The following is a 72,089-nucleotide window of genomic DNA, read 5'->3' as shown; positions in this document are numbered from 1 at the left end:
ACCTACACCCCACCTCGGACCAGTATATCCCCACACACCTACACCCGCCTCGGACCAGTATATCCCCACACACCTACACCCCGCCTCGGACCAGTATATCCCCACACACCTACACCCCACTGTGGGCCAGTATATCCCCACATACCTACACCCCACTGTGGACCAGTATATCCCCACACACCTACACCCTGCTCCAGGTCAGTAGCCTATCTCAATAACAGTATAGGTTAAAGTATACGTATGTCCCTCTAACTCCACACAAACATCAGCTCGTTCTGGCGCTGCATTGGCCGTGAGACCCATAGAAAAGAATGAGAAACAGAACCTTACACAGATTAGTGTGAACCTGCCCCCCCATCATACTCAAATTTAAATGAAAAATATGTCAATCGTTTGTGCTACGTTTGTGGTGTAAAAATCTTCGTCTGTGCTGTTACCGTTTTTGAGATATTGATGATTGTTTTTTGCATGCAGTGTGTGTTGCCGTGCGCCTCTGACACGTGCGCGCGCCTCAGAGGAGGACGAGGGTGAACGCCTTAAGGCTCTAAAGTTTGTAATAGTTTAAAAACCGAACCAGCACAAACGGAAATCTTTACAGCACAAAACAGCACAGATGTAGAGGAAGCAGTGACACCTTTTGTACCCGTTTTGGAGCTTTATAACGACCAGGGTGACCTCAGATCTGACCAATAAAACAATCATTAATATCTCAAAAACCGTAACAGCACAAACAAAGATTTTTACAGCACAAAACAGCACAAACGTAGCACAAACAATTGACATATTTTTCATTTAAATTTGAGTATGATGGGGGGCCAGTTTCACGCTAATCTTACGCAGCCCTAGTTTTTACTGGAAACGCTCACATTTCACTATGAACTGTAAAAATCACAAATATTACCTCCTCTGAGCAGAAGAAACCACAAATGATTAATAAGTTCTTATTTTTTAGTCAATGGCAGAGTTTATAATGGAAGTCAAAGGGGCATAAAATGCCACTACATTGGGGGAGAAATCAAACGTGTTACTCGGTTTTGACACAACCTCACTTTTAATATGGAAAATGGGCCAGTTTGTGTTATTTAATTTTTTTGGAGGATTTATAATTGGCTATTAAATGGTTAAAAGGTTTTGATATGAAAAAGTTTGAAAAAAAAAAAATGTTGCTTGGAGTAGTGTTTTCTCATGGAACACATTTTTTTTTTCAGCTTATATAACAAAAAAGCTCTAAGGCGGACCTAAATTTCGTCTAAACCGTGCGTAAACCACATCTAAACCAGAGTTAAACGCATAACCAAAGCAGCACTGAAATGATCTCATAAATAATTTCCATAAAAGGCTCCTTCAGTTCGTGAGTATTTCCCCTGAACCTTCCTGCTGCGACACTCCTCTGAATTAAACATTAAAATGGGTCAGTGCTGACATTGGGAAACGGGGGCATTTCTGCTGAGTCAGGGTTCATCTGAGTCACTGTGAGGCCGCAATGTGGTCCAGCATCCAGCAGAGGGCAGCGCAGGCTAACCCGCTGAGCCCACTTTGGAGCGCACCACATTCAATATTGTTAGAAAATCTCTGTCCGTCAGTTTTGTGTCGTTGGCATCAGCATCACTTACTGAGGTTTTTCAGGTGAAAGAAGACGTGAGTTCATGGATTTATTCTCATTGAGTTAAGTTCATAAAGGTTCACAATCATTTCGAGAGTCCAACGTCAGTCCATATGACAGAGTTTGATCCAGGGACATAAGTTTGTATCCAAGCGGTGAAGTGACCACAGCATTTATGAAACGGCACAATCAAACCAGGGCCGTTCATTTCCAGCCACGCACACTGGTCAGGAGTTTTCGGACATACTGGACCTGTTTTTGAATTCACTTAAAAAGAAAGTAGCCATAATTAAAGATAAAGCTCTTTCTGACTGGAATCATCTCCACCAACACAAAAATAAACACACAAACAAACAAACAAACAAACAAACAAACAAAAAAACAAACACACAAACATACATACATACAAACACACAAACAAACAAACACACACACGCACACACACAAACAAACGCGCACACAAACAAACACACAAACATACAACCAAGCAAACATACATACAAACACACAAACAAACGCAAGCAAACAAACAAACAAACAAACAAGCGCACGCACACACACACACACACACGCACACACACAAACAAACACACAAACAAACACACAAACAAACGCAAGCAAACAAACAAACAAACAAGCAAGCACACACACACACAGAAACACACACAAACAAACAAACGAACAACCGCACACACACACACAAAAACACACACACACACACACACAAACAAACACCCAAACAAACACACAAACAAACACACAAACAAACACACAAACAAACGCACAAACATACAACCAAGCAAACATACATACAAACAAACAAACAAACAAACAAAAAAAACAAACAAGCGCACGCACACACACACACACACACACACACAAACAAACACACAAACAAACGCAAGCAAACAAACAAACAAACAAGCGCACGCACACACACACACACACACGCACACACACAAACAAACACACAAACAAACACACAAACAAACGCAAGCAAACAAACAAACAAACAAGCAAGCACACACACACACAGAAACACACACAAACAAACAAACGAACAACCGCACACACACACACAAAAACACACACACACACACACACAAACAAACACCCAAACAAACACACAAACAAACACACAAACAAACACACAAACAAACGCACAAACATACAACCAAGCAAACATACATACAAACAAACAAACAAACAAACAAAAAAAACAAACAAGCGCACGCACACACACACACACACACACACACAAACAAACACACAAACAAACGCAAGCAAACAAACAAACAAACAAGCGCACGCACACGCACACACACACACAGAAACACACACAAACAAACAAACGAACAAGCGCACGCACACACGCACACACAAACACACACACACAAACAAACAAACAAACAAACACACAAACAAACACACAAACAAACACACACACGCACACACACAAACAAACACACAAACAAACAAACACACAAATAAACACACAAACAAACAAACACACAAATATACACACAAACAAACACACAAACAAACACATAAAACAAACAAACACACATTCAGTGGGTGAATGTAGTGTGTGAGTGAGTGGTCGGTGGTGGTCAGAGGCACTGAGTACGGAGTGAATGAATACTGAATGTGAAGCGTCTGTGAGTGTCTGGAAAAGCTCTATATAAAACCAACACATTACAATGCATTAACTCCCAACTTCATTCACTGCTAGATTTATCAACAGCACAATCAGGAGGAGTTTGAAGCACATCTGAGACGGTGGAGCAGAATGACCTATGGATCGGTGTTTGTCGGGTTTAGTTAAAAACCCTCTGAAAAGTCCTGTCCTGTTTTCTGCCACTGAAGGACTGAAACAGTGCGAGTAAGGATAAAATAATATCTGCGAGCTTTAAAGTTTGCAAGCGTCCTGGAGCAGCTCCTGATCATGAGACGAGAGGGAGCAGAGCCTTCACTTGTGTTACTCCTTGTGTCGTATGAATCATGTTCCTCACTGTCACAGTTTCCATGTGGCTCAGGTCTTTTGTTTTCAGCCTTTTACGAACAATGGCTTGGGAAACCAGCAGGGAAACCAGCCACTGCCGTTATTCCAGTCACATGACACAGTGATGGATTTTCCAGGCTGGAGTTAGTTCAGTTTCCTGACTTCGAGTGGACGCCAGGGGGCTCCCGAGGGTGAAGGTCCACGAGTGAGATACAGTAGTACGCACAGTTTGGGCACCCCTGTAAATGTTCATGATTTTCCTTTATAAATCCTTGGTTGTCTGGATAAGACATTTCAGTTAAATATATCATATAGGAAACAAAGACAGTGGTATTTGAGAAGTGAAATAAAGTTCACATGATTTATGAAAAAAATAAATACAAATAACAGCCTCTAAACGCTTTCTATATAGCTTGAAGGTATTTTGGACCATACTTTAGAAAACATCTCCAGGTCAGTCAGGTTTGATAGTGTCCGAGCTTGGACAGCCCGCTTTAACAATCACTGTTTTCAGGTCAGAGAGTTGTTTTGAGGCTCCTGTGTTCCCACTCTTCAGAGAAGATGTAAAGAGGAGAAACATTTACAATTGCCCTCCTTAAATACCCTCTCTCATGATTGGATTCACCAGTGTATGGAGGTCAAGGGTCACTGAGGCTAGCAAACCAATTTTGAGTTCTAATAATTAGTGCTAAATCACTAATCAGGCTATTGAGATCAGAAACCAGAGAGCCGGTTGGCCCCTTTAGGATCCCTGAAGGTCTGAAAATGACCTCTGAAAAATGTGTTTCTGACTGACCACTGTCTTCTATGGTCCAAAAAAAACAAGATCATCATGCATGACATCGCACCATGTCCTGCTGTAAAGAATACCTCTGCATCACTGGCTGCTATGGGCATAAAAGGAGAGAAACTCATGATGTGGACCCCCTCCTCCCCTGACCTCAACCCTATAGAGAACCTTTGGAGCCTCAACGAGCAAAGCATCTATGAAGGTGAGAGGCAGTTTTCATCCAAACAGCAGCTCTGGGAGGCTATTCTAACATCCTGCAAAGAAATCCAAGCAGAAACGCTACAAAAACTCACAAGTTTAATGGATTTAAGAATTTTGAAGCTGCTCAAAGAAGGTCCTATGGTAAAATATAACTTGACCTGTTAAGATGTTTTTGATTGAAATATCTTTTGATTTCAGTAAATATGACCTCCTAATGCTACAAATTCAACAAATGACCATTTTCAATTAATTACAAATGTAAAATGTTAAAATGTATTGAAACAATGAGAACAATGAGTAATAATTTGGAACAGTAGATTTAGAGGTTTTTACTATATTTAAAAAAATAAATAAAAACTTTATCACTGGGAGAGTTTTTCAACCACATTTAAGTGATCCTCTACCAGTTAAAGTACCTGGTACAGGATCATTTAAATGTGGTTGAAAATTATGCTGACTCTCATTTGAGTTGACAGTTTAGAAAATCAGAGAAAAATGTCATTTGCATAATCATTTGGAACGCGGTGTATACTATATATTAACATGTTTTCTGGGATTCATTAATACCAGATTTAATGTGCACAAATATACATTGGGAACTAGATGTTTATTGTTTTACATACACTATATCTGACTCAGAAACCAGAATTAACTTCAATTAGAATTTTTTTAATTAGTTCTATTTGGTAAATGCTAGAGCAGTGGTTCCCAAACTTTTTTGGAGCTGTGTACCCCCTGAAGCTTTGGGTGACGAGTCGCGTACCCCCTACTTTAATGCGACTGTATCACATGAATATTACATTTATTTCCTTCATTATTACAGTCAACTCAAGCATGTTTTCCACATTCAATATTTTGTTGTTGTCTTGGGTGATTAAGGCTTTTAAGAAAATGTAAATTCTAAAAAAAATAAATGAAAGGAAAATGCCATTTTTTAATATATTATTAAAACGGGGCTGTTCGTGTGAATACAGAGTGTTTTGCTTTGTCCCAGTGGACCAGGACTCTGCTGCTTTTGTCACTCATTCTGAACATCAGACTCTGGTTTGGACTCTGCACGCTTGCCCCGCCCCCTCTGTGTCTCCCTCAGTCGTACCGTCAAAATACTGATTCAAGTGTGTTGGTTTAAGCTTTTGTTAAAGCGAAGATTATATTATACGCCGGACATTAGCATTTTTGCATGTGCCACCACACATCAGCTCGTAAATTGAAATGTACGTGTCAGATACAAAGTCACGGGTTTAGCGGGAGATGGGGGACAGCCATAGACGCTTCTCTGTCTGCCCTCGCTCCTCAGATCAGAATGAGAGAGAAAGTCCTGTTTCAAATCGGAGTCAGCGCACAGGCTCCTCAGATCTCTTTATGACCGACATTACAGAAATTGCTACTTGATCGAACTTCGGCCCTGTTGATGGCGCTGGTCCTGGCCTCCGCAGAGTTTTACGCACTCGGGTTGAGGTTCGGTTTTGGAGTGGACACATTTAGGTTCAGAGCAAACTCATCCACGTCTGGAAAATAAGATTATTTTGCCTGTATAAGCGGGGGGTACCTCCAGGGGTACATGTACCACTGTTTGGGAGCCGCTGTGCTAGAAGAATGACAGATTTTTATTTTTTTTTATTTTGTTATGTGCCTTTTTACAAAGTCAGAATCCTTGGGTGTAATTTCAAGACACTTGAAAGTTAATTGGTTCAAACAGTGATGGAAATGACCAGTCATCATACAGATCAGAAAGAAGGCGGGTTCTGTGTCCCAGAGACGAACGCTCTGTGTCTGAAATGTGAAGATCAACCCAAGAACAAATGTAAAAGACGGTAAATGGTGAAGATGCTGAAACTGGTAAGGCATGGGCTGAGAGGGAACTCTGCCAGGAATAATCTCTTACTCCAAAAGTAACTATTTTTGGAGACAGATCCTGTGGTCTGACGAAAAATAATTTAATTGTGTGGCCATAGTGACCATGGTCATGGGGGGCAGCATTATGCTGTGGGGTTGTTCTGCTGTGGAAGGGACTGTCATCTATTTCACAAAATAGATGACATCATGAAGAAAGAACTCTATGTGGAAATATTGGAGCAACATCTCAAGACATCAGGCAGGAAGTTAAAGCTTGGGCACAGATGGGTCCAAATGGACAATGACCCAAAGTAAACGGTCAACACTGATTACAAAGTGGCTTAGAAAAAAAGTCAATGTTTTGAAATGACCAGATTCAGATTCATTCATTGGCCATTTGCAGTTTAAAAAAACACATGGGAAAAAAATGTGCAAAGAGCTCAAAGTGTGATATGTAAAACACATAAAAAGACACAATATAAAAAACAGAACAAACAAACAATGCCACATTAAAAGCCTAAGGGCAAAATATTGTACAATAAAAGTCCACACAGATAAATAAATAGAAGTGCCTTGTTTAAAGTGATCACAGCTTGAGGAAAGAAACTGTTAATATGTGGATCAGTAGAATATATGATGGAGCGATACCTTCTCCCTGAAGGAAGCATCTCAGAAAAGGCCTGAGCCGGGCGGCCTGAGGCATCATTTGCAAGTTGTAAAGTGCGATTCAGTAGTCGAGCTTTATGGCCTCCAGGAGCGGCAAAGTGCAGCCAGTGGTCCTGCTGGCTGAGCGAACCACTTTGTTCAGAGCCATTTCTCTGAGATTACCAAACCACACTGTAATACAACTGGTTAGGACACTCTCAATTACACAATAATAAAAGTTCAATAGAATCCTAGTATTTTCAGTAAATTCTCAAGCCTGTGTAAAAAGAAGAGGCACTGTCTCGCTTTCTTAGCAGTGTTCATGTGAACTCCAATTCAAGTCATGAGAAAGAGTCACACCCAAGAATTTACATTTCTCAACAATCTGCACATCAGAATCATGGATAGTAATAGGCAACTGATTCCTATAGTGACAGAAATCAATAACAAGTTTGCATGTTTTTGAAGTGTTCAAAAGCAGGTTGTTTTCTCTACTCCATTGAACAACATTCTCCACCTCCTCACGACAATAATAAACCACCCAAAAGTCCTGATCTGAATCCATTTGAATATGTTTGGGCAGAGCTGAAAAGGCATAGGCACGCAATGTGATTTTGCTCAGTTTCACCAGTTCTGTTTGGACGAATGGACCAAACCTCATCCAACTATTGTGAGAAGCTTGTGGAAGGAAATCCAAAACGTTTGACCCACAATATATAGTTTAAAGGCAATGCTACCAAATTTTAAACAAATGTATGTAAACTTTTTCTTTGTAAAAAGGTAATATAGAACCATGTAGACAATTCTCTCCCTCATTATTCAGGCATTTAGCAAAGAGAAATAATTTAAAAAATTCAACCTGACTGAAAAAATGAAAAGTTAATTCTGGTTTCATATCAGACATAAAGTGTATGTAAACATCTGTTTCCAGCTGTATATGACTGAGAATTTTGGGTTCCATCAGGAGCACGATCGTAAACAGAACTTTCAAAAAGAGTCAGAACCTTTCTATTTGCATGTTTCTGATACACCTGTAGATCGGACGCACATGCTACATTTGCTCATCACAACAGTGTGTGTCCGAATGTCCACCCTAGTCCCGGACCCTTCAGTCACTATATAGTGACTCAGATTAGCGTTTTGGACAAGAAGCCCACTCCTCTGTCCTCGCCCTGGCCGCATGACGTCACGTCGGCTGCAGAGAGGAGTGAGCCCGATGTCCGGAACACTACCTCTGCTAGAAGTTCACTAAACTCAGGGAAAAATGCATTTCTGTGATCACTTAAGTATGTGCTTTATTTGTCATTTTACAAGCGTACAATGAAATAGAGTTCCGGTGTTAGTCCTGAGCCGCCGTGACTGAGCCGCCTCGACTGAGGTCAACCTGACCAGCATGTTTTTGGAGGTCGAGGAAACCGTAGCACCCGGAGGAAACCTGTCTGTCTTCAGTCTCCTCTGATCCTCTGAAACTGTGCAGCACCTCCTGGGTTTGCCCCTATTTCAGAGCGTGGTGTCCTGCACTGGTCAGCACCTCCATCTTCCTCCTGCACAGCTCCCTCCACTCCACAAGAGTCTTTTACCATCTTCTGGGAAGAGCTTAGCAGTTAATCTGTTTTATTCCCCGTGAACGTCCATTAGCCAGAACAATAGAAGGCATGTGAGTCTTGCCTGGACACCTCCTTGTTTGTCCCTTTTTGTTTCCTGTAGCTCCTCTTGTGACGCCTCCACTGTGCTGCAAGTGTAGGGCTTTTTAGTGCCTCTTCAGCGTCTCAGAACAAGAACTTTGTAGGTCTCAAATGGGTTTAGCTGATAAACTAGCACTTTAGACCGACCAAATTCAACAGATAGTGCAATATTTATGGATAAATTTGAGTCAGACACGTTTAATTATTGCCTTTATACCTGAGAAAGGAAGCTATCGGTCATTTAACAACTCAAGCTAAAGGTAAATGTGTTTAAAACAGCTGTTTTTTGTGTTTAATTCAGCAGTCAGCTGTTCTCTGACTCTCACAATCACAATACTTATCATGTATTGTGGGAAATGTTGAGTCCACTACTTTTTTTCTCTCTGGATATTCAGACACCACTACAACATGGCATGACCACAATATAGTGCACTACACACTACACAATAGTGTAAAGGCAAAGCTTTCTGCCCCTTTTTGCTCTATTTAGATGCTTTATTTTGAGGTCATGCCTCTATCTATTTATTCAATAATATAGTTGCATATATGCTTTTTGAATTGAAAATATAGTTTTTGGTGTGCGATTAAAATGCGATTAATTGTGATTAATTGATTACAGACCTGTAATTTAATCGAGTCCCACCACCAGTTCTTACAGAGGAGCGTTATCAGCTAAGAACAAATTTTGTGAATGCCAAAAACTATTCTTACGTACAAATTTGTACATTAGAACCTGTACTGAATGAAGCCCATTGTTTTCATTGTGGCTCAAAAAACCTTTCATCGCCATTCTACTGTCCCTTCAGTAAAGTGTATTCTACTGTGTGTATTCGACAGAGCGCCGCCCACAACAACTGCGGTCCATTTGCCATGGAAATACTACACATGAAAAATTGTACCGTGATGCATACAGTGACCAAACATCACTGCACTTATTCAATGTTTCTTCATTGACTTATTTGGGAAATTATAACTTAAAGAGGACCCACAGCACGCACCGAGGCGGTTTGCAGCTGAGAGCAAAGGGACTGGGATGACGATCAGCTCCTCCAAATCCGAGGACATGGTTCTTTGTGGGGAATAGGCGTCTTCCTCTCTCCAGGTCGATGGAGAGTCCTTGCCTCAAGTGGAGGAGTTCAAGTATCTCGGACCTTGTTCTCAGTGAAAGAGAGATGGAGCGTGAGATCGACAGACGGATCGGTGCGGCGTCAGCAGTGATGCGGTCGCTGTATCGGTCTGTCGTGGTGAAGAGGGAGCTGAGTCGGGGCAAAGCTGGTGGCAGCTGGTGCTGCCTCAGGGTCCCCCCTGAACAGCTGGAGGAGGTATGCATGGACAGGGAAGTCTAGGCATCTCTGCTCAGACTGTTGCCTCCGCGACCCGGCCTTAGATAAAGTGGAAGAAAATGGATGGATCCATTTTCTCTCCACCTCTAGTTGAGCTAAATTCGACTATTTGATATGTTATTGTGGGGCCTCCATGATTGTTGGTCAGACTGCTGCGACATGCTGTAGGACTGGGGTCCACACAGCTGCTCTGTCAGTGCCTCTCAGTAAACACTCCACCCTCCTCCTCTGCCCTCTCTCCTGAGGGGAGGCGCTCGGGGCTGATGGGGTGGTCCTGTCCTCAGGCTGTGTGTCTCTCCGTGTCTGTGACGGACTCCAGACTCACTTAAGTAAGTTTACAGCCTGTGCTCTTAGTGGTTTATAAAAGACACTGGTCACAGCTGCAGAGACACTGGTGCGCATTTGTGGACCTGAGCGTTAATGCGAGACACTGCAGGTTAACAGAACAAGAATAAGGTGTCATGATCCCTGTCTCCACCCCCCCCCCCCTCCCCATGTCAAGTTCTTGAACTTTTTTTCATTGCCTCGGCTCAGACTCCACCTTGTACCTACCTGCCACTGACCCCAGCCCGATGTCTACCTGCTACACTGACCCCAGCCCGATGTCTACCTGCTCCACTGACCCCAGCCTGATGTCTACCTGCTCCACTGACCCCAGCCCGATGTCTACCTGCTACACTGACCCCAGCCCGATACCTACCTGCTACACTGACCCCAGCCCGATGTCTACCTGCTACACTGACCCCAGCCCGATGTCTACCTGCTACACTGACCCCAGCCCGATGTCTACCTGCTACACTGACCCCAGCCCGATGTCTACCTGCTACACTGACCCCAGCCCGATGTCTACCTGCTACACTGACCCCAGCCCGATACCTACCTGCTACACTGACCCCAGCCCGATGTCTACCTGCTACACTGACCCCAGCCCGATACCTACCTGCTACACTGACCCCAGCCCGATGTCTACCTGCTACACTGACCCCAGCCCGATGTCTACCTGCTCCACTGACCCCAGCCTGATGTCTACCTGCTCCACTGACCCCAGCCCGATGTCTACCTGCTACACTGACCCCAGCCCGATACCTACCTGCTACACTGACCCCAGCCCGATGTCTACCTGCTACACTGACCCCAGCCCGATGTCTACCTGCTACACTGACCCCAGCCCGATGTCTACCTGCTACACTGACCCCAGCCCGATGTCTACCTGCTACACTGACCCCAGCCCGATGTCTACCTGCTACACTGACCCCAGCCCGATACCTACCTGCTACACTGACCCCAGCCCGATGTCTACCTGCTACACTGACCCCAGCCCGATACCTACCTGCTACACTGACCCCAGCCCGATGTCTACCTGCTACACTGACCCCAGCCCGATGTCTACCTGCTACACTGACCCCAGCCTGATGTCTACCTGCTACACTGACCCCAGCCCGATGTCTACCTGCTCCACTGACCCCAGCCCGATGTCTACCTGCTTCACTGACCCCAGCCCGATGTCTACCTGCTCCACTGACCCCAGCCCGATGTCTACCTGCTACACTGACCCCAGCCTAATGTCTACCTGCTACACTGACCCCCAGCCCGATACCTACCTGCTCCACTGACCCCCAGCCCGATGTCTACCTGCTCCACTGACCCCCAGCCTAATGTCTACCTGCTTCACTGACCCCCAGCCCAATGTCTACATGCTCCACTGACCCCCAGCCCGATACCTACCTGCTCCACTGACCGCCCTGCCCGATACCTACCTGCTCCACTGACCCCCAGCCCGATACCTACCTGCTCCACTGACCGCCCTGCCCGATACCTACCTGCTCCACTGACCCCCAGCCCGATACCCTCCCTTTCTGGAAAACACATTTGTAAACCTTCGCATTGAGTTTTGGTCCTGCATTTGGGTGACATTTCTGGCTTTTGTAACATAAGGAGGCACTTGATGAAAGTGCATGGCCAAGTCGCCAGAAGAAAGCTATTACTTCGCAAATTCTGTGTCTATCAATATGCCAAACAGCACAGAGACAAGCCTCAATTTTTCTGAAACAATGTCATTTGGAATGATGAAACCAAAATGGAACTTTTTGGCGACAACCATAAACGTTACATTTGGAGGAGTCAACAAGGCCTCAACAGTGCACATACCTAGAGTGAAACACGGAGGTAGATCACTGATGTTTTGGGAATACAGGGAACTTGATCAAAATTGATGAATGCGGAATGTTATTAAAGAATACTGGAGGAAAAGTTGCATTCAGCACTGTTCTTGCAAGACAACTCAGGAATTTAGTTTTACCATCAGAGGACCATCTACAACTACTACAACATAATCCAAGCCATCATTGTCATTAAAGGGGGCAATACACAGTATTAAGAACTGGCGTATGTCAACTTTTGATCAGGGTAATTTTGGCAGTTTTTTTTTTCATTATCATTGAAAAAGGGTAATCTCAGTTGTTTAACCATAACTGGCTTTGCACAACCACTAACTATGAGTGAAAAAAAACTTGTTGGGTTATCTTACAAAAAAAAAATGTGCCTGGGTATGTAAACTTTTGAGCACAACTGCATGCCTCAGTCTGCCTTTGAATGAGCCACTCTGCAGTCCTCTGAATATTTTTTACCTTTCCATGTTTCTCATTTACTTTTAGTTTTCCACTGAAATTATATTTGATGCCCATCAGTATTTTTGATTATTTTAATATTGTAATCATTATTTCAACATATTTGTCATGTCCGTGATCAATGTCTGCAGTCGTCTGTATACTAAAGTACTCCTCCCTCTGCAGTCGTCTGTATAGTAAAGTGCCCCGCCCTCTGCAGTCGTCTGTATAGTAAAGTGCCCTGCCCTCTGCAGTCGTCTGTATACTAAAGTATTCCTCCCTCGGCAGTCGTCTGTATAGTAAAGTGCCCCGCCCTCTGCAGTCGTCTGTATACTGAAGTACTCCTCCCTCTGCAGTTGTCTGTATAGTAAAGTGCCCCACCCTCTGCAGTCGTCTGTATAGTAAAGTGCCCCGCCCCCTGCAGTCGTCTGTATAGTAAAGTGCCCCACCCTCTGCAGTCGTCTGTATAGTAAAGTGCCCCACCCTCTGCAGTCGTCTGTATAGTAAAGTGCCCCGCCCCCTGCAGTCGTCTGTATAGTAAAGTGCCCCACCCTCTGCAGTCGTCTGTATAGTAAAGTGCCCCACCCTCTGCAGTCGTCTGTATAGTAAAGTGCCCCGCCCCCTGCAGTCGTCTGTATAGTAAAGTGCCCCACCCTCTGCAGTCGTCTGTATAGTAAAGTGCCCCACCCTCTGCAGTCGTCTGTATAGTAAAGTACTCCTCCCTCTGCAGTCGCCTGTATACTAAAGTACTCCTCCCTCTGCAGTCGTCTGTATAGTAAAGTGCCCCACCCTCTGCAGTCGTCTGTATAGTAAAGTGCCCCGCCCTCTGCAGTCGCCTGTATACTAAAGTACTCCTCCCTCTGCAGTCGTCTGTATAGTAAAGTGCCCCGCCCTCTGCAGTCGCCTGTATACTAAAGTAAGTTTACAGCCTGTGCTCTTAGTGGTTTATAAAAGACACTGGTCACAGCTGCAGAGACACTGGTGCGCATTTGTGGACCTGAGCGTTAATGCGAGACACTGCAGGTTAACAGAACAAGAATAAGGTGTCATGATCCCTGCCCCAACCCCCCCCCCCCCCCCCCATGTCAGTTTCTTGAACTTTTTTTCATTGCCTCGGCTCAGACTCCACCTTGTACCTACCTGCTCCACTGACCCCAGCCCGATGTCTACCTGCTCCACTGACCCCAGCCCGATGTCTACCTGCTACACTGACCCCAGCCCGATGTCTACCTGCTACACTGACCCCAGCCCGATGTCTACCTGCTCCACTGACCCCAGCCTGATGTCTACCTGCTCCACTGACCCCAGCCCGATGTCTACCTGCTACACTGACCCCAGCCCGATACCTACCTGCTACACTGACCCCAGCCCGATGTCTACCTGCTCCACTGACCCCAGCCCGATGTCTACCTGCTCCACTGACCCCAGCCTGATGTCTACCTGCTCCACTGACCCCAGCCCGATGTCTACCTGCTACACTGACCCCAGCCCGATACCTACCTGCTACACTGACCCCAGCCCGATGTCTACCTGCTACACTGACCCCAGCCCGATGTCTACCTGCTACACTGACTCCAGCCCGATGTCTACCTGCTACACTGACCCCAGCCCGATGTCTACCTGCTACACTGACCCCAGCCCGATACCTACCTGCTACACTGACCCCAGCCCGATGTCTACCTGCTACACTGACCCTAGCCCGATACCTACCTGCTACACTGACCCCAGCCCGATGTCTACCTGCTACACTGACCCCAGCCCGATGTCTACCTGCTACACTGACCCCAGCCCGATGTCTACCTGCTACACTGACCCCAGCCCGATGTCTACCTGCTACACTGACCCCAGCCCGATGTCTACCTGCTACACTGACCCCAGCCCGATGTCTACCTGCTACACTGACCCCAGCCTAATGTCTACCTGCTACACTGACCCCAGCCTGATGTCTACCTGCTACACTGACCCCAGCCTGATGTCTACCTGCTACACTGACCCCAGCCCGATGTCTACCTGCTCCACTGACCCCAGCCCGATGTCTACCTGCTTCACTGACCCCAGCCCGATGTCTACCTGCTCCACTGACCCCAGCCTAATGTCTACCTGCTACACTGACCCCCAGCCCGATACCTACCTGCTCCACTGACCCCCAGCCCGATGTCTACCTGCTCCACTGACCCCAGCCTAATGTCTACCTGCTACACTGACCCCCAGCCCGATACCTACCTGCTCCACTGACCCCCAGCCCGATGTCTACCTGCTCCACTGACCCCCAGCCTAATGTCTACCTGCTTCACTGACCCCCAGCCCAATGTCTACATGCTCCACTGACCCCCAGCCCGATACCTACCTGCTCCACTGACCCCCCTGGCCGATACCTACCTGCTCCACTGACCCCCAGCCCGATACCTACCTGCTCCACTGACCGCCCTGCCCGATACCTACCTGCTCCACTGACCCCCAGCCCGATACCCTCCCTTTCTGGAAAACACATTTGTAAACCTTCGCATTGAGTTTTGGTCCTGCATTTGGGTGACATTTCTGGCTTTTGTAACATAAGGAGGCACTTGATGAAAGTGCATGGCCAAGTCGCCAGAAGAAAGCTATTACTTCGCAAATTCTGTGTCTATCAATATGCCAAACAGCACAGAGACAAGCCTCAATTTTTCTGAAACAATGTCATTTGGAATGATGAAACCAAAATGGAACTTTTTGGCGACAACCATAAACGTTACATTTGGAGGAGTCAACAAGGCCTCAACAGTGCACATACCTAGAGTGAAACACGGAGGTAGATCACTGATGTTTTGGGAATACAGGGAACTTGATCAAAATTGATGAATGCGGAATGTTATTAAAGAATACTGGAGGAAAAGTTGCATTCAGCACTGTTCTTGCAAGACAACTCAGGAATTTAGTTTTACCATCAGAGGACCATCTACAACTACTACAACATAATCCAAGCCATCATTGTCATTAAAGGGGGCAATACACAGTATTAAGAACTGGCGTATGTCAACTTTTGATCAGGGTAATTTTGGCAGTTTTTTTTTTCATTATCATTGAAAAAGGGTAATCTCAGTTGTTTAACCATAACTGGCTTTGCACAACCACTAACTATGAGTGAAAAAAAACTTGTTGGGTTATCTTACAAAAAAAAAATGTGCCTGGGTATGTAAACTTTTGAGCACAACTGCATGCCTCAGTCTGCCTTTGAATGAGCCACTCTGCAGTCCTCTGAATATTTTTTACCTTTCCATGTTTCTCATTTACTTTTAGTTTTCCACTGAAATTATATTTGATGCCCATCAGTATTTTTGATTATTTTAATATTGTAATCATTATTTCAACATATTTGTCATGTCCGTGATCAATGTCTGCAGTCGTCTGTATACTAAAATACTCCTCCCTCTGCAGTCGTCTGTATAGTAAAGTACTCCTCCCTCTGCAGTCGTCTGTATAGTAAAGTGCCCCGCCCTCTGCAGTCGTCTGTATAGTAAAGTGCCCTGCCCTCTGCAGTCGTCTGTATACTAAAGTATTCCTCCCTCGGCAGTCGTCTGTATAGTAAAGTGCCCCGCCCTCTGCAGTCGTCTGTATAGTAAAGTGCCCCGCCCCCTGCAGTCGTCTGTATAGTAAAGTGCCCCACCCTCTGCAGTCGTCTGTATAGTAAAGTGCCCCACCCTCTGCAGTCGTCTGTATAGTAAAGTGCCCCGCCCCCTGCAGTCGTCTGTATAGTAAAGTGCCCCGCCCCCTGCAGTCGTCTGTATAGTAAAGTGCCCCACCCTCTGCAGTCGTCTGTATAGTAAAGTGCCCCACCCTCTGCAGTCGTCTGTATAGTAAAGTGCCCCGCCCCCTGCAGTCGTCTGTATAGTAAAGTGCCCCACCCTCTGCAGTCGTCTGTATAGTAAAGTGCCCCACCCTCTGCAGTCGTCTGTATAGTAAAGTGCCCCGCCCCCTGCAGTCGTCTGTATACTAAAGTGCCCCACCCTCTGCAGTCGTCTGTATAGTAAAGTGCCCCACCCTCTGCAGTCGCCTGTATACTAAAGTGCCCCACCCTCTGCAGTCGTCTGTATAGTAAAGTGCCCCGCCCCCTGCAGTCGTCTGTATACTAAAGTGCCCCACCCTCTGCAGTCGTCTGTATAGTAAAGTACTCCTCCCTCTGCAGTCGCCTGTATACTAAAGTACTCCTCCCTCTGCAGTCGTCTGTATAGTAAAGTGCCCCACCCTCTGCAGTCGTCTGTATAGTAAAGTGCCCCACCCTCTGCAGTCGCCTGTATACTAAAGTACTCCTCCCTCTGCAGTCGTCTGTATAGTAAAGTGCCCCGCCCTCTGCAGTCGCCTGTATACTAAAGTGCCCCGCCCTCTGCAGTTGTCTGTATAGTAAAGTACTCCTCCCTCTGCAGTCGTCTGTATAGTAAAGTGCCCCGCCCTCTGCAGTCGCCTGTATACTAAAGTACTCCTCCCTCTGCAGTCGTCTGTATAGTAAAGTGCCCCGCCCTCTGCAGTCGCCTGTATACTAAAGTACTCCTCCCTCTGCAGTCGTCTGTATAGTAAAGTGCCCCGCCCTCTGCAGTCGTCTGTATAGTAAAGTGCCCCGCCCTCTGCAGTCGCCTATATACTAAAGTACTCCTCCCTCTGCAGTCGTCTGTATAGTAAAGTGCCCCGCCCTCTGCAGTCGCCTATATACTAAAGTACTCCTCCCTCTGCAGTCGTCTGTATAGTAAAGTGCCCCGCCCTCTGCAGTCGCCTGTATACTAAAGTACTCCTCCCTCTGCAGTCGTCTGTATAGTAAAGTGCCCCGCCCTCTGCAGTCGCCTATATACTAAAGTACTCCTCCCTCTGCAGTCGTCTGTATAGTAAAGTGCCCCGCCCTCTGCAGTCGCCTGTATACTAAAGTACTCCTCCCTCTGCAGTCGTCTGTATAGTAAAGTGCCCCGCCCTCTGCAGTCGCCTGTATACTAAAGTGCCCCGCCCTCTGCAGTTGTCTGTATAGTAAAGTACTCCTCCCTCTGCAGTCGTCTGTTTAGTAAAGTGCCCCGCCCTCTGCAGTCGTCTATATAGTAAAATGCCCCGCCCTAACTCCACACTTTAGCCTCTTCACCTCAGAAAGTAAAGTCTGAGGTGTGGGATCTTTGTGGATTGACAGCAAAATAAATCTAAGAGATGAAAGTCCCACATGCAGAACATGTCGAAGAAAAGTATCTGCTCTGTGTACTAGCGCTGTTGCACCCCCAGTTTTGAGTTGGCTTTGTTTAATAAGACATTTATAGAAGACGATGAAGAGGAATATTTCATTACATAATTCCCATAATTCATCACTTTACCAAGATAATTGTTTCCCACCTCTAAAAGGCGAATGCAGACGTCGCTCGCAGTGGTCCAGCGTCATGGGTATAATGAATGAAAGTTTGCCCTCTTAATGTGAGACGCTGCAGGTTAACATGGGGAGAAAAATAGTGGGATCAAGATGAAACATTTGCTGTCGATCACTGTCATTTTATTCATTTATTTATTCACATAAACATTTTCAGTGACCAGTAAATAAAAGACAGAGCCAGGTTTAAATGTATGGTTTCATGTTGTTGATATATTGGTAATTGTTGTTGTTTGTTGGTAATATGAAACTATACTCACTAATCCGTCTCTACTAGGATTTGTGGTTAAGACCTTCATATAACCGCGTTTTATGAACAAAAGCAAAGCCCTCAGTTGATAAAAATGATACTAATATGATCAGAAAGCACACTTACACTTATATTTGTTTGTATACTTTGTATTAAAGTAAATAGGGGGGGCTTCAGGGGCTGATGGGAGTCCCTCTGTAGGCCGTGGTGGAAGAACGCCCAGAAGTTGGAGCTTCAGTTCGGTTCCTCCGGGGACAGGGCTTAAGGCTGTGATACTACGACCGGTCATCTGAAACAAAGAGAAAGGCAAAACGATTAATCAGCGATGAGAGAAGAAGTCAGACGTTAGAGTCACATCTGAGGAGCGTGATGTTCAGCGATGAGGACACACAGGTTCTGCTCGAGGACAAGGAGGCTATAGGCGAGAGAGAGGAGATCTGTGGATGTACAACGAGATGGTTTTCAGGAGAGAAGAGGGAGGACTGAGGGAGAGAGGAGAGGACAGAGAGAGAGGATGTAGGAGAGAGAGAGGGGAAAGGGAAGGCAGGAATGGAGAGAGGAGAGGATGTAGGAGAGAGACAGGAGGAAGAGGGAGAGAGAGAGACGACAGGAAGGGAGAGAAGAGTAGACAGAAAGATGGGGGAAGAGACAAAGAGAGAGGCGAGGACAGACAGACAAAATTGGTAAATGGTCCCATATATGTATCGCCTTTTGTACTTGCCTTGCTTTACATCAAGGAACCACTCACACATTCACACTCATTCATACACCAGCATCAGACACTGGAGGCAAGGCGGGTGAAGTGTCTTGCCCAAGGACACGACAGTGTGCACCTACAGGACATTCCGCACATGGCGACGCAGCACTGCTGTCACGCCAGAAAAAGAACAAAAGAGGAAGAAGAAGAGGTGCAAAGGGTGTGTGGCGTCTTCAGTGATGAGCAGTGTTAATTTCGTCGACTAAAATATTTAGTCTTAATTTTTGTCAAAGTGATATTTATGTCGACTAAAATTGGACTAAAACTAAATTAAAAGTTTTTCGAGACACTAAAACTATGACTAAAATGTCCAGATATTTTAGTCAACTAAAATAAGACTAAATACAAATTGAAAGGAGAGACTAAAATCATCCAAACTTCTATTGACCGTCTGAAAGAGCCTCATGTCATTTACAATCACTACCAAATGAACAGCTCTTCATGAGGGAGCAGCGCCATGACGCAGAAGACCTGATTAAATATGATTATAATGAATATTATAAAGGCAACGTCGACTAAATTAGTCTTAAATTTAGTCGACTAAAATGACTTGCAATTTTAGTCGACTAAAACTAGACTAAAATTGAAAAGATTTTCACTAAATCTTGACTAAAATTAAATTACATTTTAGTCAAAAGACTAAGACTAAAAATTCAAATATGTCGTCAAAATTAACACTGGTGATGAGAGTGGCTTTCCTCCGCACTGATGCTGTACTGTTACTGTACTGAGGGGTTTGGGTGATCTTACTGGCCTGGTTTTCTATTCTATTGAGTTTTGTTTTGTGTTTGACCGTGAGAAAGTTGAATCAGGAAGAGATATTGTATGTGAGGATGGATTCATTGAGTGAAGTGTACACTAAAGATACAATGTCTTTGTCAATATTAAAACATCTCAACTTTCTGAGGAGGTGGAGGCGCTGTTGTGCCTTTTTAAAAACAGAGTCTGCATAATGCCCAAAGGACAGTTTTCTATTTCTGTCTCCAAATATTTTAAAACAGTCCACCTGCTCCACCTGCTGGCCCTGGATGAGAAGGGGCTGGAAAAATCCACTGAGCCTTCCTTTCCCTGTGGCTCCAGAGCAAACCTCCTTTGTTTTGGAGATATTGAGCTCTAGTGAGCAAATCCACAGAACAAAGTGTGGACTTCCTGCTGGTATTGTGCCAGGGGCTGTGCGTCTTTGAGGTGTACCACCAAAGCCATGTCGTCCGCTTACTTTAGGAGGGTCATTTCTTTTGTGTGTGGCAGACATCTCGCGCCGCACCAGTCCTCGCCCTCTGGATCACAACACAAAAAGGGGCCAGCACACAATACACAGGCGCAATAGGCCTTTCTGTGTGGAGTTGGCATGTTCTTCCCCTGTCTGCGTAGGCTTCCTCCGGGTACTCCGGTTTCCCTACTACTAAAAACATGTACAATAGGCCAGAATAAATGAGATTGTGTGTGCAAGGGGGACGATGGATGGATGAGTCCGGTGAGTCCGGTGTGTTCATTAACATGCACTGTTCCTACCAAATATACCAAACTAAACTACTCACAGGCGAGGGAGAGTTTCCTCTGCCCCTGCGTGTGAGTGATGTCACGGCGCTTGCCTGGTCCCTAGGCCCACTCGCCAAGATCTCCAGCTGCTCGTCCGCCCGCACCTGCCACAAACATGCACAGGAGTGCGAAGCCCACGGACAACGATCCCAAACCCAGAACCTAAGGCCCATAAACGAGCACCACTACAATATACAGGCGTTACTCACGGGCAAGGCAGGGTTTCCCCGGTGTGATCAGCGTCCTGGCGTTACACCCGGGTTGGTCGTTCGATCAAGTCCTGTGTTGGCCTGTTGTCGGTGCGGTCCGCTGGCACGTCTGTTCTCCCGAGTGCTCTGCCCCGTGTAGCTCCAAACACTTCTTTTTTTGTGTCTCTATTGTCCTGCCATAGCACAGGTGTACTGATTGCGTACTGATTTTCGCCGAGTCCCGCCCCCTTTATTTACCGACAAACAAATGGTCAAACACGACCAGCGCAATAGATTACCATGACGGCACCCGTGCGTGTCAGTGACCTTTTTTGGAGCAATACCTCTGCGATATCTTCCAGATTGAGGCAAAGGGGATTACAGTCTGCAGTGGAAGGATATATTCAAGATATTAAACTATCCAACGAAGGATAAAGAACAACTCATTGACATTAAAGCAAACAGACAGGTCTCCAGAAAAATCAAAGATACATTATGATCTCTTCCTTAAACACAACAGCACAACCTTGTGGACCAGTCGTGCTCTTGCACTGCCCGGCAACCACCCTCTTACTTTTCTACTATTGCTAATAATAGAAACATTTCTCTGGTGTGCTAAAGTTAACTAACACTACGTAAACCTACCTGGTATGTCCCATTGTTTTGCATTAGATGTCAACACCATGTCGGACCTGGCTTCATAATAATGGTTGCTAAGATGTCTGATTGTACAATGGTGACAGGCTAGTAGCCTGGCTAATGACAGACTAAAATCACAAGTGGTATTTAGGCTGGGAACCACCAACTCATTTTCTGGTAGGAGAGGTGTGGTTTACGATCGTCCATAGTCATTTATTGGGCGCTACGAATGTCTGTCACATGCGTCTGTGTCAGGAGGAGAGGACACATTGCGCGGGGTAGTTGAACTTTGATTTTGTATATGCGTTTGTTTCTGTTGCATGTTTTGTTTTTCTTACGTGGATTAGAAGTGTTTTAGTTTAACGCACCCCTGCCGCAATGGATTGATCCTCCCGCCCAGCCAATCAGACTGTTCCCCCAAACGCTGTAATCAGTGGATTGTGTTTTTAGACGAGGAAGTGGGACTGGAAGAGGCGGAGAGTCACCGGTGGACGTGGGGATCGAGGGACAGCTCGACGCCGCCATATCGCAGCAGGACCGTGAATTGAAGGCCAGCGGCAGCAGCAGGAGCAGCACAACAGCATATGATACGCCCTACAAGAGCTAAGTGAAGGGACGAACCCATGATTGTCGCCCGTAGGCGTGTGTGTGTGTGTTGACGGGTTTGACGAGCAGTTTCACTGCCGGCTACTGTGTCGCTGTTTCCAGCTGTGCTTCGCCTGGTCGCACGGAGGGGTGTCGCGGACACGCGAGAGATCGAGCCACGGGACGCATACGGAGGCGAACATCCGTGACATGCCTGGACAGTGATGAGTACAGGGACGCACCCATAACTAACAGCTACCTGCGTAAAGACTCCCATTGTCTTCCCACACCGATTGTGACCCTCTCTGTTGTAGCGGGAGCTGGTAGCCCACGCCGCGGAGTTCCACGCAGCAGAGGCACAGCACCTATCAAGACGCTGCCGTGTTCGCCATCCGATTAGCCTGCCGGGACGGCTCCAGGCTGGTGACTCACACCACGGATTGTCATTCCCCGGAAATTGCTTTAACCCTAGAGTTTTTTTAACGAACATTTATCAGAACAATTATTTTTATCTGAACAATTTTACCAAAATACTTTTAATGAAAATAAACTTTATAAAACTCTCTTCTGCAGTAGCCACAGCCAATCGCATCATCGTATCAAATCACGTATGACGTACCTGCTGTAAATTTTCGAGCTAAACTATTTGACACGGTCTAAAGCTCAATCAAAAGATGGTGTCGCGTCTGCTGCTGTCATGTTGGATCCGTAAATTAACTTCTTTTTAAAAAAATCCGTAAACAAACTACAAGCTTCCGTATATCGAATAGCTCGTCATCATCTTGTTGTCCCTTCTCGTTCTGTGATTGGTCCCAAAATCCATGCTGGCTGGGTGGACAAAACTCTAAAGCATGCATTTAAAGGCACAGTACAAAACACAAAGTAAGGCCATGTCCCAAGCACCAGATTAGAAGTTGGTCACAACCCTCTCTATGCACTTGCAAAGGACTGAGGTCAGGGCTATTGGCCTATAGTCCTGCAAGTCCTTGGGTCTGGCCTTTTTGGGAAGGGGGATGATGGTTGATTCCTTCCACATTAGTGGGACTGTGCTGGAATCCAGGAGGAGCTAGAACAGCTTGGTGAACACTCCACTGAGCTGAGTGGAGCACTCTTTGAGCACCATGCCTCTGAGCCTGTCCGGGCCCGCTGCCTGCTGAGCTGTTCCGCACGAGAGGCAGGACCTGGACAGTCAACCATTTCAGGTTAGGATGTTCTGCCCATCATGGTGTTCAGGCCACACCATGCCTCCCGTGCATTCCCCGATGTTAATTTCCTCTCCACCACGTCTTTGTACTTAGTTGCCCGTGTAGCCTGCCTCCTGAATTGTTTGTGTACTTCTCTAACCCTATCTTTGTCACCCTGGAGAAATGCTCTTTTCTTCTCCATTAGACATTTGTTCATGTCCTTAGTAACCCACCTATTATTGTTAGGGTACATGGTTACTTGTTTTGTAAGGGTGACACTTTCCTCACGGAACATGATGTATGAGGTAAGCACATCAGAATGCATATCAGGATCATTCCCACAGTCATTGAAAAACAAGTCCCAATTTGTCAGCTCATAAGCATCGAATAAGCAGTGAACACAGTCACATCCAGAAACAAACCACTCTGAGGCAAAATTACAAGGGGGAATTCTTTTAGTTCTTCCACAGACATAAAATTCATAGATCATTTTTCATTTCCAAGAATACAAAACCAAAAGGATGCACCGCCGGAAAGCTGTAGATATAGCTGTACAGCTCCTAAATCTCTGTAAATGTGTTTATATTTACAAACTCCTCATTGGGTTACATTCACCACCTCCTTCTCCCATAATCCGAACATCTAATTGTGCTTTTGACAAATCTCTAATGACAGTCCGGTCCCAGGCCTGGTCCTCGAGTCGCTTCGGCCGTGGGGAAACCTAGTAGGATTTAGCTTTCCATCAATGAAGAAGGTACATTTATTGTAAGATGTTTGAGTTATTAAGAATCTTGTCCAAATCCCGACTTCTGTTGGGGATTTACGGCGCCAAACGGCACAGAACTCATCACAAAAACAATTCAGTCACATTCATTTGTCCAGCTAAAAGTGTAAATATGAAAAATAGTCAAATCCATGTCCCAAAGAAATCGTTGTCATTGAACCTTGTGCTGTTTAAGTGAAAGACTGTTCTCTGTTAAAAATACAGTTTTTTTTTTAACTTATATACAATTTTTTGCCCGTGTAGTCCCAAACACTGTCAGAACACAATTCCACTACTTTACAATAAAATGGAGATTTACTTCAAAACACTTTTCTGGAACCTTTTACCGCAGTTGGATGACACTGACACTGAGTGGAGCATTTTGAAAAGTGCAAATGGCATTGTAAAAGGGTAAGTATGTTTTTTTTCTACATGGCCCAGTTAGGCACCAAGGTATTGCGATACACAGTTTCTGATACATCGCAAAACGATCATTTGTCCCGGCCCTGACTGACCAAAGACGTGACGGTCAACAGAGTATTAAAGGGCTGTACCCATTTTCTTTCCCGTTTTCAAACCATGAAGTTTAAACTTTGGATTGGAATCATTCCTTATGCTTGTTTCAAAGAGCTGTAAGAGCTTTTAGAAACTGAGCCACTTCTTGTATTTACAATCACTTACAACACTTTCTCTTTTCCAAACTGTCTGTGAATACTGGAGTCCTACAGCATCAAAGAAAATTACAGTTGGACGTGAATTATGTGAATATATCGTGAACAAATGTTGACGTTGTGCTACTTTAAACATTTGTAAATACTGTCATTAGATAATAATACTGAGATATTTCTAAATGCTACATAAAAAAGTCAGATGTAAATAGTGTCCAATTATCTGGAGCACATTTGAAGATTGATTTTCTATGTTAAATATTGGACTAAATCAAACCGATGTCGTCATAATAAAATCGATTTGTAAAAGGGGCAGATATAAGATCGCTCGTCTCTCTGGTCCTTTTCACTCAACTGTTTAGTTGTGTTTTTTAATGCCACTTTCGAATGAAATAAATACTTTCACTCTACTGCGAGGGTAAAACATGGGTACATCCCTTTAATCCACGTTAACTTATTCTCTTAGAAAATATATTGCTGTCCTCTCAATGGTTTGGCTCCACACGTTGCATCACAGTGAGACCAGAGATGGATGGCAGCAGTATTTCTCCCGCTGTAAACCTCACTTTGTCTTTGTTCTTATGATAAACACGCGTAAATCCACAGCACCAGTTTGTTTTACAGTTAGTGCCATCATAAATCCAAGACCTGTGTGTTGGACTTTGGATTTCACAGAGACATAAAAGTTGGAACAGAGCTCTTTCGGATTTCAAAGTGTGCATCCAATTCATTCTAATGTGTAACGTTAAAACAACTTTAAAGATAAAGCAACAACAACCAGCGATCCAGCCTCTCATAACATCAATGTAGCTTTTATAAACTGTTGGACACCTCTGAGCTATCAGCTTTACATATTTTATCACTTTAGATATCTGCATTTTATAAAATGCTACTTTGGAAATATAATTTTGACTGAGAGCTTGGAATGGAGTTTAGAATTGTGTTACATTTTTTTTGAACAGGTCAGACTGGACACATGCAGATGAAAGATGAGACTGCACATTTTTACACTGTTTGTGTCTGCTTTACAGTAGCGTTTTGAGACATGATATTATTAATACAATACTAATTATATATTTCCTTCATTATTCTTGTTAAACACTGCCCAATAAATGTGGATTCAGCTCGTGGATTCGCATGGGACCGGAATTACCTGAGGATTTCCAGAGTTTGTCAAATTACAGTCGGTGCAAATCAGGGGATTTTTCTTTCTTTTCTTTTTTTACCATCGACCTGTCCCAAGGTAAATGGTGCGTGGGTAATTCTAATCCTTTGTGAATTGAACTTGAGTTAAAAGAAGAAAATCCTTTGAAATTGCGGCACATCAATGCGACTGAATTTGAAGTGCTGCTTGAACAAAACAATGAACTCAACACTGATTCTGAAGATAAAATGGAGCACAGCCTTTGGGTTGAACTGAACGCAGCTCAGGGTGAGACTTGGAGCAGGTGATGTTTCTCGTCCACAGGTTCAGCAGTCTTCCTCTGCGATATCTCCAGTTCAGTTCAGAACTCCTCCTCACTTAGGTCAATTGTCTTCCCCTGAGGCTCAGAACTCTCCGTGGTCCCTTCCAAACCCATCAGTAAGCGGAGAGGTCTTCATCGCTCAGCTCCTCCTCGGCCGTGGCTTTCTCCGGGATGGCCTCCATGCTCCGTCGCCCCCTGGATTCTCCGGACTGGGAGCCTGAGCTGCCGTGTCCTCCTTTGGTCAGGCTGCAGGTCAAAGCGGCATAGTGGATCTGCTTCAGGTTCTCCTGGACCTCACTCCGGGCGTGTTTCAGGAGGTCGGCCTGGCCCTGAGGGAACAGAAGAGGAATATTCAGGGGCTCTGTGTACTATGGAAAAAAGAGATTCAGCTTGCAAAACTCCTTATACGAGCATTTACTTGAATCATAAAACCGAAAATATCACCCTGGAGGTGCTCAGAAAGAAGGTTCAGGCGTTTTCACGCAGTGGTCAATGTTGAGTTAAGTTATACTTTATTCATAAGAAATGAGTCTCTGCATTTGACCCATCCTCAATGCCGCTGGGGCGACCTGTAGGAGCAGTGAGCAACCAGCGGGGACCAGCGCTCGGGACCCATCTCCAGATGTGGAGCCAGGCTGGCTGGAGGATTAACCTATTGTACATGTTTTTAGTGGTAGGAAAAAACAACCGGAGTACCCAGAGGAAACAGACTCTACAAAAAGAAAACAAGATCCCAAATCCACTTGTTATCAATGTTGTCTTTGTCAACAAAGATGGTAACAATAAATAACTCTTTTGGGACTGAAAGGAGATGTTTATGAGTTTACGTCAATGAGATGAGACGAAAATGGGAGAAAGTGTTTGGCGGGAGAACACCTGATACATGTGTACCATCAGGGAGCGTCTGCCAGCCACGTCACAGGGACTTTATCTTTTCTCAGGACACTTTTAAAGGCCGTAGCATATGAACGCAGAAAGCATTTTGATGAATGAATGTACAGACAGCGCTGTGAGTAAAAAAAGTGACGAAGTGACCAGAGACCGAGGGCAGTGGGCGCTTTTGGGTAAAGTCATGTACACATGACACTTCTGCCAGTAGCTACATAAGGCTGAAATTATTATTATTTATCCCAATTTCCAATATTCTTTGAAATTAATTATTACTTTTTGTAATGCAACTCACGAAAACTTGACGGAAACCTTTTGAGTTTTCGTTGTTGACTAAAACTAAAACCATCCATCCATCCATCCATCCATTTTCTTCCGCTTTATCCGGGCGGGGGCAGCAGTCTCAGCAGAGATGCCCAAACTTCCCGATCCACACACACCTCCTCCAGCTGTTCTGGGGGGACCCCGAGGCGACACCAGGCCAGCTCGGAGACTTAGTCCCACCAGCGTGTCCTGGGCCTTCCACAAGGCCTTGTCCCACTAGGACATGACTGGAACACCTCCCACGGGAGGCGACCAGGAGGCATCTGAAACAGATGTCCGAGCCACCTCAGCTGGCTCCTTTCGACGTGAAGGAGCAGCGACTCTACTCCGAGCTCCTCCCGGGTAACTGAGCTCCTCACCCGATCTCGTAGGGTGCGCCCAGCCACCCTGCGAAGGAAGCTCATTTCTCACTCATTGTATTCGAGATCTTGTCCTTTCGGTCATTTTCCAGATATCATGACCATAGGTGAGGGTGGTAAATCGAGAGCTTTGCCCCCAGACTAAAAGCATTTTTGTCCAAAAGACTTAGACTAACTAAAAGGGCTGCCAAAAACAACACTGCTTGTTATGATTTGTTGTGATTTATCAAAGAACATGAACAAATGTTAAAGGGGGGGTATTATGCAAAATCGACTTTTTCAAGCTTTACATCATGTTATGTCATTCCATCATTAAAAACATGCCTGAAGTGTTGTCTTGGCACATTCACGTATTTTTGAGTAATCTGTAAAAACGCCATTTTAGGTTTTAGGTTTGCCTGAGTCTTCCTAGGAACGCCCCCACCTCCTGGAGACGCCTCCGAGCTTTCGTCACCAGCCGAGTAACCAACCACTGCTCCTCAGCAGAACCCCCTCCCCACTGATGCCACAGACAGCGTGTGGAGGGGGCGTGTCTAAAGGCTCAGAGGTTCTTAAAGAGACAGAGGCCTATTTCAAGACATTCACTACAGCCATTTTGAGAGAGACATTTTATACAAGACAGTTATTTCAATTTACCGCATTTACAGACCAACAGAAAGTTTCGTCATCATTGTAGTGTGCTATAGACTGGTGCTATGTGATTGAAAAAAGCATAATACCCCCTCTTTAAGACTCGCGAGCAGCACTTTCGGGTCAGTGTGAATAATCGAATAAGCGAAGAAAGAATCAATGTTGATATACGATATGTAACCCGAAGTCAAAGTTAAAGCCAAGTACGAGTAGTTTTTTTGAAAACTCACTATAAAATGTAAACATAAACACTGTATAACAAAGCTACGTTAGCTGCACATTTAACTAAAATGTCTTAAATAAAAATAGCCTATAAAATAAATAGGTCAATCTTTTTCTGAGGTCAGCTTTTATACATAAAGAGAAAACAAAATAAAGTGCTCAGTTTAAGATAAACTTTTTTTTTAAATCAGCTTCATTCACTGAAAATATCTGCACTTTTTAAGCACAACATGCCTTATTTTTTATATGAAAACTAAAAAATGCTTTACTTTTTTTCCCAGTTATGTCAGTAATCTACAGCACAGCTTTATATGTATCAAATAAATGCCTTAAGAGCCACATTACTGCAGGAAACAGCCGGTGTCTGTCTGACCTTGAGGATGGTGATGTTCCAGGTGAAGCTCTCCACGGCCTTCTGCAGCTTGCGCCCCTTCAGCCCCTCCTTCACCGCCAGTTCATGAAGGTTCTCATGGAACTGCATCGCTGAGGAGCAGAGACAGAGCGAGAGACAGAGAGAGAGACAGAGTGAGAGACAGAGAGAGAGACAGAGTGAGAGACAGAGCGAGAGACAGAGCGAGAGACAGAGCGAGAGACAGAGAGAGAGACAGAGAGAGAGACAGAGAGAGAGACAGAGCGAGAGACAGAGCGAGAGACAGAGCGAGAGACAGAGCGAGAGACAGAGCGAGAGACAGAGCGAGAGACAGAGCGAGAGACAGAGCGAGAGACAGAGTGAGAGACAGAGCGAGAGACAGAGCGAGAGACAGAGCGAGAGACATAGCGAGAGACAGAGAGAGAGACAGAGCGAGAGACAGAGCGAGAGACAGAGCGAGAGACAGAGCGAGAGACAGAGATAGAGAGAGCGAGAGACATAGCGAGAGACAGAGAGAGAGAGAGAGACAGAGCGAGAGACAGAGCGAGAGACAGAGAGAGAGAGAGCGAGAGACAGCGAGGGCACGGTCAGACTGGGACCAAACAATCCCCTTCTGCCCCCAAACATAAACTAAAGGAAATTGTTTTCAACTTCATATGCAAAACCTGAATAATCGTTGTCCTTGTAAAACAGCTTACATACCGTAAATATATATATATATATATATATATATATATATATATTTACGGTATATATATATATATATATTTCCTGAGGACAAAAAGGTTAGGATGTAGGATGTAGGAGTATGTAGTGTGTGATTTTAGAAGGTTTTTTATTGCACTTTAAATATTGCTGTACATGTTGCTGATCATAAAAATGACTTGTTTTTCAATTCTAAGGTTTAGTTCTCGTACTAAGGTGACATTCATCGAGCTTTTTGCAGCATTGAACCACTTTACAAGGGCTGGGTAATTAATTGAAATTTCTTTGAAATCTCAATCTCTTCTTTTGTCAATCCCAATATTCGTCATAGGACTTAATAATGGTCAGGTTTACAGCCCATTATTAAGTCCTATGACGAATATTGGGATTGACAAAAGAAGAGATTGAGATTTCAAAGAAATTTCAATTAATTAATAATGGTCAGGTTTACAGCCCAACCCCGCGAACTGCTACCTTAACGTGGTGGGGTTGTTTGAGTGCCCGAATGATCCGAGGAGCTATGTTGTCTGGGGCTTTATGCCCCTGGTAGGGTCTCCCATGGCAAACAGGTCCGAGGTGACGGGTCAGATGTAGAGCAGTTCAAAAGACTTCTATGGACGTACGACATTCAAGGACCGAGACGTCGCCCGGCATGGCGCAGCCGGGGCCCCACCCTGGAGCCAGACCTGGGGTTGGGGCCCGAACGCGAGCGTCTGGTGGCCGGGTCTCTGCCCACGGGGCCCGGCCGGGCACAGCCCGAAGGGACGACGTGGGCCCGCCCTCCTGTGGACCCACCACCCGCAGAGGGATCCGTAGGGGTCGGGTGCGGAGAGGACTGGGTGGCAGTCAGAGGCGGGTGCCTCGACGACCTGGTCCGCATGCACAGCTTCTGGCGTTCGGGACTTGGAACATCACCTCGCTGGGAGGGAGGAGCCTGAGCTTGTGCGGGAGGTTGAGAGATACCGACTAGATATAGTCGGGCTCACCTCCACGCACAGCTTGGGTTCCGGATCCCAACTCCTGGAGAGAGGCTGGACTCTCCATGTTTCTGGAGTTGCCCGCGGGGAGAGGCGGCGGGCTGGGGTGGGTTTGCTCATATCCCCCCAGCTCAGCCGTCACGTGTTGGAGTTCACCCCGGTGGACGAGAGGGTCGCGTCCCTACGCCTTCGGGTTGGGGACAGGTCTCTCACCGTTGTTTCGGCCTACGGGCCCAACATCGGTGCAGAGTACCCGGCCTTCTTGGAGTCCCTGGGAGGGGTACTAGATAGTGCTCCGACTGGGGACTCCATTATTCTGCTGGGGGACTTCAACGCCCACGTGGGTAACGACAGTGAGACCTGGGAGGGAGTGATTGGGAAGAACGGCCTCTCTGATCTGAACCCGAGTGGTGTTCTGTTATTGGACTTCTGTGCTAGTCGCAGTTTGTCCATAACGAACACCATGTTCGAGGACAAGGGTGTCCATAAGTGCACGTGGCACCAGGACACCCTAGGCAGGAGGTCGATGATCGACTTTGTAGTTGTGTCGTCTGACCTCCGGCCGCGTGTCTCGGACACTCGGGTGAAGAGAGGGGCTGAGCTGTCAACTGATCACCACCTGGTGGTGAGCTGGATCCGCTGGCAGGGGAGGAAGCCGGTCAGACCTGGCAGGCCCAAGCGTGTTGTGAGGGTCTGCTGGGAACGTCTGGCGGATCCCTCTGTCAGTGGGGTCTTCAACTCCCACCTCCGGAAGAGCTTCACCCAGATTCCAGGGGAGGCTGGGGACATGGAGTCCGAGTGGACTCTGTTCTCCTCCTCCATTGTTGATGCGGCTGCTCGTAGTTGTGGCCGTAAGGTCTCTGGTGCCTGTCGCGGCGGCAATCCCCGAACCCGGTGGTGGCGCCCGGAAGTAAGGGATGCCGTCAACTGAAGAAGGAGTCCTACCTGGCCTTGTTGGCTTGTGGGACTCCTGAGGCAGCTGAGAGGTACCGGCAGGCCAAGCGTGCTGCAGCTCGTGCGGTCGCGGAGGCTAAAACTCGGGTCTGGGAGGAGTTAGGGGAGGCCATGGAGGAAGACTATCGGTCGGCCTCGAAGAGATTCTGGCAAACCATCCGGCGCCTTAGGAGGGGGAAGCAGTGCTTCACTAGCACTGTGTACAGTGCGGGTGGGGAGCTGCTGACCTCGACTGGGGATGTCGTCGGACGGTGGAAGGAGTACTTCGAGGACCTCCTCAATCCCGTCGTCACGTCTTCCAATGAGGAAGCAGAGGCTGGGGACTCGGAGGTGGGCTCATCACCAAGGGGTTAAGTCACCAAGGTGGGGAGAAAGCTCCTCGGTGGCAAGGCTCCGGGGGTGGATGAGATTCGCCCTGAGTACCTTAAGTCTCTGGATGTTGTAGGACTGTCTTGGCTGACACGTCTCTGCAACATCGCGTGGCGGTCGGGGACAGTGCCCCTGGATTGGCAGACCGGGGTGGTGGTCCCTCTCTTTAAGAAGGGGGACCGGAGGGTGTGTTCCAATTACAGAGGAATCACCCTCCTTAGCCTCCCCGGTAAGGTCTACTCCAGGGTGCTGGAGAGGAGGATCCGGCCGATAGTTGAACCTCGGATCCAGGAGGAACAATGCGGTTTTCGTCCTGGTCGTGGCACACTGGACCAGCTCTATACCCTCCGTCGGGTGCTCGAGGGTTCGTGGGAGTTCGCCCAACCAGTCCACATGTGTTTTGTGGATCTGGAGAAAGCGTTCGACCGTGTCCCTCGTGGTGCCCTGTGGGGGGTGCTCCGGGAGTATGGGGTCCGGGGCCCTCTGCTAAGGGCTGTCCGTTCCCTGTATGACCGCAGCAGGAGCTTGGTTCGCATTGCCGGCAGTAAGTCAGACGTGTTCCCGGTGCGTGTTGGTCTCCGCCAGGGCTGCCCTTTGTCACCGGTTCTGTTCATAACTTTTATGGACAGAATTTCTAGGCGCAGCCAGGGGCTGGAGGGTGTCCGGTTTGGGAGCCTCAGGATCTCATCTCTGCTGTTTGCGGATGATGTTGTTCTGATGGCCTCAACGAACCAGGACCTTCAGCACGCTCTGGGGCGGTTTGCAGCCGAGTGTGTAGCGGCCGGGATGGGGATCAGCACCTCCCAATCTGTGCTGATCCCCATCCCGGCCATGGTTCTCCACCGGAAAAAGGTGGCTTCCCCTCTACAGGTCGGTGGGGAGTCCTTACCTCAAGTGGAGGAGTTCAAGTATCTCGGGATCTTGTTCACGAGTGGGGGACGGATGGAGCGTGAGATGGACAGACGGATCGGTGCGGCGTCAGCAGTGATGCGGTCGCTGTATCGGTCTGTCGTGGTGAAGAGGGAGCTGAGTCGGGGCAAAGCTCTCGATTTACTGATCGATCTACGTTCCCACCCTCACCTATGGTCATGAGATTTGGGTCATGACCAAAAGGACAAGATCGCGAATTCAAGCGGCCGAAATGAGTTTCCTTCACAGGGTGGCTGGGCGCACCCTTCGAGATCGGGTGAGGAGCTCAGTTACCCCGGAGGAGCTCGGAGTAGAGTCGCTGCTCCTTCACGTCGAAAGGAGCCAGCTGAGGTGGCTCGGCCATCTGTTCCGGATGCCTCCTGGTCGCCTCCCGCAGGAGGTGTTCCAGGCATGTCCTAGTGGGACAAGGCCTCGTGGAAGACCCAGGACACGGTGGTGGGACTATGTCTCCGAGCTGGCCTGGTGTCGCCTCGGGGTCCCCCAGAACAGCTGGAGGAGGTGTGTGTGGATCGGGAAGTTTGGGCATCTCTGCTGAGACTGCAGCCCCCGCGACCCGGCCCCGGATAAAGCGGAAGAAAATGGATGGATGGATGGAGGTTTACAGCCTTTTCTTTGGCACAAACCACACCTCGTTTGTTTGGACGAGACAATGGACGATTTTTGTGTGTTAAATGAAACTGGAGGAAAGCCTTTGTATCTAATTTTATGAATCAGCAAGATGTATTTAATTTATTATGAAAAAATCAATATGGGGAAAATAATGGTGATTATTTTTTCTCCAAAATTGCACAGCCCTAATTTGTCCCACATCAAAAACACAAAAGCGGTGTTCCTTCATTTGTAAAATTAAAACATACTCCAACTAACACCAGAACGTTGTGATTTCAAAATCCTTCCACTATTTATGTCCATATTATCGTAAGCAAGTAAAAGAGGTCTTTTCCGGACACAAAATTAGCTCTAAATTAATTAAACAGAAATCCTGAGGGTAATGTGTCCAAAGAAGTTCAAATATGCCTGTGAAATTAAATAGTGTTGCTCCTCAAAGTGTGGAGTGAGCAGGCCTCTGTTGCCTCACTGTGCCGTTGCCATGGAGACACTCATGCACATTAAGGAAAAAGGCCCCCAGGGCGAAATGGCTCTGACGACGGGAGCCAGCGGAGCGTGGCTGGACTGAAGGCTGCCGCTGCTGGAGGTTCTCGTCTCGTTTCCTCGAGAGCGTTTACAGGGACAATGTCATAACATCCAATATCAAACCTGGTTCTGGTCATCCTGGGTATATACACTGTGGTCAAATGTCCATCCATCCCGTCCTGCACTGGGGCGGTTTGCAGCAGAGTGTGAGGCGGCAGAAAATTCACTTTATCTCACAGACTCCACACTTTCCAGTCTTGTTTTTTGTTGTCTTTTTGGAGAGATTTTTCAGAATCTAATTCCTAGCAGATTTATTGAGCTTTGAACCACTAACAAGGAGACATTTTTATTTCCACGAACCACCGGGCAGAACATGGCCAGAGGTCAGCACTCATTCCTCACAGCAAGAAAGTCCCAGGTTCGATTCCCAGGCCAGGTGGAGCCTTTCTGTGTGGAGGTGGAATGTTCCCCCAGTGTCGGCATAGGTTCCCTTTAGGTGCTTGGTTTCCCCTACCACTACAAATATGTACAATAGGGGTCCTCTTAAGAGCTAGGACAAAAGAGATTCTTAAGCTCATTGGGTAAAATAAATATAATTATCCTATTTTTTTTTTAAGATCCAAAATCCATCTGAGCTAATATAAGTTAACAATATATATGACAAAATACAACGATACATTTATAAATGAATCAATTTCTAATATTTGGTTGTCAACAATATGGGCAATTCTGGTCATTTTTAGGTGTAAAATTCCACTTATTGTCTTAACGAATGTATGATTTATTAAAATCTATATGTTCTAAATGTATGTTTCCCACATGCTGGATAACTGAAGTTCACAATAGAAACACAACTCAACAAATATATTTTTCATGAGAGAAACACATAAATAGTTAAAACATTGCTTCTACGAGACACGTCTCCTTTAACGCTGCCCAAAAGAGCAGCCGTGACGATCGCAGTTCGCCTGCAGGAGCATCTTCTGTGACTAAGTGAAGGATTCCCTGCTCCGACACCTCCACTGTGCTGCCGATGACTTGCAGAATTAAAGACATACGCGCTGTTACTGTTGCCTAGCAACAGCCGGCGGAGAGCTCCACGCAGCAAGACTCTGATCCCTGAGCGAAGGCGCCAGACGGTCCTTGGGCCCGACATAAACCTATGTGGTTTATGTCGGGCCCAGATTATTACAGCAGCGGAGAGCGGATAATACTTTTTGCCAAATCATTCCCTTTGTGATACAACCACGCATTTGGCATAAATATTGCACAGATTCATGGATAAAACACAGGTCTGTTACTGTGGTAGTGAACGTAAATGATGAGGCTCTGTCAGTGTCTTTATTTAGTTTTCATTAGTCAACCACAATATCTGCATTTTAATCACAGTCAGCAAAAATATTACTGACTAATAGTACTGGGCTGGACTAGCCCGTCTAGTACTGGGCTGGACTAGCCCGTCTAGTACTGGGCTGGACTAGCCCGTCTAGTACTGGGCTGGACTAGCCCGTCTAGTACTGGGCTGGACTAGCCCGTCTAGTACTGGGTTGAACTAGCCCGTCTAGTACTGGGCTGGACTAGCCTGTCTAGTACTGGGCTGGACTAGCCCGTCTAGTACTGGGTTGAACTAGCCCGTCTAGTACTGGGCTGGACTAGCCTGTCTAGTACTGGGCTGGACTAGCCCGTCTAGTACTGGGCTGAACTAGCCCGTCTAGTACTAGGCTGGACTAGCCCGTCTAGTACTGGGCTGAACTAGCCCGTCTAGTACTGGGCTGAACTAGCCCGTCTAGTACTGGGCTGGACTAGCCCGTCTAGTACTGGGCTGAACTAACCCGTCTAGTACTGGGCTGAACTAGCCCGTCTAGTACTGGGCTGGACTAGCCCGTCTAGTACTGGGCTGAACTAGCCCGTCTAGTACTGGGCTGAACTAACCCGTCTAGTACTGGGCTGGACTAGCCCGTCTAGTACTGGGCTGGACTAGCCCGTCTAGTACTGGGCTGAACTAGCCCGTCTAGTACTGGGCTGAACTAGCCCGTCTAGTACTGGGCTGAACTAGCCCGTCTAGTACTGGGCTGGACTAGCCCGTCTAGTACTGGGCTGGACTAGCCCGTCTAGTACTGGGCTGGACTAGCCCGTCTAGTACTGGGTTGAACTAGCCCGTCTAGTACTGGGTTGAACTAGCCCGTCTAGTACTGGGCTGGACTAGCCCGTCTAGTACTGGGCTGGACTAGCCCGTCTAGTAATGGGCTGAACTAGCCCGTCTAGTACTGGGCTGAACATGGCTGTTTAAGACGGTCCTCCCTTGGTTTACGATTGGATTTAACTTGATCTAACCTTACACTGAATAACACGTGGTTTATTCATTGGTTTATTCACACATGGTTTTTGTTCAATAGAATATGAATATTGAATCCAAAAAATATATTGTTTATGCGTGATTTATTGAACGATATGTTGGACCAGCTGTAATTATTTCCTAGAAGCTCCTGTGGTCTGCTGCTCCATGTTTGTTAGAGAGTCTGCAGGAGAAGGTTCAAACGCTCCATTACTAAGTGGGACGCAGATGGTGGCCATGGCGAGAGACAACAGCGTCCCGTGAGAGCGCGGTTACGTGAGCATGTTTGGGGGGGAAGTGGGTCGTTTGCACACTCTGGTCAGCAGAATGTTCCAGCAACAGCATGACGGCTGACAATGTTCAGATATATTTAAGGCGAGACGCTGCAGGCAGATATCCATTAGAAACTGAAGATTTATCACAGAAATATGAAGAGAAAATGTACTTAAAGGATCTGTATCCTGCTATTTTAGCCATTCCAAAGTCATGTATAGACATATGATATATGTTCCTCTACCACTACGGAGTACTCACTTTAGTGAGAAATGTAAGTATTTTCTGGGGGTATTTTTCAAACCCGGAGGACAAGACGCTTTTATTCAGTTAACTCCGCCCCCTCTCTCTCTCCGCTCATACAACTTTAGCAGTAGTAGAAATATCAATATCACAATTACTTCACAGTGCAGTTATAAGGAGTTGACATCTGCAACACAGCTTCATAAAACGCTAACACACACGCTAACACACACACGCTAACACACATGCTAACACACACGCTAACACACACACGCTAACACACATGCTAACACACACACGCTAACACACACACGCTAACACACATGCTAACACACACGCTAACACACACACGCTAACACACATGCTAACACACACGCTTACACACACAAGCTAACACACGTTTGGATTGACTCACCGCTCTGGCCCATCGCTGTTTACATTATGGGACTTGCGTTGGTTATAAAAGTTAATCCACGTTAATTCTGGCCAAAATTCACCAAAAATCTTGGTGAAAGTCGCTGAATCCCGTAAAGAAATTTCCAACCTCTGGCGAGTGTCCTCTTCTTTAGGAAGGCAGAATAAAGTCCTGTCCTCTCGCAGCCAAACGCACATCCGTGACATTATCGTTAGATCAGAAAAAAGAACAGGTGTCCGGAGTAGGTTAGAAAGAGCTCCTTCTTCACAGCTGACATCTGGTCAGAGACGCTCAGGGGTGCATTTGTTTTGGCTGCAGGGGCAGCACGGACACCTCGGGTACTTTTTTTAGCATTTATTTTATTTATTTATTACAACAGAAATAATGAAAATGCTGTTTTATAAATTAAAATCAGGCCGTAAATCATTACATTACAGACGCCGGGCTCTTCCTGTTTGACACTATGGTTGTCAGTGAAAAACAGACTCTTATATTCTTTAATATCCTCTGTGAGAAGTGTTATGTCGGCAAGATGTCGAATAGCACTATGAGGACCTTCACATATAGAGCTATACATGCATGGAATGGACTTCCAGACAGTCTAACGCTAGTGGAGGACAAGAAGAGGTTTAATTTTACATTATTGTTCTGTCTTCTGGTTCTAGATGACAAATATTTTAGTATAGGTATCGAAAAAAGTATTGTTCAGGTATCGGTATCGTAAATCAGGGCTGCTGACCCTGAATGAATGAAACGCAGCAGTTCAGATTTTAAAATGTGCCACAAATCTCCAGGACACACTTAAAATGTGACACTGACTCTTGATTTCAAAAGAAGTCACAAATCTAATGGCAGTGTACTTCAGAACAGTGCACTGGGATTTGTTTTGCACACGTCTTTACCTGATGTCTGCGTGTGGAGGATCCGCTCGTACACGGCCTCGGCGTTCTCCAACAGGGCCTGGCTGGTCTGGATCATCTGCAGAAAACACAGCACATTTACTCATCCTGATTACCCACCATGCATCAGCAGCCACAAGGACAGCATGTCATTATGGCCCCAGCGGCGGCGGGGGCGGGGCCTAATGACAGAGCAGTGCACGGCAATTACAGATTCCGACTGCAGGGAGGAGGAAGAACACATCGTCGGAGAGCAGGAGAGAAATTGTGGCCAAAAATGCGACACCCCCCGTGGAGCAGTAAGGGGCGGAGCTCTGTGGGGTAATGTGGCAGAAGAGGAAGCTGCTTCAAAGACATGTGAAAGTAGTATTATACAGTACTACATTCACACAGTTCTGATTAATCCTTTTCAATTGGGTCGTCTCTTCTTCTGAACACAAAACTGCCCTCCATATTTTGAAAGCCCATAATCCAACATCGCTTTTGCTCGAAGTCTGTTCACTGTGGCACCGCGGAGTTTGATCAAAGCGAAAATGTGTTTTTACTAAGTGGTTCCCACTACGGCCTGCGGGGGGCACTCCAGGCAAACTCTTTACCTTTACTCAACCTACAGTCTGTAATAAAAAAGGCCTGTTGTGAAATACTTATGTGGTAAACTACATCTGTCCTCTCTATTGGCTCAGTGCTGTTATCATTCCTCCCAGTCACATGGACTGGGCCCAGTCTGCGTTCTCTGCGTATGTGCCGCTCTCATTCATCACTGCAGTTTCTTTATGAGTTAACAGGGAATATAGTGACTGTAGAGGCGAGGGAAGGTGCCGAGTGAGGAGAGCGAAGGTGCACAGTGAGGAGAGGGAAGGTATAGAGTGAGGAGAGGGAAGGTGCAGAGTGAGGAGAGCGAAGGTGCAGAGTGAGGAGAGGGAAGGTGCCGAGTGAGGAGAGTGAAGGTGCAGAGTGAGGAGAGTGAAGGTGCAGAGTGAGGAGAGCGACAGTGCAGAGTGAGAAGAGTGCAGGTACAGAGTGAGAAGAGTAAAGGTGCAGAGTGAGGAGAGAGAAGGTGCAAAGTGAGGAGAGGGAAGGTGCAGAGTGAGGAGAGTGAAGGTGCAGAGTGAGGAGAGTGAAGGTGCAGAGTGAGGAGAGGGAAGGTGCAGAGTGAGGAGAGCGAAGGTGCAGAGTGAGGAGAGGGAAGGTGCAGAGTGAGGAGAGGGAAGGTGCAGAGTGAGGAGAGCGAAGGTGCAGAGTGAGGAGAGGGAAGGTGCAGAGTGAGGAGAGGGAAGGTGCAGAGTGAGGAGAGGGAAGGTGCAGAGTGAGGAGAGCGAAGGTGCAGAGTGAGGAGAGGGAAGGTGCAGAGTGAGGAGAGGGAAGGTGCAGAGTGAGGAGAGGGAAGGTGCAGAGTGAGGAGAGGGAAGGTGCAGAGTGAGGAGAGCGAAGGTGCAGAGTGAGGAGAGGGAAGGTGCAGAGTGAGGAGAGGGAAGGTGCAGAGTGAGAAGAGGGAAGGTGCAGAGTGAGGAGAGCGAAGGTGCAGAGTGAGAAGAGGGAAGGTGCAAAGTGAGGAGAGCGAAGGTGCAGAGTGAGGAGAGGGAAGGTGCAGAGTGAGGAGAGTGAAGGTGCAGAGTGAGGAGAGTGAAGGTGCAGAGTGAGGAGAGGGAAGGTGCAGAGTGAGGAGAGTAAAGGTGCAGAGTGAGAAGAGTGAAGGTGCAGAGTGAGGAGAGTGAAGGTGCAGAATGAGAAGAGTGAAGGTACAGAGTGAGGAGAGCGAAGGTGCAGAGTGAGGAGAGTGAAGGTGCAGAGTGAGGAGAGTGAAGGTGCAGAGTGAGAAGAGTGAAGGTGCAGAGTGAGAAGAGTAAAGGTGCAGAGTGAGGAGAGGGAAGGTGCAGAGTGAGGAGAGGGAAGGTGCAGAGTGAGGAGAGGGAAGGTGCAGATTGAGGAGAGGGAAGGTGCAGAGTGAGGAGAGCGAAGGTGCAGAGTGAGGAGAGGGAAGGTGCAGAGTGAGGAGAGCGAAGGTGCAGAGTGAGGAGAGCGAAGGTGCAGAGTGAGGAGAGGGAAGGTGCAGAGTGAGGAGAGGAAGGTGCAGAGTGAGGAGAGCGAAGGTGCAGAGTGAGGAGAGCGAAGGTGCAGAGTGAGGAGAGGGAAGGTGCACAGTGAGGAGAGGGAAGGTGCAGAGTGAGGAGAGGGAAGGTGCAGAGTGAGAAGAGCGAAGGTGCAGAGTGAGGAGAGGGAAGGTGCAGAGTGAGGAGAGGGAAGGTGCAGAGTGAGGAGAGGGAAGGTGCAGAGTGAGGAGAGCGAAGGTGCAGAGTGAGGAGAGGGAAGGTGCACAGTGAGGAGAGGGAAGGTGCAGAGTGAGGAGAGCGAAGGTGAGGAGAGTGAAGGTGCAAAGTGAGGAGAGGGAAGGTGCAGAGTGAGGAGAGGGAAGGTGCAGAGTGAGAAGAGTGAAGGTGCAGAGTGAGGAGAGGGAAGGTGCAGAGTGAGAAGAGTGAAGGTGCAGAGTGAGGAGAGGGAAGGTGCAGAGTGAGAAGAGTGAAGGTGCAGAGTGAGGAGAGTGAAGGTGCAGAGTGAGGAGAGGGAAGGTGCAGAGTGAGGAGAGGGAAGGTGCAGAGTGAGGAGAGCGAAGGTGCAGAGTGAGGAGAGGGAAGGTGCAGAGTGAGGAGAGCGACAGTGCAGAGTGAGAAGAGTGCAGGTACAGAGTGAGAAGAGTAAAGGTGCAGAGTGAGGAGAGTGAAGGTGCAGAGTGAGGAGAGGGAAGGTGCAGAGTGAGGAGGGGGAAGGTGCAGAGTGAGGAGAGGGAAGGTGCAGAGTGAGGAGAGTGAAGGTGCAGAGTGAGGAGAGGGAAGGTGCAGAGTGAGGAGAGCGAAGGTGCAGAGTGAGGAGAGGGAAGGTGCACAGTGAGGAGAGGGAAGGTGCAGAGTGAGGAGAGCGACAGTGCAGAGTGAGAAGAGTGCAGGTACAGAGTGAGAAGAGTAAAGGTGCAGAGTGAGGAGAGTGAAGGTGCAGAGTGAGGAGAGGGAAGGTGCAGAGTGAGGAGAGTGAAGGTGCAGAGTGAGGAGAGGGAAGGTGCAGAGTGAGGAGTCAATGAAGCGGAGGCGGAGCAAACAAAGGCACATTTCCTGTGTTTGAATATAATGAGTTTTGTAGATTGTTAAATCAATGCAAGTAGCTAAAAATATTACATCTAAAATGCAACAGAAGCTGGAAGTGGCATGTGATTTGTTTAAAATTTCCTGGAGTGCCCCAAGAAGGTATTACATCATTTCATAGACTATAGTATAGGGTGGATAAAAAGACTAGTTATGGATAGATAGTTCCATAGATCTGTGGAACTCGATCTTTTAATGGGGAGTATAATAAGCACCAACAAGACGAACAGGAGACACTGAAACTGGTGAAAGGTGAAAACATGAATTTGTCATGAAGTGGTCAATTTTAACATTTGTGCGAATGGACGAGTGGCGCTTTGTGTAACATAAGTTCAGACCATTTACCATTAAAACCTAGTCTAGAACAGAACAAGCCGAGGCTGAGCAGAGGTTTGCACAGACTGGATTTACTGGAGAGATTTTATCTGCATAAAAAGTATCTTTGGGTCGTAAATACAGCGTCTCCAGCGGAAAATCCAGCTCCATTTCCTTACAAGGGTAAACTCTGAGCACAAAACAATGGCCCGACAAAGAACTGGGAGCACGGGGTCAACAACAGGTAAAGCAATGGGCCGAGCACACAGGCGGACATAAAGTCAGAATAATGTCAGGCTGAAGTCAGAAGCTTAACATCTTAGTTTTAATGTCAGAGTAAAAAGAAAAAATCAAACTCTCCCTTTCCGCTTCTCCACAGTTATTTTTGCACTTTCACAACATACCATGTGCTGCTGCATGCTACAACCAAGTTCCGTTGTTTTTAAATGACAATGACAATAAAGCACAGATTGATTCATTAATTAAAATGTCACAAAATAAAAACCTCTTGATTTGGTCAGTGAAAAATATATTTTTTAAATAATTAAAATGCCTCATGAATTTGCCTGCTCTGAAAGTGCTGGAACAATTCTGCGCAGGATCATTAGTAGAACTGGGGCACGTCTGTATTATCATATTTATGAGGTTATCACAGTCAGTGCAGGATTTTCCAGAGCCAACGGTGCGAACGCAAAACGACCTCCACAGAGACGTCCTGGATTCATTAAACAGACGGCCCCGTCCTTTTCTGCAGACACCAGGACCCACTGTGTGTGTGGGACCATCGCGGAGCTTAGACCCAGAGGGAACTCCCACTACACTCTACACCATTCTGTACATTATATAAGAATCAAGGCCAGACACTGCGGGTGAATGTGAAACATATCTTTATCTAGATACAGTGGGAGGAAAAAGTGAGTGCACTGTCTGCAATTTCTTACATTTCTGCCTAAATTGCTCATAAAATGTAATCTGATCTTTATTAAATCGTAAGAGTAAGTAAACAGTGTTTGCTTAAAGGGGCAAGATGCAAGTTAGCTATTTTATGCTCACTACTGCCACCTCAGGTCATACGTGTAACTGCAGCTTCTATATTAAGCTGGTGCATGACGGCACTTCGGACCCGAATGAACACCTTTCTGAGTGACAGTGCAGGATTTTAGAGGCAGCTGTGGTGAACAGGTCTGAGCTCATTCTACACATTAGGACATTGATGAAACATGTAGGGGGAGGAAAATACTTAATTTTAACATTTTAAATGTTAAACTCCGTATAGTCCCCTAAACTAATACCACCCAAACATTTACATTTGATCATATTTTTAACGGCCATAACATGTAAACATTCACAGGACAGGGTGGAATAAGTGAGTACACCGCCTGAATCTCACTGAACTGCAGCAGTTTTGTAAAGAGGAATGGTCCAAGACTCATCCTGATCGTTTCACGCTGTTGTGAATGTCTCAGGTTTTTCTGCAAAATATCATGATAAACCTGTGAATTATTTTTTCTGTTGATGATATCATGTTGTCCAGGCCCTGAGGAAAAAAAAACAGCCCCACACCATGATGCTCCTGCTCCAGACTTCACTGTGGGGAGAGGGTTTTGATGTTGGTGCTGTTCCATTTGTCCTCCACACATGACGTTGTGTGTTCTCCCAAACTATTCAACTTTGGGTTAATCAGTCCACAGAGAGCTGAATGATAAAATGTAAATGTTTGGTATCAGTTTAATACAAAAACAACTGCATGGAAATGGGTTAGGGGTGTGTGCATATGTGTGCGTGTCCGTGTGTGTGTGTGTGTGTGTGTGTGTGTGGTATAATGAATGGTGTGGAGAGGGGTTACAAGGCGTTGGCTCTCAGACAGAGGAGAGAAAAATCTGGGACAGAAGAGTAAGAGACGGAGCAAAAGAAATTAGTTTAAAGCAATATCAAATCAGAAAGGGTTGGATTGTAGGGTTTGGGTTCTGCTGAGTTACTGTAAGAGGGTTGTGTGTATTCCATTGTAATAAAGTCGGTTAGTAGGTTTTTCCAATGATTAATATTGATGATATTTCGTTTTTTCCAGTTCATGAAGATAGTTTTCTTGGCGATGGTTAGAGCTATGAGAACTAGTTTGAGGTTTATGGTTTTATTGTTGAGTATTGTGAGGTCCCCTAGGAAGCAGAGCAGGGGAGATAGTGGGATGTGGCAGTCCAGCAGGGAGGAGAGTGACTGTGTGACCTCTTCCCAAAAGTGTTTGACGGGGGTGCAGTGCCAGGTGGCATGAGTGTATGCATCGGTGCAATTTTGAGTGCAGTGTGAGCAGATGTCTGATGTAAATCCCATTTTTGCTAATCTTACCCAAAAATATGTTTGATTTGTTATTTATATTGTAAGATACTAGAATTTTCCACAAAGTGTTGCTGAATAAGCCTTAAATCAACCTAATAAGCTGAAATTGTAAGAAAAGGTTATTTGCTTAGTTTAAATGCCTGTGTTTTATGCCAGGGAAATGTAAATAGTTAATAAAAAATAACAGTAAAATTAACTGCAATTAATCGTGATTAATGATAATAATGATTAACCAGATTAACATAATTTATCGATTGAGCAAAGGTGCCCCTGCGACAATTCAGCACATACAGTAACTGCAGGGTGTAAGATGCTGCAGGGAAAGCTTACATGGAACGCCATAACCAAGTGGCTGGTATAGTGTACAGGAACATCTGTGCAGAGTATGGGCTGGAAACCCCAAGGTCAAAGTGGGAAACACCTCCAAAGGTGGTCGAGAATGACCGAGCCAAGATCCTGTGGGACTTCCAGATACAGACGGACAGAATGGTAATGAACCAACCGGACATTGTGGTGGTGACAAAGAGCAGAGGAGCCGTTGTGGTCGTCATAGCAATACCAAGACTTCAACATCAGGAAAAAGGAACACGAGAAACTAGAGAAATACCAGGGGCTCAGAGAAGAGCTGGAGAAAACCTGGAGGGTGAAGGCATCAGTGGTGCCCGTGGTCATTGGGGCACAGAAACCCTACATAAATATATAGAAAATAGAATAATGATCTTTAGTCACATACGTTTTAGAAAATAAATAAGTTTCACTTTTTTTTTTTCATATTTCAAGTGCAAAAACATGTTCCACCAGCAGATATACTAGGAAACTCAGAATGAGGTATTCATGATTTGAGTCATTTTAACTCAGATCTTTTTGTTATTGCTGCAGTGATCTGAATCTGGACGATTGAGAGCTCATGATCAGACGTGTGTTAGCTGTGACTGACCGTGTCATAGGAGGCGACGACCTTGCGCAGCACGTCGGGCAGCAGCCCCTGCGGCTCCAGGGCGGGGTACGTCTCCGACAGGTCGAAGAGCAGCAGAGGGGCCCCGTCAGGGCCCGAGAGGCGCGGGCACAGCGCCAACAGGCTCTGCTTCAGGTTCGCCACCGCAGACAGTCCGCACAGCTCTTTGAACGACACCAGGGCATTCTGGGAAAACACAGCGGACAATGGGAGCATCAGTCCAGCAAAAATGTGGAATAAATTAGTGCTCGGAAATATGCTCCAAATATCCCCAGAGACTGGAGTATATCATGTCTTTATTTACTCATTAATGTATATTAATGAACAGTTGCACATGAGCACTGTAAATATGCCAGATTATAGCAGGGATGCTAGTTTCCATCTGTGGTCCCGAGGCAGGCAACACATACACAACTTACAAATTTCAAAATGTGACAACAAATCACTACAAATGCAATAACAACTAAAAGTGTTCACAGGCCTGGTTTTCCTTTAGCCACTGTTTAAAACGTTGGAGTCTCTCTTACTGATAAAGGGAGACTATTCCATCACTTAGTGCCTTTGACAGAGAGCACAGTCTGTCCCAAGGAGGTTCACCTGTTGGAACCTCACAGTCTCCTCCAGCTGATGCCCTGCTGCCCATCCCACTAACAGACTTTGGTTTAATGAAATGCTGCAATGGAGGCGGGGCAAGTCCATGCAATACTTTGTATACAAGGCAACCATATATAAAATTAATGAAATGATCAAAATTGAGTAAATGATGCTTCTCTAAAATAGTTAAAGCTTTAACTTTGACTGCCTGAATTCATATATATTTTATTATCAGTGTTAGTCAGAGTCATTCACTTCATTATTTGAGTACAAGTACAGATACTGCTGGGCAAATATGTCAAATGAATTGAAAACATGCAGTTTTCCAAATGCATCTGGCTTGTCCAGTGCTATTGTTACATATATATTCAATAAATACATTTGTTAAAGTGCTGTAGGTTTTTGCTTGACAAAAAAATATTGAGATACTCAAAGTTGAGAGTACAAATCCTTCTAAAGTAAGTGTTACTAATAATAACTTTCATTATGTGTCAGTAAGTCTAACTCTATAATGACGCTGCGTAAGCCTGTGAGGGCGCAGCCATTCCACACATACTTCCAAACGAGAGCAACAGAGATGAGAAAAACGAGCGGCGAAATGAAAGCGCTGACACTGCAGAGAAGACTCAGGAGGAGAAGCCACAGAGACGTGAGGAGGGTGTGGTTGGTAAAATGTAGTTATTTGGCAAATACCAAAGCTTTGGATAAGGATAACAGATTATCTCAATCACTGACATTTGAATGGCTTTAGCTCATGGAGCTTCAGTGACGTGTGGTCAGAGCTACAGCTGTGAGGCTCAGTGTTGTGTCGAAGACTCCCGGATAAAGTCAGTAAAACAGCACTCTATATATTATCTTTACAATCAAATGACACCAGCATTTGCCAATAAAAAGATACATTTCAACTTAAAATGTACTCAATCTCACTAATAAAACAGGCTTTTCCTGAACTAGGATCCAGAAATAGAAGCTACGTTTTTGAGGGTTTTCCAGGAAGTGCCTGGGGTCTCCTTCCTAACCTACTTTGCTCTATTTTGTCTAACGATTTGGCTGTAATTGTACACAATACAGATGCTTTATAATACACAGCATAATTTCCACAAATGCGTTTACTAGGGCTTTCCCCGACCAAAGATTTTCACGGTCGACCAAAAGCATGCCCTGAGCAGCGATTAGTCGACTAAAAGTGGGCGTGGGACGACACTGACAAAACAACAACTTTTCTGACCTGCTTGAACTGCACTCACAAAACTTTGGGAGCTCGTGCTGCAACTACTACTTATACATAGAAGCAACGTAAACGGTGCTTTTATGTGTAAAGACACATTTCTCTCACATTTTATCTCAGACTTCAGCTCCGTGCCTCGCTCCTGCATCGGCTGCTGTCCATGTGCTGTCCATACATCCAGATAATCCAAATAAAGCAGGAGTTCTCTTCTTCGCTGTCAAGTAAACACGAGCCATGTGCTTTATTGTGAAAGACTCCGCCTGCGTGTTTCCGTGTCACGTCCTCTCAGGCCGTTTACATTTTTTGACTTTTGCGCTGCCCAGTGTAGTGATGAATCTGTTCACGTTATGCAGAGCTCCTCGTCGTATTTATCTCGGAAAAAGCCAGGATGACACAGCGGGTCCATGAGCTGCTGCTCCTGACGTTATAGGCTACTTTTGGTTTCGTTCTACCATGTGTTTCAGTGAAACCGCAGGTGGAGGTCAGGCTATTTCACTGTAGAACCAGGGTATTTGAAGTTTAAACAACCTAGAGCCTGTAGAAGTTTGGCCTATTGAAGGAAACATCTCGCCAAGACACAGAGCTGCTGATCTCAGCTGACTCTCCCGTCCTCATTTCTCTTCTCAATGTTTTTTTTTTTTTTTTTTGCAAAAGCATTTCATACAAACAATTCAAACATCACTCTGTCTGTAAAACCTTTATATATCCGTTTTTATAATGAAATATTATAGTTAGACCTCCCACAGGCCTCTGTTGTGTAAATTGAGAGCATCTTAATTGTTGCAAAAATGCATGCATTTAGTCGACCCATGAAAATCTTGGTCGACCATGACCCACTACTTTTTATTTCAAAATATAACATAACAACTGACCATTTTGTGAAAGTAGATGCCCTGCCATCTTGGCCACATCTTACCTGCATGTTTTCTCGCAGATCCGTGGCTTCCCTCAGTGACAGGAGCACGGATTTGAAGACGTCATCTATGATCTTGATCAGCAGCACTCTCATACTGGCGTACTCCCTGCTCCTCTTCCCCTTCCGCACAGACAGCCCCCTCTTGTGCGGCTTCCCTCCTCCTCTGCGGTTGGTAATGGCCACGTGGACGAAGAGCTGCGTGTGCGGAAGCATCTCCCCGGTCAGCGACTGCAGCGGCACGTGTCGAAACCCCGGCTGGAGGCATTCGAACGGGATCGTGTACTGCCCGATAAACTCGTCCCCGATATAGTCGTCATCCAGGACCACGAAGCGCACCATGGCCAGCTCCGGGAGGTTGATCTGGAACTCAAAGCTCTCGTCGAATAGCGGGTTGTCGCCGTTTTGGTGCACGGTTCTCGTCCTTTGCTCGCCGCAGTCTGCGGGAATGCCATGGATCTCCACGTAGACATAAGGGTCGACCACGTCTCCTTTCGCACCCGAGCCTTTTGGTTTGGGAAAGTTCTGTCCGCTGATGATTTTAATGTGAAGAAGTTGTGGTGATACCTGTTGGGAAAAATTCAGCCAAATTCATTTCTGTTCTTGATTTGATTGTACATTTTATGGGGACACAGTTTTTTGAGATAAGATTGAGGCTGCATCAGACAGCAGGTGTTTATGCATAATTCTGATTATTGAAAATGCTCATATCACTATGTAAATGTGACCTGAATGTGACCTCCTAAGAACATGTCCAGCCCAAAAGCACGCTGTTATTTGCAGAATTAGACATGGACGGAAACTGGGATGCACACATTCAATACTGGTATTGGATATCGGAGCCGATCCAGGAAAAAATATGTGAATAATCAATAAAAAAAAAAAAAAGAAAGAAATTTAATAAATCAAGAAAAAATTTGATATTGAAAAGTCCCTCTGACAAAAACAAAGCAAAATCTTGTCCAAAATCTGGTCCAAAAGTGAAACGTTTGGAGTCTGTAGGAGCTGCTGTAGATGTTGTTGAATGGTGATATAGGTGAATGGATTTCAGTCAATAGACATTTCTTAAACAGGTTGTTTCATATTAAAGCTGGGGTACCTGATTTTTCCTGTTCAAACAGTAAAATTCTTAGTTTTGGCCCAACCTAGTTTCGAGCTCTCACAATCCCTCCAGCACATCCGAATTGTTTAAGCAAATGAATTGTTTGCACGTTTCATGCTCGTGTCCAGCTTTGAGCAGCAGCAAAGTAAAGCAGAGAGGACGACCCCCAAAATAAATTGCACTAATTTACATTCTACTTCTATCTTTCATCGCTCAATATACATTTAGGTGAAGACAATGCAACAAGTTCCGTTTTTTGTGTTTACACAAATTCGACAACAACAAGATATCAGGTACCCCAGCTGTAATATGTAGGCCAGAATAGAAAGTAGATTTATGTTAAATTAATCACATACAGTATACAATTAACCATCTGCCAGTCCAATACTCTGATTTGGGATGATTTGGCACAGAACAATAAAGTTACATTGTGACATTTAAAAAATAATACGAACATACCCCAGGCACTGAGTCTTTGGTGTTGGCACTAAAGTAGGACACTTGCTCCCTCATGATGGCGGGTCTGAGGACGAATCCACAGTTTCCGTTCTGACGAAACCACCCTATGTTCAAATCCATCATGAGTCCCGGAGTTTGGTAGTTCATGGCTACAATTTGGCACCCGCACTTCCAGAAATCTTGCGGATTCATATTGCTGGAGTCAATCCTCATTGGACTGGGGTAAACGCGAGCAAGGAACTTTTTATTATAGTTCACAAAGTCCCCCGGGTGGTCGTTGGCACATCGGCTGGCAAAGACCTCGTTGAAAGAACACAGCTCCCATGGTTTCTGGTTCTGGAAAGACGCCGGAAAGTCTTTAAACTCCACGGACTGGCACAGCATTACCAAATCGGAGAGGTCCTTGGAAAGCTGGAACTTCTTGAGCACTACCGCTGGTGGTTGTTCGGCCGATTCGATGCTTAAACGCTGAGACATCTCGGCTCCTTCGTCTTCGTCCGTTACCTCACCTTCCGTCGCGCTACAATTCCCGCTCAGTTTTTTACCTTTCAACAGAATTTTCCCCTTTAGTGCAGACGGAGACGGGAGGTAAGGGTCCTCCGGCTTGGGAGCATTTATGTCCATCTTATCTCCAAAGATCTTCTTCAAGTGCTGGTACATGACACGCTGCTGCTTTAGCGAACAATGGTTTTCCAAGCAGAGTATTAGAGGGAATTCCGATGCCACAAATGCGTACTTGTTGATGACGTCGATGACATTTCGGAAAACAATTTGTGAAGTCATGGTGTGTCCGGTGTAGATCACTGGGTCGTTGTCGGGACCGTCCCACACGTCGAGTTCCACACTCCTGCAGCCCATCTTCAATGCGCGGATATATCCCGTCACGTCTGAGGGGCCTCTGAACTGGTCCTCTATTAGATACGTGTTGTGCGATGAGTTAATATAATAGTGGGACAACGGTTGATTCATGTCCTGACAAACCGTTTTATGTTCTGGGTCAAAAATATGACACTCTGGTGACATGAGGTACTTGGTGAATCCGTCCAAAGACAGCCAGTTGTTGACCTGCCCCTCTTTCGATGGTTCATACTTCTGAATGACCTCTGAGCTTGTCTCTTCACTGACTTGCGCCATACCCTGTTCCGCCTCGAGAAATATCATCAAGTCCTTGGTATCTAAAAATTCTTTGTTGCTAGAAAACTGTACAAATAAGAAATAGATCTCTGGTCTTGTACACAAATCATGGTAAACTTCGATAAACTCGTCTCTCGTCACGTCAGAGCCTACTCTATCTTTAGCTTTGAGGAGTTCCTTAAACTTCAATTCCGTTTTGATGTTTTTCAGTCCAGGGTTCAGCTCTTTAATTAGCTGAACGGCGGTGCAAATGTTTATCTGTTTGCTGTTGCTCAAGTCCGCTTTGTCAAAAAGTTCACTCAGCCAGGAAGAGCGCATGTTGTTTTGACTGCTCTCGATCATGTTCAACGAATGCTTGCCGTAAGATATCAAATACCGCAGTCCTGTCACCCAAATGTTGGCGACATCTGCAGTGTTTGCCACCAAATCCAGCGACTCGTAGTTCTCGCCGAAGATTATCGAGAAAGCACAGTCCTCGGAAATCTGCTCGTATGTTCCGTTGGTTCTGAAAGTGTCGGTGTTTTTGCCAGTTCGGACTTCTTTGATGGATTTGACGTCGATTTTGGCCTTGTCGGACTCCTTTTTGGAGGGCTCCCATCGCAGCGACTGCATGTCGGAGTCCAGGAGGAAGTAGCGATGGTAGACCCGCGAGTTGGAGCGGACCTTCTTGAGTTCCGTGCCCTCCACCATAGCGCTGAGACAGTCGCTGGCGCTGCTGATCTTCTTTTCTGTGGGCATGCTGCTGAACGAGACCGTCTTCTTACGTTCTTTGCGCTGCCTGGAGCCATCCTGAAACAAACCGGAAAAGAAAAGGTAAGTGATCAAATTGTTTAATACAGTGTTTACGCAAGAAATTGCAGGTGCATCGGGGTGGGCGTAAGTTATCAATTTGAAACCTTTTCTTTAAATTAATGATTGACTTTTTTTCATTTGATGTTAATGTGCAAAAATGGCCAAACTTCCTACACAGCATTTGCGGCAATCAAATTACAACGATTTGCTCATAGGGAATTTTGGATCATCCATCGATCCATTTCTTCCACTTTTCCGTTTCCGGGTCACACTGCACTTGCCCCTATGGCTCCTCCTGCAGGTGGTGGGTCCACAGAAGGACGGCCTCATGGTTCTAACTGGGCCTGTTGGTCTCTCATAAGGAGCTTCTGAACCGCTCTTTGTCTGACCCGTCACATAGAACCTGTTTGCCATGGGAGACCCTACCAGGGGCACAAAGCCCCTGACAACAGAGCTCCCAGGATCATTCAGGTGCTCAAACCCCTCCACCACGTTAAGGTGGCGGTTCCAGGAGGGGTGGATCTTGTTTCCTTTTTGAATAAGCTGGTTATTTATAAATCTATCTATCTCATAAATCTATCTACCTTAATAAATATATAAATTTAAACTTCAGGTTTCTCAAGACGGCACGCAGTGTTTACTCGATTCGACACGAAGAGTTCACTGGCACTTGTCCATCAAGGCTTTTTTAAAAACATTCTTAACGCATCATTGTATGCAACTGCAAGTCTCTGGAAACTGGACTTTTTATAATTCACCCGCAGATGTGCGGTGCACAGAGGTGAGCAGTAGGCTCGAAACAGAGCTATTCTCAAATGTACAGAGCAGGAGGAGAATTTCTGTGACAGAATGTTCGCTTGTGCAAACAGAATCCGACACTGGTGATACATGTCGTCATCTGTCAAACAATCCGTTATGACGTGACCGAGGTACTTGAAAACATCACACACATTCAAGATGTTCCCAGAGAGCTTAAAGTCAGGAAACTTCAATAAATCAGGCAGGAATCAGATCAGACAAGAAGGTCTGGAATTTATAAGTGTAATGAAAACCTGATTTTGAAAAATCGGGCTCTAAGTTTCGCAAAGTAAAGTGCTAATGACTGAAAATCCTTGACTTGCTTTCTTCTGCAAAGGAAATTACTATATTCTTGCTGCGTGCCAGCCTGAAAGTGATAGAGACTTTACGTTGGAATATTACCTCATAGGAATGTCCTGAATAAATCAGCCCTATGCCCCTCATACAGCGCCCCCTGCTGTCACAGTTCAACACGTTTAGAAGCATCATACACAGGATTATAGACTGCACTGCATGTTTACCGATAGGCTATTTAAGAGTTATTTTTTTTATTTTTTTCTCTAATAAAATAAATAACATCAAATTCAATTTCTTAAAATATAGCCCAATATATCGGTCATGCCAATCCCCTTATCAGCATTGGGATCGGGCCTCCAAAAACACATATCGGTCAGGCCCCAATAAAAAAAGCTGTGGTAATCAAATTATTGTGATAGAGTAAACTTCAGTTGGCACCATAGATCTACATGGTGAACACAACACTTGGAACAGAAACAACAAAGCAAGTGCGCTGTTGAGTGTCAAAACTAGTGGGTGGCATAGATTAATTTTTAAATCTAGATTATCTCACTAGATTATCTCACTTGGAATTAATCTAGATTACGCTAGATTAAAATGGCTCATTTGAATTCTGTTGAAGGCCTTCAGAACATGTGTGCTACCCAAATAATGACTAAAAGTAAGTCTTTGAGAACGGATTTCTCAAGCCAGGTGGCGCATTAGACTCAAATGACAGCCAACATCATTTTCAAGCCTTTAGCTGTTAGAGAATCCTTTGAATGTCTGCACAGTGTGAGGAAAGCCTTTCAAGTATTGTTACGCAGCGCTCCAGTGTTGGCACATGGCGCGCTGCGGGAACAGGATTGAAATGCATTCCCGTGCAGGTAGCTACTCCCAACCCAACTTTGAGAATAGATTAACGGCGATATTTTGTCTGTCACCCGATAAGAGTCTCACATTAACACAGCACGTTAACGGCCCACCAGGAAGTCAGGGGTTAAAAAATGCATAGTGTTAGTGTAGCCGAGCGCCCAAAGTAGCATTAAGATAATAACAGTTACCTGGTTAATAAATTAAGCTATTCTGCAGGTAAGGCAGGGAAAAGTATCGCCCCCAGTATAACTTAAGGCAGACACAGGTTCGTACTGATTTGGACAAGAGACAAAGTATAAAAAAGATACATGACATTTATTAACTTTGGCCGTTTGTATATCACTGTTCTGTATAATTCATTATTTTCTGATCAATAGTAACCAAAATCCACGACAGGCAGTCCAGTTCACCAATACATTGTATTGTAAAACACACCATTCAACTACTCTGTTCGTTGGAGCGTTTACCGGAGTTTTTAGCCCAAACCCACTACCGTAAAGGCAGGGCCCGACCCCTGAGTCCATGACTGCGTGTAGAGGTAGACGAGGTGGAAGAAGGGGAGCTATGAAGAGGGGGTCCGGCGCCAGCGCAGTCTCTACAAAACTTCGCCCCCACACTACAGAAATTTACAGGTTAGCTACAACTTGCAATAACTAAAAACAAGGTAAACAGTTGAGATGAACGGCTTTGACAGCTTTACGTGCGTGTGCGTTGAGCAAGGGCACGTCGGAGTTGCACACACACCGGCAGCCTACAAACAGACACACATAGCTACACAACATAAATTACGCTAGAACGCGCTACTCACCAATGAATACTACAGATGCACATCACTGGAGCAGATTCTGAGCTTAGCATCGGCTAACCAGCGCAACAGTTAATTCTTCCGGACACGTGGGTGACGTCAGAAGTGGGAGAGGTCAACGCACGTAAAAGACCCCCCTTTTATGGGACCTGGTCTACACTGATTGGCTATGCATGGGTGGGTTAAGCTTACCCCACTACATTCGCATTAGCAATCCGCCTTGTTCACCTCTCAATTCTAGTTATAGTTAGTTGACTTCTTTCCAAAGGTAACTGTGCTAGTAATTGAGTTACAGTATCATAAAAGTAGGCACTTGTCAAAGATGTAAAAAGTTAATTTCTCCATTGTGAGAATCTTACTGAGCTAAACTGTTCTGATGTCCAACTGTACCATCCAGGAGAGCATGAGCCAGTGAAATTCCTTTCCAGTCAGATGAGTTCAACATGACTTAAACTGCATTGCTGTGAATGCTCCACTGAAGATAATCCCAATGATCTGAACAAGAATGTTTTACAGGACATTCCTGGACCTTTGACTTTAGCCACAAAGTCAAACATCCTTAAAAGGTGAATTATGCAACTTTTCATCCAAGTGGCCCTTAGGAGGCTCCAGAACCAATTGTTTATAGGGTTTCTGGTAGGTTTTTCACTGCTGATTGAACCGTCTCCATGGGGATTTTATATAATACATCCAGAAAACCTACCAGAAACCATAAAAAACAATTGATCCAGGAGCGTCCTAGGGGCCACCGCAATGGAAAGTAAAGGCGCCATGCTAACCACCCACACAGCCGCTAGGTCACTGAAAGGTCAAACATGCACTAATGTCAACTTGTTTTACAAAAGAGATTGCATAACACACCTGATTCCAAAGGTGGCATTGCACAACTGTTTATGTAATAATACAACAAATATGCCTATTTGCCTATTTGCCTTGCTGCTGCCTGTACAAAACCCTCAATAATAATGGATATTGGACCAGTCTGAATACATGTGTACCAAATCAAATCACATTAAACACAAAGCCTGTCTGTGGTGTTGTTGCATCACGAAGAGCATGTTGTAAGAGAGTTGGGAGAGGAAGAGGAAGTTGGGCACACTCCATCCTGCATGTGACAGGAAGTGACTGCTGTGTGAAGCGGACCACCCAGCAGCCACTTGACTCACACACTGCCACACCTCACACAGGGAACTCCTTGCTACAGCGCAATGAAAGGCAGGATAGAAATATGCAGACAATTTTTCAGAGAAGTGTGTTTGAAAATTCGGGCGTTCTGCTCTCCCAAAATTTCATCCACCGAGCGGCGCTGTGATAAAAAATGACACCGTTTGTATCCTAGCGCACTTCCTGCTGCTATTATACTGCATTCAGACTGAACGCGATGGAGACCTTTCTGTTCTGTTTTATTGCATAATGGTTTGTGCAGCCCTGTGAGGAAACTCCTGTTGTAATATTGGGCTTTACAAAACCATTGATTGATCGAGACTTCAGGGGCGAGTGATTTTAAATGTGTTCTGAAGTGTAGGAAGGAGCTCTTGACTGAAAAATAACTGTTTTAGTTCTAACTAGTTCCTTTTTGTTACTACCATGTCCTATGGATCTTTAACTACAGCTATACACACGATCTACGCTAGGATCTCACGTCCGAATAAAGGACTATTATTTGTGCCAGTGGACAATGGTTATTCCAGGTTAGCCCCGTTAGCTTGTTACAATCGCCTCCAGCTCATTGTTGATGAAAAGTCCGCTATAAACTAAAAATGCATCAAGCCCGGCTCAGTGTGTGATCCTCTCAAAGGCTGCTTTATATAGTTACCGGCTGTATTGACATTATTATGCTAGTTAGCTCCGGGCGAGCGGCTAGCAGCTCGGCTACGGACTTATTTTTTGACATGGCTGATGTTCTCACGGTGAAAACACAGACAAATAAAGTTGTATTGGGCAGAGAGATAATCAGAGGCTGTCAGTGCTTTTTACTATAGTCTCCCAGGGACAGCTCACAGACCTCAGGGGCAACACTTAGCTATCCTGCCCGGCCTTCGAGGCTCCGAGCCGAACAGTCGAAGTCTGCATCATAAAATATCAGCTACAGAGTCGTAGAGCAGAACGCCCGAATTGGAATTAAACTTGCAATTTACATATAAAAATAGGAATTACTTTACTTTCACATTACAATGCACCGTTGAGGAGAGAAGACTTCAGAAGATTTCAGAACATCCAAATGCTTTGCCATTTATGTAGCATGTAAAGGAGAAGACTTTACAATGTAAATAACTGCTGCCTCTGCGATAACTATAAAACTTGCTGTCTGGACACAAGTGTGATTGTGCGCTAAACAGTGTTTCAAAGCTGTCATTTTCAAGTTGGCTGCACAAAATGGTGTAAAGCATGTGTAACTAGTTTAGTTACATGTCAAGTATATAGGGGACATATCTCTCAAAATCAACCCATGAAAAACCGAGTAGTATTTCACAGCTGTGACACTGTTCACTTTGGTATTTTTTTTCTTTAACTGCTGAAGCGATTCGATATGTATTTTCTGGATTTAGTTGCATTACAGATAGAACCTCCACATTTTCAGATCAAAATCCATCACTGTCCACCATGGATGTGCTCGTAGCCATAAACTGAAAATTAAAGCTTGTATTCACCATGCCATTCTCCTTGCAGCCTGCAGAGGGGGCTCCATGCAAAATCCTGTCCAGCTCTGGCCCTTGTTTCTGAGCCATTACTGTATTTTCCTTACAGAGAGATTATTTCACTGTGTAAAATGTCATATTTCAAAGCTGCGGCGCTAAAACTACTGTGGAACATTTCCCCACTTGTTTTGAGGAAGTTGTGACATGCATTGACTCAGATACGATTGTGAAACTTGTGAAACTGTCTAATTCTCAGAGCCGTGGAACACAACAGAGTAAGGTCCAACCACCAGCACTTACATTTAAGAAGACTTTCACTTGAGTGGACTGTTAGCTCCTGTATCTGTTGAGCTGTGAGAGCTCCATCCTCCACTGCAGGCTCTATCTGGGCACATACTGCTGCAGTGAATCTCACACAAACACAGGACAGTCCAGTGTGAACAGACCAGCGCCAAATGTACACAGCAACTGTCAGTGCAGCCGTCCATCAGCGCAGGACATGTTGTAAACAGCGCCCACCACCAGAGTCCAGAGCTGCACTCTCTGTGCTCTCACCGTCCACTTTCAACGCGTAGAAAAGTTCTAGTCACCACTTTTCTAATTCCAGAGTTCCTCCAGACAACATTTGTCAAATTGAATGCAATTTAATGGCCAGATATTTTAAATTCAGTGCCAGAAATGCTTAAGCAAAGAATCTGAGCATATTTCATTTCGTAACACACGGCAGGTGAAAATAAACATTTAGATATCGATTTGAAACTTTTGCTGTAAATTACTGACATAAATATGAGAAATAAATGAATTGTACGTTGTCTGCCATTTAATGTTTTCATATAAAAAGACATTTTGTTCATTGCCAATGTTTTCAGTGATAATAATGGATCCAGTCAGGTTTGCAATTGTGGTTGTATTTTATTGATATATTTGTTTCAGAGATGATTTTAGATCTTGGTTAGTTTTTGGATAATCAAATTTACCGTATTTTCCAGACTATAAGTCATTCCGCAGTATAAGTTGCACCAGCCTAAAAATGCATAATGAAGAAGAAAAAAACATATGTAAGTCACTCCGGAGTATAAGTCATACCAGCCACCCTGGTGCACCATTGACAAGCGTCAATTCGTTCCTCTAGCTGTGGCCATCAAGCTTTTAGCCCACGATTAGCTTTTTGATTTTCTTCATTGCAGCAAGAGTAACCTCCGCTTTTCACCCGTCCATCACAAGTTTTGCTCACTTGGACATCAGTAATTTAAATGACCCAGATTAAAAAAAAAAAAAAAAAAAAAAACTGGTTGAGGTCAATTGCAATTATAGGCTATGTTGTCTGATGTGTTTCCTGGGATCTGCTGTAGCCACTCCCCTAGTTTGAGGGTCACTGCCCCGAGTGCCCCAATGACCACGGGCAGTCGGGCACCACTGATGCCTTCATCCTCCAAAGCCTTCTCTTGGCTCGGTCATTCTCGACCACCTTTGGAGGTGTTTCCCACTTTGACCTTAGGGTTTCCAGCCCATATTCTGCACAGATGTTCCTGTACACTATTCCAGCCACTTGGTTATGGTTAAGCTTTCCCTGTAGCATCTTACACCCTGCAGTTATGTGCTGGAGTTACTAAAGTGATGATGCAAGAGTGGAATGAAAATGTCATCTGCACATGCATGTGTATCATCCTCCTGTCTTTCCCACAAAGGAAATTACTATAATTTAATTACACCGTCATCTTTGTTGCCTTTCATGTTACACGTGGATACCAAACATGTCTCTATTTGTGAATGAATAAGTGTGGGAAAGACAAGGGAGCACCGGCCCACACTGGCTGCCCCCTAAATCTAAATTTGTATCTTTTGCTCCTTCTCCTGAAATCAACTTTTAAGCTTTAAACCTTTATTACAGTCGCAATTTTAATGCCTTTAATGATAGGAGGTTTAAAAATTATTAGCCTGGTTCATATATAAAAGTACATGCATGCACAGGTAGCCTAACTTTTTATATTACTAATTAGAAATCAAACATGATTTAAAAAGAAAGAATACAAAAGAATGAAATACAATGGAAAACAATGGCTCAATTCAATAGATCCTGTATCCTGGCCCACCCCTAGCGTAAAGGGAGAGTACGGTCTACTTTTGACTTTGACATGAGACGAAGAGGAAATTTGTTAAAAATCCACTGTGTGAACAATGTTTTCAACTTCCACACCTAAATGTTGAACTGCTTAACATTTTGGATTCTCCTGTTGCTTATACAAACCTGCTCCTAATGATCAGCTTGACACAAAAGTCTATTTCTGCAGAGGGTATTCAAAGAATGAATTTCCATGGGGATCTGACCTATTTAGAGCTTGTATGTGGCTGCCTTTAGTCACATTTGCATAGAGAGAGTGTGTAGGAGCAGGTGAGGGGTGTGTTGGAGCAGGTGAGGGGTGTGTTGGAGCAGGTGAGGTAGTGTTGGAGCAGGTGAGGGGTGTGTTGGAGCAGGTGAGGGGTGTGTTGGAGCAGGTGAGGGGTGTGTTGGAGCAGGTGAGGGGTGTGTAGGAGCGGGTGAGGGGTGTGTTGGAGCAGGTGAAGGGTGTGTAGGAGCAGGTGAGGGGTGTGTAGGAGCGGGTGAGGTAGTGTAGGAGCAGGTGAAGGGTGTGTAGGAGCAGGTGAGGTAGTGTTGGAGCAGGTGAGGTAGTGTTGCAGCAGGTGAGGGGGGTGTAGGAGCAGGTGAGGTAGTGTTGGAGCAGGTGAGGTAGTGTTGCAGCAGGTGAGGGGGGTGTTGGAGCAGGTGAGGGGTGTGTTGGAGCAGGTGAGGGGTGTGTAGGAGCAGGTGAGGGGTGTGTAGGAGCAGGTGAGGGGTGTGTAGGAGCAGGTGAGGGGTATGTTGGAGCAGGTGAGGGGTGTGTAGGAGCAGGTGAGGGGTGTGTTGGAGCAGGTGAGGGGTGTGTTGGAGCAGGTGAGGGGTGTGTTGGAGCAGGTGAGGGGTGTGTAGGAGCAGGTGAGGAGTGTGTTGGAGCAGGTGAGGTAGTGTTGGAGCAGGTGAGGGGTGTGTTGGAGCAGGTGAGGTAGTGTTGGAGCAGGTGAGGGGTGTGTAGGAGCAGGTGAGGGGTGTGTTGGAGCAGGTGAGGGGTGTGTAGGAGCAGGTGAGGGGTATGTTGGAGCAGGTGAGGGGTGTGTAGGAGCAGGTGAGGGGTGTGTTGGAGCAGGTGAGGGGTGTGTAGGAGTAGGTGAGGGGGGAGGGGGGGTGTTGGAGCAGGTGAGGGGTGTGTTGGAGCAGGTGAGGTAGTGTTGGAGCAGGTGAGGGGTGTGTAGGAGCAGGTGAGGGGAGTGTTGGAGCAGGTGAGGGGTGTGTAGGAGCAGGTGAGGTAGTGTTGGGGCAGGTGAGGGGTGTGTAGGAGCAGGTGAGGGGTGTGTAGGAGCAGGTGAGGGGAGTGTTGGAGCAGGTGAGGGGTGTGTAGGAGCAGGTGAGGGGTGTGTAGGAGCAGGTGAGGGGTGTGTTGGAGCAGGTGAGGTAGTGTTGGGGCAGGTGAGGAGTGTGTTGGAGCAGGTGAGGTAGTGTTGGAGCAGGTGAGGGGTGTGTAGGAGCAGGTGAGGTAGTGTTGGGGCAGGTGAGGGGTGTGTAGGAGCAGGTGACGGGTGTGTAGGAGCAGGTGAGGGGTGTGTTGGAGCAGGTGAGGGGTGTTTAGGAGCAGGTGAGGGGTGTGTCGGAGCAGGTGAGGGGTGTGTCGGAGCAGGTGAGGGGTGTGTTGGAGCAGGTGAGGGGTGTGTCGGAGCAGGTGAGGGGGGTGTTGGAGCAGGTGAGGGGGGTGTGTTGCAGCAGGTGAGGGGTGTGTAGGAGCAGGTGAGGGGTGTGTAGGAGCAGGTGAGGGGTGTGTAGGAGCAGGTGAGGTAGTGTTGGAGCAGGTGAGGTAGTGTTGCAGCAGGTGAGGGGTGTGTAGGAGAAGGTGAGGGGTGTGTTGGAGCAGGTGAGGGGTGTGTTGGAGCAGGTGAGGGGGGTGTGTTGGAGCAGGTGAGGGGTGTGTTGGAGCAGGTGAGGGGGGTGTGTTGCAGCAGGTGAGGGGTGTGTTGGAGCAGGTGAGGTAGTGTTGCAGCAGGTGAGGGGTGTGTAGGAGCAGGTGAGGGGTGTGTTGGAGCAGGTGAGGTAGTGTTGCAGCAGGTGAGGGGTGTGTAGCAGCAGGTGAGGGGTGTGTAGGAGCAGGTGAGGTAGTGTTGGAGCAGGTGAGGTAGTGTTGGAGCAGGTGAGGTAGTGTTGCAGCAGGTGAGGGGTGTGTAGGAGAAGGTGAGGGGTGTGTTGGAGCAGGTGAGGGGTGTGTCGGAGCAGGTGAGGGGTGTGTTGGAGCAGGTGAGGGGTGTGTAGGAGCAGGTGAGGGGTGTGTTGGAGCAGGTGAGGGGGGGGTGTTGCAGCAGGTGAGGGGTGTGTTGGAGCAGGTGAGGGGTGTGTAGGAGCAGGTGAGGGGTGTGTTGGAGCAGGTGAGGTAGTGTTGCAGCAGGTGAGGGGTGTGTAGCAGCAGGTGAGGGGTGTGTAGGAGCAGGTGAGGTAGTGTTGGAGCAGGTGAGGTAGTGTAGGAGCAGGTGAGGGGTGTGTAGGAGCAGGTGAGGTAGTGTTGGAGCAGGTGAGGTAGTGTTGCAGCAGGTGAGGGGTGTGTAGGAGAAGGTGAGGGGTGTGTTGGAGCAGGTGAGGGGTGTGTCGGAGCAGGTGAGGGGTGTGTTGGAGCAGGTGAGGGGTGTGTAGGAGCAGGTGAGGGGTGTGTTGGAGCAGGTGAGGGGGGGGTGTTGCAGCAGGTGAGGGGTGTGTTGGAGCAGGTGAGGGGTGTGTAGGAGCAGGTGAGGTAGTGTTGGAGCAGGTGAGGTAGTGTAGGAGCAGGTGAGGGGTGTGTAGGAGCAGGTGAGGTAGTGTTGGAGCAGGTGAGGTAGTGTTGCAGCAGGTGAGGGGTGTGTTGGAGCAGGTGAGGGGTGTGTCGGAGCAGGTGAGGGGTGTGTAGGAGCAGGTGAGGGGTGTGTAGGAGCAGGTGAGGGGGGTGTTGGAGCAGGTGAGGGGGGGGTGTTGCAGCAGGTGAGGGGTGTGTAGGAGCAGGTGAGGTAGTGTTGGAGCAGGTGAGGTAGTGTTGCAGCAGGTGAGGGGTGTGTTGGAGCAGGTGAGGGGTGTGTAGGAGCAGGTGAGGTAGTGTTGCAGCAGGTGAGGGGTGTGTTGGAGCAGGTGAGGGGTGTGTAGGAGCAGGTGAGGGGGGTGTTGGAGCAGGTGAGGGGGGGGTGTTGCAGCAGGTGAGGGGTGTGTAGGAGCAGGTGAGGTAGTGTTGGAGCAGGTGAGGTAGTGTAGGAGCAGGTGAGGGGTGTGTTGGAGCAGGTGAGGGGTGTGTTGGAGCAGGTGAGGGGTGTGTAGGAGCAGGTGAGGGGTGTGTTGGAGCAGCTGAGGTAGTGTTGGAGCAGGTGAGGGGTGTGTAGGAGCAGGTGAGGGGTGTGTTGGAGCAGGTGAGGGGTGTGTTGGAGCAGGTGAGGTAGTGTTGCAGCAGGTGAGGGGTGTGTAGGAGCAGGTGAGGGGTGTGTTGGAGCAGGTGAGGGGTGTGTAGGAGCAGGTGAGGGGTGTGTTGGAGCAGGTGAGGGGTGTGTCGGAGCAGGTGAGGGGTATGTTGGAGCAGGTGAGGGGTGTGTAGGAGCAGGTGAGGGGTGTGTAGGAGCAGGTGAGGGGTGTGTTGGAGCAGGTGAGGGGTGTGTTGGAGCAGGTGAGGGGTGTGTCGGAGCAGGTGAGGGGTATGTCGGAGCAGGTGAGGGGTGTGTTGGAGCAGGTGAGGGGTGTGTTGGAGCAGGTGAGGGGTGTGTTGGAGCAGGTAAGGGGTATGTTGGAGCAGGTGAGGGGTGTGTTGGAGCAGGTGAGGGGTGTGTTGGAGCAGGTGAGGGGTGTGTTGGAGCAGGTGAGGGGTGTGTTGGAGCAGGTGAGGGGTTGATGCTTTTTAATGACATTCTAGGTCTTTTTTTTCTCCCACATAATACTTTTAATGAAGATAATCCAAAGCAAAGCATCTGCAACAATTGCTCAGTCCCATGTGACTCGCAAAAAACAGGTTTATTCAGTGGATCCCAGTGAAACCCCATCACTGGATTACAATAAATCACTTCCTGGCTTTGTCTCCAATAATCTGTCCTCTGCACTTCCACTCCGGATTTTCTTTTTTCATTACATTACAGAAGGTCAATATTGGTAGTGTTTTCTATGTTAACATTATTACTTTGTGTGACTGCAACAAACACAAAACTGAACTCTTATGCCATTGTTTGGAGTTTGGACTTTGCTAAACTAATACAAGAACCAGAGTCACATGCATTTCAAAATGTGTTTGTAGGCTCTAAACTGGAGAGTTAGCGAGGCTTCATAGAGACAGGAGATTTGGTTGTTTGCAAAATATCTTGTACCTCCGAAATCATTTAGCAAATGTGATTATTCAACTGATTTCAGTCCAGTTGGATGTGGAGCAGCCTGAACCTATCTACCGAACCTGATATGAGGACGGCACAATGCTTTGCCAGAGACCAATATGCAGCAGCGCGTCCTACAGCTCAGGCACTTTTGCATGAGGCAATAATGTGATAATAGATTGTGAGCAATCCACAGAAGTGCCCAGAGCGCCTCTTATGGAAATGCTGCGGTCAGGAGCCGCTCTTTGGGCGCTCTCAGGCCTCAGACAGGGCGGAACTCTTGATTTTATGAATTGTGATTTGTTAGCATGCTGTTAGCTAAAAATTGCTTCTTGTAGAATGCTGTATTGGTAATTCCCACTGCTGCCTACAGAGAGCGTTCAAGCTCACAACGAGATGTAGACCAGCTTGGGTTGGGCGATGTTCCCTTAATTGGCAGTTGATGATGTTTACAGTGAATCATCGTCTCTCGTTATAAGCATTTTTAAAAGACATTTAAATAGCCTATATATATGCTGCATATTATTTATGTTAGCATCATGCTAGATTGCAGGATAATTGGATCTAAACTAAACATGATCTGAACAGAGTCATAGAACACGAATTTTGCAAGAGAGAAGGACGACTTATTCAGAGCTCATTTTACACTAATACAATACAGATTTAATTACAGTGCAATCCCTGCAAAGCTTTTAGGTTTCCTAGGCCTACAGAACTACAGAGAACTACAGACAGTGCATGTTTCTGACAGGAGGGGGCGTGGCATCACGATGGTGGCTCTCCATCGTGATGGTCATCCATCATGATGGACGATGATATCGTCCATCGGAACAACCAGCACAGTGCTGACAAAGAGTCTTTTACGCAAAGTCAGATATTACTCCAATGCAAGTAAAAGTAAATCATTTAAATGTATTTAAAAGTATTTGCTGTAGAAAATAATCACCTATTCTGAGTAGAAAGTGCAAATATTACTTTGTGACTTCAAAAACGCAAAACATGGAGCCCAAATTCACTATACATACGGCAACATGACAGGGACACAACTCCCTCTTTGTTGTGAGTTAGTGGCATTGACAGTACACCTGCACAGCGCCACCCACTGTTCTGGAAAATGAACAGCACAATTTCTCCGAGGCCTTTATCGCAGAGTGTTATATAGTGTTATATTTATCTTTCAAATGTAGTGGAGTAAAAGTAATACAGTAAGTTCTCAACAAAACACTACTTAAGTAAACTACAGATCCTCAAAAACTCTACTTAACTGCAGTAAATGTACTTTACTGACCACGCCTGCATACAGTACACAGACAGTATTTTGAGTTGTGTGTGAGCCGTTGTACTGTGTAGTACATTAGGCCCATGATTGGGCCCTTATTCCGTTTTCTTCAAACTCACTGAGTGAACAGAAGACTGTCCGTCCCTCCAGCTCACCTTGATGATGCTGCTCCTACGCGGCAGCTCGGCTTTGGCGTCTTCGGCACCGTGGGGACCGTCCGTGGCTGCTGTGCCAACGCTCATCCCGCACTCTCCGTTCAGCAGTGGCGCCTGGCACTGCCTCCTGCCGCCGCCTTCACTCACAGCAGAATCCGCAGCATTTCCCGGAGAAATCCTCCCGTTCTCCCCCAGTCCCGCCATGGGCTGCTTCTCACGACACTGCTGGACAATGGATAATCATCAGAGATACCATTTTGAAACTCTACTGAGAAAACTATAACAAAATGTGTGTTTGGCTCTTTTTTTTAGAAAAAGTGTAAAAACTTCCATAATTGCACATATTTCAAGGGACAAAGATTATTTAGAGGGGACGGTCTTTGAATTAACTCGGTTTTATTAAAAAAAAACTGTAAAACTGAACATTCTCCTTGTGTTTTTGAGACAAAAGGCTTGGGATTAGATAAACAAAAAATAATTAAGTACAAGCTTGGAAAGGTTGGGTCTGCAGATGTTGCCCCTAAAGCAGAGGTGGGAAAACTAAGCTATGTGCTAACCATTCAGCTTTTTCAATCCATCACACAAAGCCTTTACCTGAGCTGAAGATCAGTTTTGAGAATGACCACAACCAAACAGACTTTGCAAAGAACCCTTCTGTTCAAACAGTGATAATGGGACTAAATCCTGCCTCTGTTGTATTGCTTTAACAAGTTATTTATTGGCAATTACGGTCTGCTTTTTATTCCTTCGGCCTTTTATTTACTCGTTGGACATGTTTATATTCGACAACCCCCACAGTGTCAGCCCCTTGGCAAGTGTAATAACTTGGATCAAAGTGCCGTGCCTGCCCTAAAGCAGATCATTGCTTTGAGTGTCCAAACGTTGAAGCGTACACGGTGTGAAGGGGTGTACAAGCAGAGGTTTACAACGTGCTCCGCAAGTACCATCAGTGCCAGCTCTGTCGTACAACAATATGTGTAAAATGAGGGTCTGAGGGCCGCATTTAGCCCACGGGCCACACTTTTTTTGCAGCGATGGACACATCTTTACAAATATATGAATATGGGTTATGCGTGCGATGTCACTGCATAGAAACCTCATGGCAGAGTCCATCACAACAGCAGCGTAACAACAGAGAACAGTGAGTCTGGACTTTTTTCAGTCACCAGCCCTGATAACCCGCTGCTGGGCACTTTCTGTTCAAACTGAGGAAATATGTCTCCCATGTGACCTCCAGGTTGAGAACCACCATTATTCAATGCACAAAGCAACAGTACACCTTACAAATCAAGTCACCATCTCAAAGGCTGAATCAAAGCCTTTGGAGGGTCGAATTTAGTCTTCCAAAAATGATGAAATGACTTCAGAAAGTATGGAGTTCCCAAGACAATCTATGGAGAAACCTGACGCAGTTACGTGATAACAACAATACTAACAGGCTATAACATAATAATAACAACACTAACAGGCTATAACATAATAATAACAATAACAATACTAACAGGCTATAACATAATAATAACAATACTAACAGGCTATAACATAATAATAACAATAACAATACTAACAGGCTATAACATAATAATAACAATACCAACAGGCTATAACATAATAATAACAATACTAACAGGTTCTAACATAATAATAACAACAATACTAGCAGGCTATAACATCATAACCATACTAACAGGTTATAACATAATAATAACAATACCAACAGGCTATAACATAATAACAATACCAACAGGCTATAACATAATAATAACAATACTAACAGGTTATAACATAATAATAACAATACTAACAGGCTATAACATAATAATAACAATACTAACAGGCTATAACATAATGATAACAATACTAACAGGCTATAACATAATAATAACAATACTAACAGGTTATAACATAATAATAAGACTGTTTATGTAATTCTTTGTTTCCCGGTGAAACTTTGCATGCCTGACCATTGTCAACACAGTGAATGTGGCCGTTAAAAGCTGGCACGTACCCGTCACATGCACGGCCTCACAGCCGGCTCTGCCTCTCGGTCCGACGATCCATTTGCGCCAAACCTCCCGCAGCTGCAGCTCATGTATGTCCTGTTACCAAACGGGGAGCAGCCGGTCCTGGAGCGGTGCATCTGGCTCTGGGGGAAACGGAGAGGCACGTCAGAGAAGAGAGGAGAGCGTCTGGACACGCTGAAGCGCTCGTCGATCGTTCCAGATCCGCGTTCAGCAGCGAAATGAGCAAACAGGAGAGACAGGCGTTCACCAAAGCGGATGTTCACTCGCAATCGCACACGGGGTCGTAAAGTGCGCGGCTGACGGCGGCGCGCAAGGAGGAAATGCAGCTAAACGCGAGCGTTTGCTGCTGTGGAGTCGCCCTTTTCTTTACTGTAAAAACACACATCGACAGTTCACGGCGCGGTCCACTATTCATACACTCCACCCTTTTACAGCGGAGAGCACATTAGCACAGGTCAACAGACGCGCGCTCAGCCGGAAAGCGCGTACTTACCGCGGCGTAAAGGCTCCGGGGCTTCAGTGTCCGGTACTTGCCTTCAGTGCAGCCATGCGGGTCCGTGACGCGGAGAGGATGCTCCCTCTGTGATCCCCTTCAGCTCGTCGGTCTGTCCGGTCTTCCCTCCGCGCACCGCTGTGTCTGTGTGTGTGTGTGTGTGCGCGCGCGTGTACGTGTACGTGTATATGTGCGTGTATGTGGGACTGCACAGGCTAACGAGCTAAACCACAGCTAACAGTGTTCAGCCGCAGCCAATGAGCGGGAGGTGTCTCCGTGGGGTCCGTATGAACAGTTGCCGCGGAGGAGCTGCTGTCACGGGCAGCTGTAGGGGAACCACCTCCTGATCCTTAGGCTGCACTGCACCGCCATTTAGACCTTTGTCTCCAGACCGTCCCACTGTTTAGAGAAAGTCCCAATAAAGTTGGCTTTACAGTGAGAATAAGTCCGTTTCCTAGTCGTTAAAGGAAGTGTGCCAAAATGAAAGCTTTAAATGTCACTGAGAAGCATTAGAGTTGTTCCAAGTAGGCAATGAACCTTTATGTGTTTATCTTTGCCATAAATTCATAGAAGATCAAAGGTATGTTCCAAAACACATTCAGCTGCAAGATGTTGTCCGTTTCACACAATTATTTTGCCCAATTTGTTGAATATCCAAATGTAACTCCATTCCTCAGCATTCCTTTAAATGATAAATGCATATATTTGTTAAAAAACTCAATATTGCATAAAATGTTGTACTGTGTCCTAACTTTCCTGATTAGAATATTTTGTGACCTGTATCTTTGTGTGATTTTGGGCCAAAAAACAAAGCAAACACTTGGTCACTGGTCAGAGTCCGAGACACGCCGGGCAGTGTTGGGGAGAATACTTACACTGCGTTCCAAATTATGCTTATCACATTTCAATGTCATAAAGGTTAAAAAAAAAGTTTTTCAATGAAACTCGTGGTCTTGTGTCTCGGGTGTCTTTCAGGTTAAGCCCAGTTAAGGGAAAACACTGAAAAAGGGTGTTCCACTTTATTTAACAGCCAACATTTTCAAGCAATATGGGAAAGAAAAAGGATCTCTCTGCTGACGAAAAGTAAAACCATTTCATGAGTTGGTCTAGGAATGAAAACATTTGATATTTCACAAAAAAATAAGAGATTTGTGGCTGATTCAGACACACGGGTTTGTGCAAATAAAGGCACAATATGGACGGTTTCAGCCATACAAATACATCAGATTAAGAGAGCCTGTGCAGCCGAGTCTGGGAGACCCGACCAGGGGCACGAAGCCCCCGACAACAGAGCTCCAGGATCATTCAGGCGCTCAAACCCCTCCACCACGTTAAGGTGGCGGTTCCAGGAGGAGAGTACATAACATGTTTACTATAGCTATTTTTGAAAAAAATACTGTTATCATTGGGAGTTTTTTTTTCCATCGCAGACAAATGATCCTCTAAGGCTTGAAAATCATGCTGTCATTTCAGTTGACAATTTAGCAAATCTGAGAAAAATAGCATTTGCATAGTAATTTGGAATGCAGTGTAGTTACAGAATACTGAATACTTGCCTTAAAGTGTATTTTGTAACTCATTCCGTTACTTTGTCCACTCAAAGTACTGTATTCTGAACCCTTTCACGTTGATTTGCATAATGCTCATGCATAAAAGCCGCATATGATTAAAAACATGCAGCTGTGCTACACCGCCTGTTATACACTTATTATGCCCAGCCCAGAATGTTGTCGGGCTAAACTTCTGTTATGAAAGTAAAATTTTGTTATGTATTCCTTTGATATATGAAAAAGTATCTGTATTCTACAAACCCTCAAATGAAAGAGTAACTTTACCAGAATACAGTAACTCAAAATGAGGGGGTGCTGTACAGGCACGTGGCTCTCATTCGCCCATGGTGACTTTATTCTTCAACACTTTCACCTCCAAAGCATCAAAAATCACATAGAGCTGTGGTTCTCAAACTTGGGCTAATTCAGGTGCATTTTGGTCTGTATTTATTTCTTTGAAGCTGTAGAAATGCATTTAAATGTGTACTTTTCAATTTAGAGAGTCTTTTCAGACTTGACTTCGTCCTGATTTTATATGAAATGAGGCCTGGTGGAACTTGGAAGAACACATTGTTTTATAGTTATTATGAGAAGTCAAAATACCCATAGGTCACAGAGTATTGAGCTATTGGGTCACAATAGAACAGATAATGCTGTCGCTTTTTACCATAAGTCAATGGTCATTGATATATGGATTTTCCTCTTTTCTTCATGGCTTCTGATCTGGTTGGGGTCAGTTTGTGACAACAGAATACCATTTATAAATCCATGTTCAGCTGTGGCTTGACACTTTAGTTTGTCATTTGTGCCTCAGCTTTTCTAGATTAAAAAAAAAGACAATTGTTCAAAAGACTTTTGAACAATTGAAGTGAAAGTGCAAAGTGAACTCTTTCTTTGTAATGCTATACGGTGGCGCCATCTGCTGGTGACTGCGCATCAATTGACTGATTTTCAGGTAAATGTGAAGTAGGTTGGCATTTGATAGTGATCCATAAACAAATAATCCATACATTTACCAGATCAATAGCTTTGACTAAAATGTAATCTAATAATCATCAATCAAAGTAAGAGTAGTAAAAACAGTCTAAAGTATATTCAGTATTTTATTGATAAAAGCATTTTCTATTATTTCATTTTGTTCAGACTGATTTATCTCCTTTGCTCAATCAACTAATCATGCTTTAAAGGGCCTTTGTTTCACAAAATCCAGTCTGTCGAACTTTCTCTTGTTTCAGGAGGAAAAGTTTGAGAAAATAAAACTTCATAACTGTGCTGAGGGTGAACGATATGGATTAAGAGGTGTCTCTCTGGGCTCTTGGTTGTCCAGGTCTGCTCTAATGAAGTATTAAAAAATTAACAAGTCAAGCTTTGAACCTTTTAATATTGTTGTTCCCTTGTCAAGAACATGCAGTAGTCTTTCACTGCACTTTACTTTGTCCTTCTGCTGCTGAAGTCCCTTTTATACGTCCTATAGAGCCCGGACAAACCATTCCTGAATCTTGGCCCTATTGATTTATTCATAAAAGAGCGCTCGAAGCTACAAACTGATCCTGACATTTTGCTCATTGTTGTAACCACATCTCCACTTTAGCTCCTACAGACTCCAAACTTTACAGCCTTGGGCTCAACCAGATTTGAAAGCTTAAATCACAGTTGTTTTTAAATTAATATTATTATTCAGTGCCTGCTTGATTTATTGAACCCCAAAAAGCCACCAAACAACCCTCTGCTGGTAAAATGTTTTATTTCTACATGACATTACAGTTGATATCTCTATCACCGTAAAGTTCAGTTGGAGCGCCCTCCTCTGGCAGTAGGGGAAACTAAACGAAACAATTTGAAAACAGTTTGCAACGTTTTGACAAGGTTAAAAGCTCAACAAAGTTCATTTTGCCTCCTTTTTGATAATGCAAAACGTGTGTATGTGGATTTGGCTTTAAAGAAACAGCTACATGACTTTGAGTAAGTTTACAAAGAGGCGAAGTGGCCTGACCCAGAAAGGAGAAAGATAAAAAGGCCTAACACGGCCCTGTGAAGCTCTGCTGACCATCTCCTATCGTCTGAACACGGGGATGATCTCCGTGTGGCAGTTGCAGGAGGCGGGACAGTTCTCCTTGACGAAAGAGCTACTGCAGCCATTGTCCTTCTTCAGGTCGGGACAGTTCAGGAGCTGGTTGATGTACGGACAGGGGTTCGCTGAAATCACAGGAGAATGATGATTCGACCATGTGTGTCTAAGCGGCTTTTTTCAAAAAGAATACAATTGTATTTCATCATTGTAACTCTTTATCAAACAACATAATAACCACAGTCATTATTAGTAATCCAGACTCAAAGGAGAACAACTGAATGACTTTGTACTGTTGGGGTCCTCGCTTGTTTACGTTGAGATTTGGGGGCTGTCACTGCTTTAGACCTGAACTAGACTGCAGCTCTGGTGCAGTTTTTGGAGCTGCTGTTGTTGTGAGGGCTGACGTAGCCTCAGACGTGCTCCCAGTCTCCATTTGCGTGACCCCTGCTTGGAAACCACTGCATTAACTAATAAATAACTTCTGTAAATCAAACTCAAATATAAAAGAGACCATGTTTAATTGCTCATGAATTTTAACTCTTGACTTATCATGCACTAAAGTAATCGCATCGTCCTTTAGAATCATTTGAATCATCATTCAAAATTGCCCACATGGTCATTTAAATGTTTTGCAACAATCTTATCCTGACATGTCCCCCTTCAGGACCCAGGGGTGACTGTTGTAAAGGAGCCCCATTCACATGTGAGGACCAAGACCTGGTTATAGGTGCCTTCCGCATGACGTCACACCAACTAAGTTACTCCATCTTGGCGGGATTCATGCAAATGAACTCCAGATAAACTCACACCAACGTTTCATTTCAAATCTACATTTCAAAACCGCTGAAATGCCTGAAACTTGTTGCGCAGTTGGATGCAAATTAGTGGTGTCAGAATTTCTCATGTCTTTACTCTTTTAATGGGGTCCCATTGTACTTATCAATTGGATATCTCATCAAATTATTAGTCTATTGAAAACTGCTGTAGCATAGAAGGACTTACTGTCAATGTGAGATTTACTGTTCGTTAATCTGTGAAAGAGCGATCTATACAACAAGCTGGGTGTCCAGTTCAATGTGTTTTACAGTATTATTAGCCTGCTGGTTTAGCGAAGTCTCAAGTAAGTTACCTTACTCATGACAATGAGAATATCCTTTCTTTTTGGTTGCCATACAGATGTATTCGATACCCATCCTGACTCAAAACATCTGTATGCAGAAAGGCTTTTATGCTTTTAATGATTTTCCTGTGTATGAAGACGGAAAGTCTATCAAGAAACTATGCACTATGTAAATATCGCCAAACTCGAGTGAAGGTATGTTGACCGAGAACTTCACGTCAGTAAATAAGTCGGCCGGAAGCGTGTGTGGGTCTGTAATATCCAACCATGACAGTTTGTTTGCATATCGAAGTGCCGCATCTCCTTGTAAGTGAGTTGTAACAGATGTAGGTGAAAAAACGCTGCATAATTGTCTGGAATCGCGATTGTTTTCTGTTGCATTTGCCATTTTTGTTTCCCTTCAACATGTCGCGCGCTCGCATTTCTAGTCACGTGACTGGGAGACGCCTATATATGGATGTGTGGGACACTGACTGCAGAGTTTGTCGTCGCAGTTGTCGGGGCACAG

The 72,089-nt window shown here is 45.7% G+C and overlaps 1 protein-coding gene across 2 annotated transcripts; it reads right to left on the bottom strand.

Moving 5' to 3' along the window:
• Positions 1-25,854: 25,854 nt before the first annotated feature.
• On the bottom strand, positions 25,855-67,036 carry plcl2 (phospholipase C like 2). Of its 2 annotated transcripts, none has more exons than XM_079562215.1 (9): positions 66,882-67,036; positions 66,332-66,469; positions 64,324-64,545; positions 49,183-51,105; positions 47,625-48,188; positions 44,869-45,072; positions 38,152-38,227; positions 28,918-29,027; positions 25,855-26,450 (listed from the first exon to the last, which is right to left on the bottom strand). In XM_079562215.1, exons 3-9 carry the CDS (start codon positions 64,525-64,527, stop codon positions 26,235-26,237), a joined length of 3,297 nt encoding a protein of 1,098 aa, XP_079418341.1. In that variant the 5' UTR covers positions 64,528-64,545; positions 66,332-66,469; positions 66,882-67,036; the 3' UTR covers positions 25,855-26,234. The 2 variants fall into 2 exon arrangements, with proteins under 2 accessions (XP_079418341.1, XP_079418342.1); XM_079562216.1 differs by having other exon boundaries at positions 66,841-67,004.
• Positions 67,037-72,089: the final 5,053 nt, after the last annotated feature.

Source organism: Gobius niger (genome assembly GCF_951799975.1).
Source record: "Gobius niger genome assembly, chromosome: 8".
NCBI lineage: Eukaryota > Metazoa > Chordata > Actinopteri > Gobiiformes > Gobiidae > Gobius > Gobius niger.
This window is presented reverse-complemented; position numbering and strand designations above follow the sequence as displayed.

Bases quoted from the DNA above. Each gene is read 5' to 3' on its own strand.
- plcl2 (XM_079562215.1), bottom strand. From the start codon at position 64,527: ATGGCGGGACTGGGGGAGAACGGGAGGATTTCTCCGGGAAATGCTGCG. The intron at 51,106-64,323 runs GTGAGCTGGAGG...GGTTTGTTTCAG, and splicing joins GTAGGAGCAGCATCATCAAG to GATGGCTCCAGGCAGCGCAA. The intron at 26,451-28,917 runs GTCAGACAGACA...CTGTTCCCTCAG, and splicing joins GGAACATCACCATCCTCAAG to GGCCAGGCCGACCTCCTGAA.